General features: G+C 47.0%; 2 protein-coding genes across 2 annotated transcripts in view; both read left to right on the forward strand.

Moving 5' to 3' along the window:
* RFWD3 (ring finger and WD repeat domain 3) overlaps window positions 1-218 on the forward strand; it is a 22,162-nt gene extending 21,944 nt beyond the window's left edge. Inside the window, exon 14 of the mRNA XM_083165175.1 lies at window positions 1-218. This exon is cut by the window's left edge and continues 409 nt beyond it. The gene's annotated coding sequence lies outside the window, so the exon portion shown is untranslated.
* Window positions 219-2,788: 2,570 nt separating this feature from the next.
* GLG1 (golgi glycoprotein 1) lies at window positions 2,789-41,042 on the forward strand. Its single transcript, XM_083164932.1, has 27 exons — window positions 2,789-3,245; window positions 28,154-28,186; window positions 29,274-29,360; window positions 29,494-29,709; window positions 30,373-30,576; window positions 31,473-31,544; window positions 31,663-31,846; window positions 32,051-32,265; window positions 32,434-32,555; window positions 32,708-32,809; window positions 33,125-33,278; window positions 33,545-33,682; window positions 33,795-33,881; window positions 34,040-34,102; window positions 34,186-34,299; window positions 34,417-34,505; window positions 34,606-34,723; window positions 36,407-36,499; window positions 36,573-36,710; window positions 36,795-36,918; window positions 37,010-37,152; window positions 37,309-37,410; window positions 37,715-37,822; window positions 37,973-38,093; window positions 38,540-38,646; window positions 38,777-38,940; window positions 40,646-41,042. The coding sequence occupies exons 1-27, from the start codon at window positions 2,967-2,969 to the stop codon at window positions 40,665-40,667; spliced, it is 3,399 nt and encodes a 1,132-aa protein (XP_083021058.1). The 5' UTR covers window positions 2,789-2,966; the 3' UTR covers window positions 40,668-41,042.
* Window positions 41,043-72,089: the final 31,047 nt, after the last annotated feature.

Raw genomic sequence — 72,089 nt, forward strand, 5'->3', positions numbered from 1 at the left:
AACCGGTTCCCTGATAACTATTTATGGAGTTATACCAGCTTTGGGCAAGTCGTCTGGAAATCAACCCAGATGCTGAGTTTGAGTATAATGTCAGGAGACAGCACCTGCATTCTACATTATTCATCTGTGCTGTTCCTTCTGTTGTGGTTCTGTCCAGCCCAATGTAGGAATTACTTTGTAGACAAGCTGTTGAACACCCCCATGCAAGTGGACTGGTGTACTCCTGCAGCAGACACAAGTCTGTGATGGAATAAAACATCAAATCAAATGGATTGGTTATTGCCGGGAGAACTTCTGATGCCAGAGTGTGCAGAACCTACAGCATGGAAATGGTCGTGTTATTCTGTGTGCATGTGTCCTCTGGTATCCTGGATGTACTGGCCGAGCCAGAGTCTGGGTCTTAACCTCACTGAGAATCTGGGGGATGGATTGGAGCGACGAGTGTGTTCTAGGCTGATTTGAACTTGTTATGTGTCAAAGGTGGTTATTGTACTTAAGACAGAATGGTCAAATATATGCATGCCGGCTGTCCAGGGACTTGTGGACGTGTTGCCAAGCAGGTGTCTGTCGGTCTGCAGGTGCATGTGAGGACATACGCAGTACTGACCTATCACTGATCTGTCGGTGTCCAACCACTTCTGTCAAATTGTAGTAGTGTGTACATGTGGCTTGTGTGTACCCAGGTTACACTGTTAACCCCCCCCCATATGTTCTGTCAGTTCACAAATCAGGTAAAACCATTCTAATAAACTTTGCCTATGTGTTTTTCATGTGGCTTTTACGGTAAAGTATGTTTAATAAAAGTAGAATGTTGCGCATGGGTGGTACCGGGAGGATATATTTATTAAAGCTCTGTTCTGGGATTCTGGTACTAATGCAGCGGTTTCCCAGAAGGATTGTGACCCGATCCTTTAAGGAGCATATACTCAGGGTGATTTTCACCCTGTTTCTAAGTGATCTGACTAGATCAGGCATGTCCAACGTTGGCCCTCCAGATGTTGTGAAACTACACATCCCAGCATGCATTGCCACAGTTTTGCTATTAGAGAATGCTAAAACTATTGCAAAGCATGCTGGGATGTGTAGTTTCATAACATCTGGAGGGCCAACGTTGGACATGCCTGGACTAGATCGTTCAAAACTGGAGTATTGATTGTTCTGTGTGTATGTCCAAGGTGGTTCTGCGCATCGCTCGCAGGGAAAGACTGCTTGCACTGTCTCTCCTGCTAGATCACGGGGCTTTGCCTATGAACAATGGGTAAAGCCCTGATCTGCACAGATCATTTAGCACACATCACTGTGTGCATTGCATACCTCCCAACATGACCCTCTCCAGGAGGGACACAATACTCTGCTCCTGCACTTTCCTCTTAATGTATGATTGCCAGCACCTGTGTTGAACAGGTTAATTGACAAGAAAGGTGCTTCAACACAGGTGATGGCAATTATACGTTATCAGGGAAGGCCAGGAGCAGAGCATTGTGTCCCTCCTGGAGAGGGTTATGTTGGGAGGTACGGCATTTGGAATGTACCGCGATGTGTGCTGAACTATTGTGCTTAAACCTGTCACTTGGCAAGAGACTTTACTCATACTTGCTGCACTCACACTGGGAAACCACATCCTAGAGCAAGTAACAGGCCTGGTTTTACCATTCTCAGCACTGAGTGCTCTGATTTTATAATAAGGTTGTGAGCGTTGGAAATGCATCCTCACCCAGCAGCGGCATGATCAGGGCCAGGAATGGAATGCACTCTCCAGCGGGTCAACAACCCCCACACCACATTCCACAATGTAGGGATTTTTGCAGAGTGGCCAGCTATAACCCCAAACACAGCAGTGATCATGGGTAGGAACAGACAGATACTCTCATGTGCAACATCATGATGGGTATATCCATGCTGTGCCACAGGTGACTTAACTAGCCTAATTTTGAAGACTAGTTTCAGGGAGATTTGTTGGTAGTAGAATTTTGCACAGCGCCCCATTGAGGGTGCGTGTCATGCTGCATCCTAAGGGCGTGCCTAGTTCCATATATAGAGATATTGTGAACGTGGCACCTAGAAGTGCGGGTATACTACTATATTGGAGAGGAATCTTTTAAAATGACTTCAAGATGTGCCCCAAAGCAGTTAGTAAGAGCCACCATACTTGCTTAAATGCTGGGAAATGTTGCAGATGATTCAATGTAAATGTGTATCTCATTCCCACAAAATGTAACAGCTATGGGCTATGTGAAATGAGGAAGATTGCTAGACTAATGAGGGATATTTCTGCTATTTCAAGGAGTCTCCTGCAGAATGCAGGAGGGTAGGCAACTATGAATTAGTACCTTGGTCAATTTGATTATAACATCTATGCTGACTCTGAGCCATGGATATACTTTAAATCTGGACTGTTGGGGTGTCTTAAGGACCATGTTTGGGAACCACTGGCCAAGTGCTCCGTACTTCAGAGATATTACTTATTCATATCACCCCCTCCCCCCCAAAAGAGGTGACTTCCAATATATATACGCATGCATATATGTGTACGTATGAATATTCAGGTACAGAACATGGATCCCCATTGCCTGAGCATTATATACGGAGGACAGTATTTGCTGTGATACATTTCGTAGTTTCTTCAGGAAATGTCATCGCCAGAATGGCTCCCCTAGTGGGCGTGGCCTCCTGTCAGCTAGGCCCCTCCATTTTCTCGTGGCCCATAAGGCACAGCGGCCGGAGCGCCTATACAGTGTCATGGCATTACTCTAGTTATATTAATAGTTGCGGAACAGTGACGTCGGTCCCGCAGTGAAATCAGGGTGTATGTCGGAGGAGCGAGCTACCACATTTGATGAGGGCAAGCCAGGCACAGTGTGGTTGTGACGTGACCACGTACCTCGTCGCCCCGACGTGCGCGCACCGGCATTACCCGGTGGACAGGGAACGCGCCTGCAGCTCCGTGACTGGCTGCTGATCCCAAGATGGCGGCCTGCGGACGTGTCCGGCTGTGCTGGTGCCTGCTGCTGAGCGCCGGCCTGGTTCTGCTTTGGGGCCCGGAGGTTAGGGCCCAGGCCGCGGCTCAAGAGGTGGCTGCGGCCGGAGCAGTGGCGGCTCAGCCTGGAGCCTCCCAGCCGCGGAGACTCCCCGGCATAAGGCTGATCGAGGAGGAGGCCTGCCGGGAGGACATCACCCGCATCTGCCCCAAGAACTCCTGGAACAACAACCTGGCCGTACTGGAGTGCCTGCAGGATGTGCGGGAGGTACATATCCCTATATTGTATATACTGCCTCCTCTATACATTATACTGTATGCATATTACATCCCCCTACTAATATACCACCCCCTATACATTATACGGTATACATATATCCCCCTACTAATATACCACCACTTATACATTATATGGTATACATATATCCCCCTACTAATATTATACCACCCTCTGGCCCTACTGGAGTGCCTGCAGGATTTGCGGGAGGTATATACCCCTATTTTGTATTTACTGTCCCCTCTTTGCATTATACTGTATACATATTATCCCCCTACTAAAATACCACCCCCTGGTCATACTGGAGTGCCTGCAGAATGTGCGGGAGCTATATACCCCTATATTGTATATACTGCCTCCTCCATACAGTACATTAAACTGTGTGTGTGTATGTGTGTATATATATATATATATATATATATATATATTTCCCCCTGCTAATATTATATACCACCCCCTGGCCGTACTGGAGTGCCTGCAGGATGTGCGGGAGGGGTATGCCCCTAAATTATATATACTGCCCCCTCTATACATTATTTGGTATACGTATTATATCCCCCTATTAATATTATACCACCCCCTGGCTGTACTGGAGTGCCTGCAACTGCGGCACTCTCCAGACTTTATGTAGCAGGAAAAGACAACTTTATTCAGACATGTTTCGGGATGAATACCCCGTCATCAGGGAGCAAAGTACAATTGACCACACATCAGATATAAAGACATTCACAAGACACACCTTCACCAATGGGGGAGCGGCACACCCCGCAGTCACGCCCCAGTGGCAATCATGCACGGGCAGGTGTTATCCCAGCCATTGCACCATTACCACCGGCACCTGCCTCCACTTAACACCAATTAAAAATACCCTCACAGAGAGGAATAATTAAAAAGACATCCACATACATTATAATGCATCTGTTACAATATTTAAAGTTATAAAGTGTAATCACTTAACAAGGAGATATCAAACAAAGTTAAATGTACCATTATTCCTGTATAACTACAACAATGAAGGCATATTGAAAAGGATCAAAGTTAATATATCATAGGCAACCATCAATGTTAACATATCGTAAAAAACAATGTAGGCCGAGCTTTTCATTTAGTCCCTTGGGGGACAATGTGTCCAATTTCATAATCCATTTGCTTTCAATGCGTAGTAGGAGTCTACTTCTGTCACCACCTCTTTTTAACGGAGGTAGGTGATCAATCAGTTTAATCCTTAATGAAGCCATCGTGTGGCCAGCCTCAGCCCAGAGATGGGCTACAGGCTGATCACTAGTACCTGTGGCCAAAGAGGCCCGGATGGCAGCTCTATGATTTGCCATCCTTTCACGCAGGGTAGTATCAGTTTTTCCTACATAAAGTAAACCACAGGGGCAAAAAAATCACATACACTATAAATTTAGTCGTGCATGTGATAACATGTTGGATATAGAATTTCTTGCCACTGTATGGATGCACCACGTGGTTACCTGGCAACAGGGAACTACACGTAGTGCACCCAATACAGTGGTAACAGCCATTAGGTTTAGCCAAGAAGTGGGTGGGACCTAGTTTTCTTTGTGAGTTCAGACACGTCCAATTTCAGAAGATGGTCACGAAGGTTTAAACTTCGTAAATAGGCAGGCATCAGTCGAACGTCTGTGAGTGCTGGTAGTTCCCTATCTGTATTAATGACAGGCCAATATCGTTTGACACCTCTAGTAATCTGTTCGCTACTGGTACTGAAGCGATTGACCCAAGGTATCATCTTGGTTTTGGTGTCCATTGTAGTCCTCCTGTTCTTGGTAAGACAATATTATTCCACCCCCTGGCTGTACTGGAGTGTCTGCAGAATGTGCGTTTATACTATTCCCCGCTTCCTGTATATTCTTGTCTTCCATATATATAACAAATGAGACATAAGGAATAAGGATCCTGTGGATGACTCCCGCCAGTAGGAGGACTAATAAATCAGGCTAAAAGTTGGATACCACTGTTTACGGTACTCCTTTAATTTTGGGGGGTGCTATCTAACTATCTATCAGGTGGAGGGTTACTTCACAGAATTATATTTATATACTGCACTAGGAGGCGCCCTTCTCACTCTCTTTTTCAGATAGAGATATCTATATATACATTCCCTGGTATTCCACATTCCTGTTGCTTGTGGTCTTCATTTTATGCTGGGTACACACCAGCACGATGCTGCTCGTGAGCTGGTCATCACAGGAATGCAAGACCCGCTCTTGAGCTGACTGAGCCGCCAACCCGAACAGAAAAGGCACTTGATGTGATCACGATCCGATCTTGACCCGCACCCACTACAATGGTTGTTTCTCAGATCCTACCTGCTGCAGGTAGGATCTCAGAAAAGACCTAACGACCCGCGGGCAGGATTTACCTCCCAGGAGCACATTGCAATATGCAATCCTTCTTCAGAATGTATTTCCCTGCAGTGGCTCCAAAAGGTCTGCACATGCAAAGTCAGTGCTATCCCACGGTCTGTAGCCCAGGACCTTGATGTGATGCTGCCTGTATCACATCCCCCATAGAAACCTATGAGGGATATGATTGCAATCAGGACAGGAGGGATTGCTGCACAGGTACTTAATAATTGTGGCTAACCCCCCAAAACGGGTATTTTTAGGGGAATTAGCCACAAATATTTAATAGTAACTGGGCCCCATAGGGAGGTGAATAAGATAAGAGTGGTGCTAAACCTGCCTAGCATCAAACATTCCCATAGAGCAGGTGTGTGTGTGTGTGTGTGGGGGGGGGGGATCAGTTTACACACATAATCTTATACTGTGTACACATGGGTACAATCAGAATTATATTTTGACTATATAGTCAAAATCGTATGCAGATCGCACAGGTTTTTTATTTGAAACCCAGGTAGACAGGGCTGCAATGACTATTTCTCTTTCGTCCGGTCCGGTGACACAGCTTCACAATGGTATGTAGGAGAGTCCGCAGGAGCCAGGCACCTATGCTTCTAATTCTTTGGGAGCAGGCTCCTCCCTACTGCATCCCATAATGCTTCAGTTAGTTTTAGGTGCCCACAGGAGTGGGTGCTATGCTGTGCTGCAGCTGCGTTTTTTCTTTGGATTTTTTTTTTTCAGATTAGTTACGCTTTTTATTATTTTATTAGTGCACTAGCTAGAGCAGGTTTGCCAGTGTGTCGCTTCTCACAGAAGTGTACACACACTGAGAGCGCAGCAGAGGCTGACAGAAGCGCGTCCTATCAGCTCTCTGTGTACAGAGGGACACCTTTTTATTCCATCTGCACAGCGCTTAGTCTCTTTAGTATAGAGACTTTCCTGGGCCACGGGGGTGTCCTAACCGGCTCCTTGCAGACGGGGAACGTGGGGGACGGACCCCCTGCGATGGCGCCTGCCATCTTAAAGGGTTTAGGGACGGAAATCCCACCAGGGAAGTGAAGTCCCTTACAGGAGTCCGGCGCTGCTGGACAACTCCATTGTGGTCCCACTGAGGGAGGTACAAGGAGGTGAGAGAGACAACTGCGGGAGCGGCCAAGGGGGGAGAAATGCACCAGATGGGCTGGTCTCCCTGCTGAGGCAGAGACTTGGTCTCTTCCTGCTCTGTGTTTGGCGCCTTTTTCACCGTGCTGCGGAGCTGACAGGGTGATTTTACACAGACTCCAGTCTCTTCACAGAAGCGCTTCCCTCGCTGATCGCTGACAGGATTACCAGCTCAGATAAGTACTCTGATACATTGCTCTGTGCGGTGCCTGTTCATTTTGCATTGTGTTATATACATGGCTGAGGGTTTTACTTCTGCTGCTGTGGGAGGGAGCGCTGGACATGTTTAGTTACTGTAAAAAGTGTGATGCTAAATTTACATGTGAACATGAGGATCAGGGGGATTTATGGCCGGCCTGTGAAGCTGTTCCCACAGATAGCTGAACCTGTGTGGGCTTTGACTCTGGGCAGATCTATGAATGCTCTTACTGAGGCTTTGAATAGGCAGAAGGATTCTTTGATAGGGTCTCCTGGCCATTTTACATAGTCTCAGGTGTCTGGGGGATCACTTACCCCGGCTCAGGGGGACCCCATTTTGCTGCAGGCTATGCAGGATACTGCTCAGGGAGTTCATAAAACGACTGCCCTGATGGAGCAGTTTACAAAATCCTCTGATAAGAGTGTGCTTAGACACCCTGTGTCTACACCACCTATTATTCAGGATTTGGATGATGATGATGATGGTGGGTGTGATGAGAACTGGAGTTGGGACATGAGTGATGAAGCTGAGGCTTTAACTTCAGGCATTGAGGATTTGATTGTGGCTGTTAAGCAGACCTTGAATCTTGCAGAGGAGGAAAAGACTCCTGTCTCTTAAGGCCCATACACACTTGAAGATTTTCATTTCAAAAGACTTTGCCAAAATCTCTAAAAGATATATCTTTTACCAAAGTAATGCATACACACTAAGCTACTTTCCCCAAAGAGCAAGAGATTTTCAGGAGTGCTGAAAATCTTTCATTAGAAAAGCTATTTAAATAATGGGCGGGTTTGAATTCCAAGGGTGGGAGCAGAGGCCACCAATGTAAAAAAATATATATATATATATATATGAGGAGGTAACGTATACATCGCTGGCCTGTGATGTATATTCTGTACATCGCTGGCCAGGGATGTATACGTTAGTGGATCCACTGGCCACCAATGTAAAAGAAACATGAGCCGGTAACGTATACATCGCTGGCACAGGCCAGCGATGTATATGTTACCAGCACCACTGCCCACCCATGTTAAGAAATGAGCTGCTAATGTATACAATGTTGGCGTGTCAGCGATGTATACGTTATCGGCTCATTTCTTAACATTGGTGGGCAGTGGCAGTAGTAACGTTTTACGCCAGTGATGCATACGTTAGCGGCTCATTTTTTTTACATTGGTGGGCAGCGGATCCGCTAACTTATACATCGCTGGCACAGGCCAGCGATCTATACGTTACTAGTTCCACTGTCCACCAATTTAAAAAAAATATAAGCCAGTAACGTATACATCGCTGGCCTGCACCAGCAATGTATACGTTACCAGCTTTTTTTTTTTCCATTGGTGGCCAGTGGCACTAGTAACGTATAGATCGCTGGCCTGCGCCAGTGATGTATACATTACTAGCTCTTTTTTTTTTTTTTTTTTTTTTTTAACATTGGTGGGCAGTGGTTTGCTGGTTAATACCAGCATAATACATAATTACATTGGTGGCCAGTGGTTTGCTGGTTAATACCAGCATAATACATAAACAACATTGGTGGCAGTGTACTCGCTTGTAATAGCTGCAGCAGCGCTTCTGCGCTTCTCCAGCAGCTTCTTCTATTGTGAGTGACTGAGGGACGGACGGACTGACGGCCGGAGGGAGCAGGGCGGGTGAGTATGACTGTGGGAGGCACTGGGGGAGGCAGCGGGGGGAGTGCAGTAGCGCCTAGGCTACTTGGACGGGACTCGCGAGCGCAGGTCAGAGGGAGGGAGCGGGGGAGGGTACAATTGCCGCGGCAATGTAAAATCAGCAGGACAGGGGGAGGGAGCAGGGGAATGGAGGCCGGCCCAGCAGAATGTCTTCTTTGGACCATCATCACTCGCCGCATACACACTGAGCGATGATGGTTCCAAAAGAAGCCATGATCGCCAGGCATGCTGGTTTTACCAGCAGATTACCCACTTTGACAGCGATGATGCGGGAGCGCGCATCATCGCTAGTGGGTGATCTTTGCTCCATACACACTAGGCGATTTTCACCTGAAAATCGGTCAAAACACCCGTTTTGACCGATTTTCACCTGAAAATCGGCAAGTGTGTATGGGCCTTTATGTGTTTAAAAAGAGTCGCAGAGACCCTCTGTGTTTCACCTCTGATGAGGGAATGTCATCTCTTTTAAATGAAGCAGGAAAAACTCCTGATAAGAGATTGTTGATGGCAAAGAGGTATGCAAATATGTACCCTATGCCAGAGGCGCATACCAAATTATGGGAAAAAGCCCCATTAGTGGATGCATCAGTTGCTAGAATGTCTAAAGCCACTGCCTTGCCTGTCCAGGGGGGTGCTGCCTTTAAGGACCCGGTGGATAAAAAAGTAGAAGGCTGTTTGAAGGCTATTTTTGAAGGTGTGGGTTATACCTTGAGACCCATTATTGTGTCTGCTTGGGTCACAAAAGCCATGATTAAGTGGGCGGAGGAGCTGTCTGGGCTACTCCACCAAAATTCCGAGGCTTTTATTCTGGCAGAAAAATTGAGATCTGCCGCAGAGTATGTGTGTGAGGCTAGTGAGGAAGGAGCTAAGATGGCGTCCAGAGTGTCTGTGAATTCAGTGTCTGCGAGAAGGGCTCTTTGGCTCAAGGCTTGGGAAGCTGATACTGAGTCTAAAAAGTCCCTTGAAAACTTGCCTTTCAAGGGGGAGTTATTGTTTGGCTCAGAGCTGGAAGCCATTATCAAGCAGGCTACTGGGGGCAAGAGTACGTTTCTTCCCACCACTTCCAAAAGTTCAGGCTCCAAGTTTGGAGTTTTCAAGCCGTCCTTTCGGCCGCCATTTCGGGGCGGGGCGTCCAACAGAGGACAGTCCGGCTGTGGCAGATTTCAGGCCGGCAGAGGAAAGGTTTCCAGAGGCCGCTTTGGTGCCTTTACAAAAAAGCATGCAGCCAAAGGGGATGACAAGTCCTCTTCATGACGGGGCGGGGACTCCCCTTTCTGGGCTCAGAGTGGGGGGTCGCCTCCTACATTTTCGGGACAGGTGGAGAGAATCCATAGTGGATCCTTGGGTCCTTTCCATCATTTCCGAAGGTTACCGGATAAATCTCAGGGGCACGCCACCCAAGAGATTTCTCCCTACACCCTTGCCGCGGTCAGCGTCACTGAGGTCCGCTCTGTTGGGAGCAGCTGTGGCTCTCAAAAGGGAGTGGTAATTCCGGTTCCCCAGGAAGAGAGAAAACAAGGGTTTTATTCAATTCTGTTCCTTGTCCCCAAGCCAGACGGGTCTTTCAGGCCCATACTAAATTTAAAATCTTTAAATCTTCACTTGTGGGTAGATCACTTCCGAATGGAGTCCCTGCGCTCTGTGCTCCTGAGCATAGAACCGGGAGAGTTCCTGGCATCGGTCGATATTCAGGATGCATATCTCCATGTGCCCATCTTCAAGGGTCACCAAGCTCTCCTAAGGTTTGCAATTGGAGAAGACCATTGGCAGTTTCAGGCACTGCCGTTTGGTTTGGCAATGGCTCCGAGAGTTTTCACGAAGGTGATGGCGGTCATGGCTGCAGCTCTCCGTCTAAGGGGAATAGTAATTATTCCTTATTTGGATGACCTTTTATTCAAGGCGGAGCCGGCAGGAAAACTTCAGGAACACCTGAGTGTTGCGACGTAGTTCTTGCAGGAACAGGGTTGGTTGCTAAACCTTCCCATCTAATACCCACGCATAGTCTGCAGTTCCTAGGGGTTATCTTGGACACACACCTTCACAGGGTGTTCTCTCTTCACCCCAAAGCAGTGGAGATTCGGCAGATGGTACTGACAATTCTCCGGGCCCCTGCACCGACGGTGTGGCAGGGAGTAAGGCTGCTGGGCAAAATGGTAGCGACCTTCGAGACGCTGCAGTTTGCCAGATTCCATTCAAGGTCCTTCCAATGGAACATACTAGCATGCTGGTCCGGCAATGCCAAGACAATGAAACAGGAGAGGCTGATCTTGTCTCAGGAAGCAAGAATTTCCTTTTCAGGGTCCATGGGTCCCACAGGGGACATCGGGGTTGTAGGTGGATCCAGGGAGTCCGAGGCACCAATCAGCGAAGCTTCTAAAGATTTCCCAGGATGCCTGGGCCCTCTCCCCTACAGCCCCGCCTCCAGGCTCATCTAGCCAGTTTTTGTTTGGTGCCTGCAGGAAGCAGACGCACCTTCATATCAGCGGGGGTTACCTCACTGAGGTAACCCCATAAAAGCTCACTTTTTCTATTTAAATCTGCTGCCTCAGCGGCAGAAGCCACTTTGCGGCTGAGGCTGCTCACCGCCGTCAATCACTGACGGCGGAGCGCGCAGCTACGTCACCCTCCCGGCGCCATCTCCATCCACGACGCCTGTCAGCGGAGGACTTCGGCGGGGGAGACCACGATGCCTAGCACCGCCGACGGTCTCCCCCGGGCAGCGTGGCTGGAATAGAGGGCAGGTAAGGCTCCAATAGGAGCGCAAACCGCTGCCATACCGCGATAGCGAGGGAGACGTGCGCGGTAGCTGGCGTGGGTACAGGTTTCGGCCCGGGACCCCACTAGACCACCGGGGACTGAGCGCAGAGGGGACCCCATTATTACTCGGCTCCATATAGCCCCGGTGGGGGAAGTCCAGCAAGGGGAGGCGGCGTCGGGTCTGCAGTCCCTCCCCCAGCTTTGGCGCCAATCTCACTAAGGATCTGCCGTTCCATAAGCTGTAGCTTATGTGTCCGCCCCCCCTCTCTCGGACAGGCGCCATTTCTGCAGCAGCACTTCCAGATAGCGGGCACACTTCTCCCCTGTGAAATCGCCTACAGGTTTAGTAGCTGCTTTCACAGCCACCCTCATTCCCACTTTTCTCCATAGAGTTAAGCGGTTGACACAGGGTGAGGTAGTCTTTTCCTGACTAAAAGTGTGTATGTGACTTGTGCTAGATTTCTCCCTCTTCTTCCGTCAGTAATCTGTCCCTTTATCTCTATTACTGAGGTAATACCTCATTGATCACATAGCACATGGTTTTCCTTAGTGAATTATCCTATTGTGCACTGTAAGCTCTCATTGTCAGTGTGTTTACACCATGTCCAAACGAGGGCGTCAGCAGACAGAATCTCCTCAGCTCTTGTCCTGCAAGGGCTGTGCTGCAGGCCTGTCTGATATGGATGTTGTTAAGGATGGCCTGTGTGTCAACTGCTTTATCCCTTCTGCGCAGTCTTCTGCCACAGTAGTCCCACAACAACAACCCCCATGGGCAGCCTTCCAACAATTGCTGGGTACTCTTGTGGACCGCTTGCCCGCTACTATTGCACCCCCTGTAGTCCAGCCCCCTCCACCTTGGGTGGATGCCCTGTCGACCACGGTGCAGACCTTGCAACAGACCACGGTAGCCATGCATAGGCTGCTGCCTCAGACTGTACAGCCCAGTAGACCCCTGCTAACTCCGTTGCTAGCGGATACACAGGATGACACTGATGATGGTGGGGATGATGTCGACAATACTGGTGACGACATCAATTTAGATGATGATCAGGATGATCCCATGCCTATGGATACTCCTGCTTCTCAAGCAGAAACTCCTGATGTAACAGCCCTAATACATGCCATCAAAGAAGTTTTGACTCGGAGGAGCCAGAACCAGTCGCAAAGACCAAGGATGTCTTTAAAAAAACAAAAGGTCCTTAAGGCCCAGTTCCCACATTCTGATTATCTATCTGAAATTAGGACAAATCAGTGGGAAGCGTTAGGCAAAAAAGCCAGCATTCCACGGAGGGTTCTAAACAAATACCCCCTCCCACCAGAGGACTGCAAACCATGGGAGATCAGTGGATCCCCATGTTACTAGACTGGTAAAACCTTCGGTCTTACCTGTTTCATCTGGGTCCAATCTTGGGGACCAGACTGACAGGCGGCTGGAACAGGCTCTTAAGGCCACGTTTTCTTACACTGGCGCTGTTCAAAGGCCTACCATAGCAGCAACCTGGGCAGTTAAGGCTATTCTCCCGTGGGTTCAAACATTGGAGGAGGAGCTTACACAGGATGCATCTGAAAATGCTAAACGGTGCATCCACCATATTAAACACCATATTAAACAAGCAGCTTCCTATATTATGGAGGCCATGTCCGATGCAGGCACACTAGCAGCCAAGGCATCAGCTAGCTCGGTTTTAGCACGCCGCATCATTTGGCTCAGGCCTTGGAAGGCGGATTTGGAGTCCAAAAAGACTCTGGAGTTACTACCCTTTAAGGGTGAGACACTCTTTGGAGAGGAACTAAACAAAATAGTAGCCTCTTTGGCTGCAGCAAAAACTGCGTGCTTTCCGATGGCCCTCCCACAAAAGCCTAGGACTACCTTTTCGGTCCTTTCGTCCTCAAGGAAAGGCCAGAGGTCAGCCTTTTACAAAGCCTCCCTCCTCACATAAACCCGGTAAGGCAAAACCAAAGCAGGCTTGGGCCGCTAGACAGGCCCCAAACAAGCCTGACAAACCATCTGCATGATGGGACGGGCCTCCCGCAGGGAGAGCCCCAGGTGGGAGGCAGACTTCTTCACTTCACACAACAGGTCCTGTCCACAACAAAGGACGCCTGGGTGAGAGAAGTGGTGTCTCGGGGCTACTCCATATCCTTCAAAAGGACGCCACCTTCAAAAGGACGCCACCCAAAAACTTATTTTGCATTGGCCTCCCACACGACCCCTTCAAAGCAGACCATCTGCAAAGAATATTGCAGTCTCTGCTACGGTCTCAGGTTATTGTTCCGGAACCTTCCCACCAGATGGGACAGGGTTTTTACTCAACTCTCTTCCTAGTCCCAAAACCAAATGGGACGTTCAGACCCATTCTGAACTTAAAGGCACTCAACAAGTCAGTCAGAGTGTCCAAGTTCAGGATGGAAACATTGAGATCAATAATTCTGGCACTGGAAGCTGGAGATTACATGGTCTCCCTGGACATTCGGGACGCGTACCTCCATGTTCCCATCCTTCCAGCACACCAACAGTACCTGAGGTTCGCGATCCAAAACAGGCACTTTCAATTCAGGGTCCTACCTTTTGGACTAGCCACTGCCCCAAGAATCTTCACAAAGATCATGGCGGTAATGGCTTCCCTCCTCCACCAGCAGGGCATCCGAGTGTTCCCTTACTTGGACGACCTCTTGCTGGTGGCGAAGTCTCTGGAAATCCTGCTGTTGCATCTGCAAACAACAATTGCAATTTTACAGGACCATGGGTGGCTCTTAAATTGGGGAAAGTCCACTCTGATTCCATCGCAATGCATGTTGCACCTGGGAGCTCTTCTGGACACCAAGGCCCTGAGGCTGTTTCTTCCAGCGGACAAGAGTGCTGCCTTACAAGAGCACATCTGCAAATTCATTCTAAGCCCAAAGGTCACGGCCCATTGGGCAATGTAGATCCTGGGCCGGATGTCCACTTTCGACATGGTCGAGTGGGCCCAGTTTCACTCTCGCCGTCTTCAGCGTCTCATCTTGAAGAAGTGGGACGGCCTGACTCATCACATCAGGACTACCTCCTTCCAACTGACACAGGAAGTCCAGGAATCCCTCCAGTGGTGGCTTCAAACGCAACACCTGTCAAAAGGCCGACCATTCTGGTTCACCGAATGGCTGGTCCTCACAACCGACGCCAGCTTGCGAGGTTGGGGAGCAGTAATAGAATCCCAATCCTTGCAAGGTGTGTGGATAGTGCAAGAATCCAGACTATCCATCAACGTCCTGGAATTGAGGGCAGCCTACAACGCCCTGGTCGGATCAAGGGACCTGCTCCAAGGCAGGCCAGTACAGATTCGCTCCGACAACGCCACGGCTGTGGCGTACATAAACCGCCAAGCGGGCACTCGAAGTCTGGCGGCCCTACAGGAAGTGTCCAGAATCCTGACTTGGGCAGAACAGAATCTTCTGGCACTCTCAGCTGTCTTCATCCCGGGTGTCCTGAACTGGGAAGCGGACTTCCTGAGCCGTCAGGACATTCATCCGGGGGAGTGGTCTCTCCACCCAGAGGTCTTTGCCACTCTGACAGACAGTTGGGGCGTGCCGGACGTGGATCTGATGGCGTCCAGACACAACCGCAAAGTGGAAAGGTTCGGAGCAAGGACAAGATATCCTCTAGCCGACTTCACAGACGTTCTAACAGTTCCATGGAGATTTCATCTCCCTTATGCATTTCCTCCTGTCAACATGATCCCCAGGATCGTCAGGGAATTCAAACTGGAACGCGGGAATCTAATTCTGATAGCCCCATATTGGCCACGCAGGCCTTGGTTCGTGGATCTGCAACAGATGTCTCACCAGCCCCCCATTCCATTGCCACCTCGGAAGGATCTGTTATCCCAGGGTCCCTGCTTACACCCGGACCCTCAGCGTCTGTCTTTAACGGCGTGGCGCTTGAAACTACCCTACTAAAGCAGAAAGGGTTTTCCTCCAGAGTGGCTAGAACTATGATCCATGCTCGTAAACAGTCATCTTCCAGAATTTACTACCGGATTTGGCACACTTTCTTTTCTTGGTGTACCACCAGAAAGTACAATCCAAAAATTTTCAAATTGTCAAGGATTTTGGCTTTCCTACAGAAAGGTCTGGACATGGGACTGGACTGGCATCCCTGAAAGTCCAGGTCTCAGCCCTATCGGTCTGGTTCCAGAGAAAAATTGCACTTTTACCAGATATTCGCACTTTCTTTCAAGGAGTAATACATCTCCAGCCACCGTATACTCCTCCTACCATGCCTTGGGATCTTACACTAGTATTACAGGCATTGAACCACCCTTTGAACCATTACAGTCAGTGGATCTTAAGTGGCTTACTGTAAAAACAGTTTTCCTCCTGGCAATTTTTTTCTGCTAGGAGGGTTTCTGATCTTTCGGCTCTTTCATGGAAACCTCCCTTCCTTATCTTCCATGCGGACAGGGCGGTCCTGAGGACCAAACCGTCGCACCTTCCTAAAGTCGTCTCCAGGTTCCACCTTAACCAGGAAATAGTGGTGCCGTCTTTCACATCAGAAAATTTGTCTCCACAGGAACATCTTCTGGACGTGGTTAGGGCCCTGACCATAAATGTTGACCGTACTAGGGCGGTCAGGAAATCTGACTCTCTCTTTGTCCTGTACGGTTTTCATAAGAAAGGCTGGCCAGCCACCAAGCAAACCATAGCCCGCTGGATTCGCATGGCTATTCATCAAACGTCTTAACTGGTAAAGTTACCTATCCCTGTGTCCATTAAAGCACATTCTACTAGAGCGGTTGGTCCGTCTTGGGCAGCAAGCAGAGGAGCTTCTCCCGAACAACTGTGCAAGGCTGCAACGTGGTCATCTGTCCATACCTTCACTAGATTTTATGCTTTTGACACGTTCGCCTCCCAGGATGCTTCCTTTGGTCGTCGGGTTCTTCTGACACCTCAGACAAATTCCCTCCCTTGAATATACGGCTTGTGACATCCCCGATGTCCCCTGTGGGACCCATGGACCCTGAAAAGGAGAGTTATGGTAGACCTACCTTTGTTAACGCCCTTTCCTTGAAGTCCATGGGAACCACAGGGCGCCCTCCCCTTAATTTGCTACTGAGGTATCCCTGGAAGTGATATTATCATTGTGACCCGTAATGACCGTAATTTAAGATCATGTCAACTCTATTGTATGTACGAGTATATGGGCATGTGTGCCTCATGTCCTTCTCTCTTCTCTGCTTCCTGCTTATGGCTTGTTACTAAAAACTGGCTAGATGAGCCTGGAGGCGGGGCTGTAGGGGAGAGGGCCCGGGCATCCTGGGAAATCTTTAGAAGCTTCGCTGATTGGTGCCTCGGACCCCCTGGATCCACCTACAACCCCGATGTCCCCTGTGGTTCCCATGGACTTCAAGGAAAGGGAGTTAACAAAGGTAGGTCTACCATAACTCTCCTTATCCCTGGAATGGTGGACGGATATAGAGACCCTGCAGATGGGGCAGTCCCTTTGCTCATGGGATTGGTTGGTCATCACGACGGATGCCAGTCTCAGGGGCTGGGGGGCAGTAGTGCTTCACCTGAGATTGCAGGGCCTTTGGTCAGTGGAGGAATCCAGTCTTCCCATAAATATACTGGAACTGAGAGCAGTATGGAATGCCTTGTGCCAAGCAGAGGAATTTCTGAAGGGTTTACCAGTACGAGTACAATCAGACAATGCCACTACAGTGGCATACTTCAATCACCAGGGCGGTACTCGGAGCAAGATGGCGATGGCAGAGATTGTGAAGATCTTCACCTGGGCGGAGGTTCAGGTTCCAGCACTGTCATCTGTTTTCATTCCGGGGATCCTGAATGTGGAGGCGGACTACCTCAGCAGGGCGGACCTGCTGGAGGGGGATTGGTCACTCCATCGGGACGTGTTTCAGAAGATGGTAGACAGATGGGGACTGCCAGACATAGATCTTATGGCGTCCAGGACCAATTGTCAAGTACCGAGATTTTGTTCTCGGTCGAGGGATCCGTTGGCTTGGGCAGTGGATGCCATGACCGTTCCTTGGTCTTTCCGTCTGGTCTACATTTTCCCCCCGTTCCCAATGATCTCGAGGATGTTGAAGAGGATAAAGAACCAGAGTGTACCGGTCATTCTTGTTGCACCAGATTGGCCCAGGAGGTCATGGTACTCAGACATACTGAGATTATCGATGGAATCGTGGCGACTTCCTCTTCAGCCGGATTTGTTAAGCCAAGGGCCGTTTCTGCACCAGGACCTAGCTCGTCTAAATTTGACGGCGTGGCGTATGAATCCTCCTCATTAAGAAAGAAGGAAGAAGAAGTCATACAGACCATGCTAAGGGCCAGGAAACCGGTGTCTGCGGCCAATTACCACAGGGTGTGGAGGATCTACATCAGGTGGTGCGAAAGGCAGAGAGTTCATACCTCCAGGTTTAAGGTAGCAAGGCTACTGGAGTTTTTACAGGATGGATTGTCGTCTGGGTTAAGTTTACAGTCTCTGAATGTGCAAGTTTCGTCACTTTCCATTTTCTTTCAAAAGATAGTGGCTCTGTTGCCGGAGGTACAAACCTTTTTACAGGGGGTGGCCAGGATTAAGCCTCCTTAAAAGCAGCCAGTTGCACCATGGGACTTATCTCTTGTTTTGTCCATGCTGCAGAAACCCCCTTTTGAGCCACTGAGATTGGCTGATCTCAAGTACCTTACCTGGAAGCTTACCTTTTTATTGTCATTGCTTCGGTTAGACGTGTGTCAGAATTGGGTGCCCTGTCTTGCAAATCACCATTTCTGATTTTTCATGATGACAGGGCTGTACTTAGGACAGTACCAAAATTTTTACCTAAAGTGGTTTCCTCCTTTCATTTGAATCAGGACATTGTGCTCCCGGTTTTTTCCCCGCCTGAGGGAACGAGGAATAGGGACAGTTTGAAAAAGTTGGATGTGGTTCGCGCATTGCGAATTTATATCAGTAGAGTAAAGGATGTTCGCAAATCAGATTTGTTGTTGGTTTTGTACGATGTACATAAGATTGGGTGGCCTGCTTCAAAGCAGACTATAGCCCGCTGGTTGAGATCAACTATTGCATTTGCCTACTGTAAGGCAGGTAGACCTGTGCCATCTCGCATGAACACCCATACTACGAGGTCAGTTGCTTCGTCGTGGGCGGTGAGGCATGGGGCCACAGCAGAGCAGTTGTGCAGGGCAGCCACCTGGTCCTCTGTTCAAACCTTTACAAAATTCTACAGGTTTCATGAGTTCGCGTCGGAGGACGCTTCATTTGGACGGGCAGTGATGAGAACTGGCAGTCTGAGCTTACCCTCCCAAAGGACCGGCTCGTGAACGTCCCATTGTGAAGCTGTGTCACTGGACTGGACGAAAGAGAAAAGGGGATTTTTGTAAGAACTTAGCGTTAGAACCCCTTTCTCTGAGTCCAGTCCGGTGACACAGCGATCCCTCCCTAACTCTCAGTAAGTTGTACCGTTCATGGTTGCCATGTTATGTGTTATAAGTTGCATATATGATGTTCAGGCATTGTACTGAGTTGTGTATCCTAGTGTGCTGTAAAGAATTAGAAGCATAGGTGCCTGGCTCCTGCGGACCCTCCTACATCCCATCGTGAAGCTGTGTCACCGGACTGGACTCAGAGAAAGGGGTTCGAACGGTAAGTTCTTACAAAAATCCCCTTATAGTGCTAATCGAATGTAGATCGCAAGAATTGTATGCAAATAGTAGAGTTAGCAAAGATTGTATAGCACTTAATGCTGTGTACACACTTGTACAATCTGCATGAGATCCAATTTAGACTATGTATACAATTTAGACTATCTGCATACATTTTATAATGCAGATCTGCACTATATAGTCTATGCAGCCAAGACTTTCTGCATGAGATCCAGATGAGATTTTGACTATATAGTCAAAATCTCATCTGGATCTCATGCAGATTGTACAAGTGTGTACACACCATATTGGTGTGTACACACTTGTACAATCTGCATGAGATCCAGATGGTGCCGACGGAGGGGGGAGGACGGCATTGCATAGCGGAGCGCTATGCAAAGCCGCCCTGAAAGCCACTCATCTGCTGGTATAACCAGCAGATGAACGGCTTTCCCGGCGATGTTGCGGGAGCGCGCAGCACTGCTCATCGCCGGGGCATACACACTGGGCAGCTTTGAGATGAAAGCTGCTCAAATCTGCTGTTTTGAGCGACTTTCAGCTCAAAGTTGCCCAGTGTGTATGGGCCTTAACAAATAGCAATGTTTCAATGTTGTAACAAACAGGATTCAATTTTTTTTATTAGAAAGCAAAAAAATAGTTTTACACCCAAAAAAGCTTTTTTCTAACCCTGAAATACATATTATATCCCTCCTTCAACTATACCACCCCCTGTACCCCACTATACATTATACCAGGCATTCCCAACCACAGTCCTCAAGGCACACAAACAGTGCAGGTTTTAGTGATATCCAGGCTTCAGCACAGATGGTTTAATCAGAATCCCTCAGATACTAATTAAGTCACCTGTGCTCAAGCCTGGATATCTAGAAATCCTGCACTGTTGGTGTGCCTTGAGGACCATGGTTGGGAATGCCTGCATTATACTATATACCCTAATTTATACAAATTATGTCCCCCCTCTTATCATTATACCACCCCCTGGTCATGCTGGAGTACCACATCCTGGCGTGTTGAAAGTAGATGGGGGTGCTGGATGGCATCTACAGCGTAGATGCGGGAGGATGGATGGTGGCTAGAGCGTAGATTGGGGAGGATGGGTGGCGAGTAGAGCGTAGATGTTGGAGGGTGAATGGCAACTAGAGCATAGATGGGGAGGATGGGTGGTGGCTAGAGCACAGATGGAGGAGGATAGATGGCAGCTAGAGCATAGATGGGGAGGGTGGGTGACGGCTAGAGCTTAATGCGGCAGGATGGAATGGCGGCTAGAGCTTAGATGCGGGAGGATGGAATGGAGACTAGAGCGTAGATGGGGGGAGGATGTGAGTGGGAGCTAGGGCATAAATGGGGCAGGATGGAGTGGCGGCTAGGGTGTAGATGGGGGAGGAAGTGAGTGGCGGCTAGGGTGTTGATGGGGGGGAGGATGTGAGTGGCGGCTAGGGCGTAGATGGGGGAGGATGGAGTGGCGGCTAGGGCGTAGATGAGGGAGGGCTATTAGTGTAGATGGGGATGTGGGGGGAGGGGTTGACTACAGTAGAAACTGGTATTCTAGTTTGCAGCACCAATTTTACCCAAATGTATTGTCTATTTTTGCTTATGGGTGTTAGTAAGGTTAGACATACTTGGGTACTTGTGGAGTATCACGGCTCCCATCGCATGCCAAATGTAGTGGCATGAGATGGGATGCGATTTTTACAGTTTTTAAGCTATTTTTAGCAAAAATCGCATGCAATCAAATCGCATGCGATGCGATGGCATGCGTTTTTGCACTGAAATGCATCCAAATGCATAGAAATGTGCAGCAAACATGTTAAATGCCCCAAATGTCATTTTTTAGTGTCCCACCCCCACTATCAACGCGAACCCGAAGCGTGGCGAGGGGCGGCGGTACGCGTCCTACGACCTTTTCATACCCCCACTATCCACGTCGGCGTGGAGTTGAGAATAAAATAGTGTGGCGAGCGCAGCGAGCCACCGAGCCCGAAGCGTGGTGAGCGCAGCGAGGGGACGCGGACACCTGTGAAGCCCGCGAGGGGACCCGGATACCTGTGAAGGTATCCGGGTCCCCTCGCGGCGCTCGCCACGCTTCGGGCTCGCTGCGCTCGCCACACTATTCTATTCTCAACTCCACGCCGACGTGGATAGTGGGTATGAAAAGGTCGTAGGACGCGTACCGCCGCCCCTCGTGGGCTCGCTGCGCTCGCCACGCTTCGGGTTGGCGTTGATAGTGGGGGTGGTACACTCTAAAAAATGACATTTGGGGGCATTTAACATGTTTGCTGCACATTTCAATGCATTTGGATGCATTTCAGTGCAAAAACGCATGCCATCGCATCGCATGCGATATGATTTTTTAGCATGCGATGCCCATCGGGGGAGCCGTGATACTCCACAAGTACCCATACTTGTGATGTGTGAGTATGGACCGGTTACTACTCATGCTGTGCATATGGGATTGCTGACATAAGGTGATAGAGGGGAGGACGATGTGACTTCTTACCGATAGGTTGCTATATGTATGTCGTGTGTACATGGCGGCATGTTTTTTATTGTATGTGTCCATTGTGTGAGGTGGGGGCTCTTGTACTTGATTACTGTGTGGCAGGAATGTTTCTCTGCTGGCGTTATACAGGGCGCAGACAGATTCTCTGTGGGGTGGGGAGTTTCCCTGGCAGTACACCGGTCAAACCGTAATGCAGGTGTCCTAATGTTAGCTCATGGAGGACATATAGGGCACAGCCAAAACTCAGCTAGTGCGTGGCAAGTTGCAGCATGTGAACTGTATAGACAAATGCAAATAGTGTATATTCAGTTATCACAGAACCCTCAAACTGCAAACATAACTACTGAGGAAAATCCCATTTCTTGCGCACTTCTCTGAGTAGGTGAAAAAGTGGAGAAAATCCTTATTGTAAGGTAAATATTAACACAAAACCTCTGATGTAGCCTTCCAGTCTCTCAAAATCTCAATAATGGGCTCAGTAACATGGGACGGGGCGTGCGGCAGGGTGAGTGAAGGGAGGAGCATGCGGCAGAGTGAGTGATGAGGGGCGGGGTGAGTGATGTGTATATATCATGAGTCGCCAACTGCTGTGGTCTGTAATTAGGATTAATGGCTTAGTGTCAGGATGATAGTACGGGGTACATGCCACGCTCTCTGTCTCCCCGTGGCTGGTTTAGTGGTGACCTGTAAGCTCGTTAGATTAGGTCTCTGGAGGTTTGTGTTCTATTCTGTGTGATGTGCGGAGGAACACATGTACACTGTTACGCATGCGGTCTATGCCAGCTTGGCACGTGTTGTTTCTGTATATGTGATTGTACACATGGTATAATTGTGAGTTCCTGCCATGCTCTACAAGGCGAGTGTGATGTTAGGGTCTATACAAAACTATTCTGTGTTTAGTACAGTTTTGGGGTGTTAGGGTGAGAAGAGGGTGTTACCCATTGGATGTGCTGAAGCCTTGTGTGATGTCCGATTACTGTCCTTTGTGATACTGCTGGAAAGGTTGGATCCCTGGCTGTGTACAAGATCTGGTAATGTGTGATCCCAGGGTGCAGCATCCAGGGCTGCCTGCTGGGAGCATCTGTAGGGACCTGGCGCTGCTCTGCCTGCTGTCGTGGCTGCAATGTTAGGTCCTTGGTGATCCCTGGGAAAGTGGAGCATGTGTAATTAATGCTGTTATTGCCAGAGATTGTGGATCTGTGGATGGGGGTTACAAGAGCCAGCCAGGCAAGCAATGTGCCGGGACTGTGACTGCTAGCTCCCTGTACATTGGATCCTTGTATTCAAAACTGATGGGGCCCATACATTTGTTGGGTCAGGTGCCTGATCCTATTTGCTTATTTCTGTTTATCAGTCAGTGAAATGCTACATGCTAGAAAACCTCTTTCCAGTTCTTATCGATATTGGGTCAGAATCAACAGAATTTTGCCGATGGGTTATCAATAAATGGCCCCTTAGGGTAGACATGCTTCGGTTGCCTAATACGCTTGATGGCACTCATTTGTGCAGACCCCAATCATACATCACATTGATGTACTCTGAGACGTGGTGCATTATCTGTAGCATCGGTGGGATACCACCATTATACTGGTCTCCCCTTAATGCCCTCACTTATGCAAACCTCCAGCCTCTGTAATCCAGGCCAGGGGGGTGACCTGGAGACACGGGACTGCTATGAGGGTTACCCAGGTTATCTTGCTGTTTCTATCACTTGTGCTTGGAAGTGACGGTAGAAGCTTTTCACCATCTGATGTGCGTGTTGTGGCATCCGTGGACTGTCCGGCTGTCGCAGTAAACTCACAATAACCCCGGTGTGTAATTACCCGCTCTGTCCTCTCAGCGACTGTTCATTTTCTGCTGCTGTGTCTCGACCCCGGAATATTTAGTGCCACCAAACCTGAGCTGTGGCTGCACAGTACCAAGGAATGCGTCTCCGCTTCTTTGTGTAAGGCTGTGGTGTTCTCGCTCCCACGTTATTCCTCTTTACATGATATCACCTGTTCTCGGTGACATGCTGAAAATCTCTGGGACATACAGCTCTGTACGTCATATCACTGTGGTACCGTGTAGCTGTGTGCTCAGTAACATGCTGGTAATCCCAAATACACACAGCTCTGTACATCCTATCACCGTGTAGCTGTGTGCTTGGTGACATGCTGATAATACCAGGGACACACAGCTCTGTACATCATATCACCGTGGTACTGTGTAGTCGTGTGCTCGGTGATATGCTGATAGTCCCAGGGACACACAGCTGAGCTCTATACATCATATCACAGTGGTACGTGTAGCCGTGTGCTCGGTGACATGCAGATAATACCAGGGACATACAGGCTTGTACATCATATCACAGTGGTGCCGTGTGCTCAGTGACATACTGATAATACCAGGGACACACAGCTCTGTACATCATATCTCCGTGGTGCTTGGTGACATGCTGATAATCCCAGGGACACACAGCTCTGTACATCATATCACCGTGGTATAGTTTATCCATGTGCTCGGTGACATGCTGATAATTCCAGGGAGAGACAGGTCTGTGCATCATATCACTGTGGTGCCGTGTGCTCAGTGACATGCTGATAATCCCAGGGACACACAGCTCTGTACATCATATCACTGTGGTGCTTGGTGACATAATCCCAGGGACACACAGCTCTGTACATCATATCACTGTGGTACCATGTAGTTGTGTGCTCGGTGACATGCTGATAATACAGGGACACACAGCTCTGTACATCATATCACCGTGGTGCAGTGTGCTCGGTGACATGCTGATAATACAGGGACACACAGCTCTGTACATCAGATCACGGTGGTACAGTGTAGCTGTGTGCTTGGTGACATGCTGATAATACAGGGACATACAGCTCTGTACATCATATCACGGTGGTGCCGTGTGCTCGGTGACATGCTGATAATACAGGGACATACAGCTCTGTACATCATATCACGGTGGTGCCGTGTGCTCGGTGACATGCTGATAATCCCAGGGGGACACACAGCTCTGTACATCATATCACCGTGGTACCGTGTAGTTGTGTGCTCGGTGACATGCTGATAATACAGGGACACACAGATCTGTACATCATATCACGGTGGTGCCGTGTGCTTGGTGACATGCTGATAATCCCAGGGAGACACAGCTCTGTACATCATATCACTGTGGTACCGTGTAGCTGCGTCAGTGCTACAAATGACTGGTGTGAGCACAGTGTTGCACTGGGTTTGTATAGCTGACACATGGTTTAGATCAGGGCTGAGAACCTTACGTCCGTGTTGTCCTGATGGTGGTGGTACAGAGGAACATCACACGTGATCTATAGTGTGTCATGTATGTGTAACTTTGTTCTGTGCTACGTTCCCCATCCTGATGTTACATCCTGATATTGGTTCATCTATGTGGTCACAATAAATGCCACGTCCCACCATATATTTGCAGGCGTGAATATGGTGGAAGTGCTCTGTCCTATAGTATTCCTGTATAATATATGCTCAGTCTACCAGCCACCTCTTCAGCGTTTCTGCGCTTCCTGGTATGGCTTACAGCTGGGAATCCTTAGTGCCTGGCCTGCTGAGAGCAGTGTGTGCTGCAGACCTGTGAGTGTGTGGAAATGCCGGGTCGTCAGGGCTTGTTCCAGCCTGTCCCCTGTGGTATTCTGCTGCCAGCTCTCAGGTCTCATGGAATGAACACTATTCACAGAGCTAATTCTTGTTGGGACACTTCCAGAGACTGCCTTACCCTCTCTGGGGAACATCCTAGCATGCAGCATGGATGGTGTAGTGGTTAGCATTGCTGCCTCACCGCAATAAAGCAGCCCATACACGGTCCGTTTAACGGATCCGTTTGGGACTTAATTAGCACGGATCGGATCCCTAGTGCGTGCATGCACTGTGATCCGTTCCGATGTGTACCTAGTACAAAAAGTATGTGCAGCACATACTTTTTGTACCGTACTATGTGATGCGCGGGAGCGCGCATCGCATAGTACAGAATGGAGCCATACACAACGGACCGTGTATGGGCTCCTTTAGGTAATGGTTTCTATTCCCCTAGCGGAATGTTCTCCCTGTGCTTGCGTGGGTTTCCTACCATGCTCCAAAAACCCACAGGAAATGAGCCCTAGTATAGATTGTAAGCTTACAGCAGGGCCCTCCTACCTCCAAGTCTATCTGTTGTTACCCAGTTTGTTTTATCACTGTCTACTATTGTAAAGCTCAACGGAATCTGCTGCGCTATATAAGAAACCATAAATAAATGTGTGTGTGTGTGTATATAGGGAGATTGGACGGGCCACGTTCTAGCTTTTACATGCTGCCTGAGTGTATTTGGAGTCCCAATGTTCTATCACCGCTGTGTAGCGTCATCAGTAAGACGCAGGTTACTGTGATCTCGCCTTACATCCGGCACTGGCGCTTGACATATCCTGGCTGGCAGAGTAGATGTGACTCTTCTCTTCCTCCTTTTATGGCTGATCTGTCCTTTCTCTAGTAAATTATTAATTTGTTTTACAGTTGGTATCAACATAATTACTCTGCAAACAGAATTGTGCTAAGCAGAAAACACAACCTTTGTCTTGTAGTTCTTGTCTTACCATGTGTAGGGGTCCTGTGGCGGCTTTGTGAAATGGTTCCAGTGGAGTTAATGTGAACGGGGTCCGGTGGTGGTAATGTGAATGGGGTTCTGTGGCGGCTTTGTGAATTGGGACTATAGTCTGTGTCCTGCAGCTGGGGGCCCTGCCATGTCCAGTCCTCTGCCAAGGTTCCCTTCTGGAGACTGGTCGCCCTCACTATCTCTGGTATGGGTCATTGGGTCGACATGCATTTAGGTCAACATGGGGTTTTTCAAATTTTTTGGCCCGAATGTCGACACAGCCAACATGGACACTAAAACTTAGCACAGTGTCCCCTCGCTGCGCTCGCCATGCTTCGGACGCATTGCCTCGATATGCTCGGCACACTATTTTATTCTCTCACCATACCCTAGTGGATGGTAGGGCATAAAATACCGCCTGTTGGCTCAAAAAAATGCTAAAAACCCCATGTCGACATTTTGTCTGTCGACCTAATGCTTGTGCCGACCTTCCTGCATGTGACCCAATGTCCGGATACCTACTAGCTCTGTTTCCCCCAGTTGTCTTTGCACATGTTGGACCTGCCAGCTGTGACATTAGGGGGGATGTAGTGGGAGGTGTTGGATGGGTATAAAGCAGTTGCCATGTAGTTATAGGGTGTGTGTGTGGGGGGGGGGGGGGGGGGAGGGGCGGGGTGCATGTGCCACATCATGCCATTCCGCACAGTGCCCTATGGGCGCAGATCTTGTTCCAGGTGCTGATACCTGTACGTGTTCTCCAGTCCGGTCACTGAGGGTCAGCACCTGGTCTCCCGTTCAGAGGCTCAGCCCTGTACCGGAGCTATGAGGAGGCGGATACGGGGATGTCTGGTAAGGAGTGTACATTGCTGCTGCTGGTGGGAGGTGCAACATATAAATAGCCCTTACTGCTTCCTGACCAGCTGGCTCTGAGACTCCTGTGTCCTGGGAAGTCCCTAATGTCCCAGGCTTTATTGCTTCAGTGTAAAGCCTCATATACACACATTGCTCAAAGGGTCTTCTGAATATCATCATTCACAATATTGTCTAGTGTTTACACTCAATATCCATAATGACGCACACTGCTATGGGATCACATTGTACATCTCTGTGCGTTACACACTACATATTGGCCAGCTATACTTGCGTATACTAGATACAGCATGGGGGAATACATAGCATACATTACATACATGACCGATACGGGATATTCCCTTGTGGCTTCTCCACGTTCTAGCACTGTCCCAACATGCACTTATACTCTGCTGATTTTCAAGGTGAGGTCCAGGTTCTCCCTCAGCATTTACCTGTGAGCAGGATTATGGCGTTCCCGAATTTGTCTCTCTGGCAGCTCGTAAATAACAGCCATAAAGTCAGCTGCTTTATTGCGGACCTGCCCTGTGATCACTGCTCCGTACCCTGGTCTGTTAGTAACCTGACCTCTATCTAGAACATGTACCATTGTTATACTTTATACCCCGTCACCATGGTAGCAGCGTTATTTATCCAATGGCATCAGTGCAGTAAGCCATAGCCTCTACAATTCTAGCCACTGTGCCATAGTACTGTCGATGTCTGCTGTCCTATATGTGATAACAGTGCCCCCAATGGTGGTGTAGATTAGTGTATAGCTGCCAGCACTAAGCAGGGACATGTACAGCCATAGTTTGGACATGCCTGACTTCATATGTTCCGGGATTTCCTGTATGTTCCTGAGGAGAAATCGGCATACCTTGGTTACTGGGATTACATGTATGTTCCTGAGGAGAGATTGGCATAGTTTAGTATGTTCCGGGATTACCTGTATATTTCAGATGAGAGATCGGCATAACTTATCGGGCGGTAGTCTGCAGTATATAACGGGATTTATTTACCAGGGAGATGTGTGGTATAACCGTCCACAGACCCCGATTGTAGCGGTTACCTGGAATCATCTGATGTCATCCTAATTATTTTCTTCTCTTTGCAGGCAGACAATGAGATCTCTTCAGACTGTAACCATGTAAGTATGGCACTGCCTATATAGTGATTGGACTGCTCACCTACATGACGTTATAGAGCATACTGCACATCCCTATAGATGCACCAGTATTCCGCTGCAGTCGAACAGTGGAGGAATAAAGGCTGAGATATTAGATTGGGGGGTGGGGTGCTGGACTCACTCACTGACTGGTATTCCATCTTTAAGTCAACTGTCAATAATCGCTATTGGTCTACACAGTATGGGGATATGCAATCTTTGATCACGGCTGTAGATCCCTGCCGACAGCCGTGATTCTGGCCCGTTTGCGGTCTGATCGACCGCAGTAGGAAAGACGGGATTCAATGTCCCGTCTGCTGCACGGCGCAAAGGGGGCGTGGCCGTGAAACCGGCCGTGGATTGTTTATCTGCGGCCGGGAGTGCGACAATTCACGCCCGTTATCGGCAGAACGCGAGCCCGTTCTGCTGTGATCCCGCATCAATGCTGTCACTAAAGACAGCATTGAATAGGGAGCCGCCACTATTTCCCGCGTCTGAAATAGCGGCGGCACATTGCATACCCCCTATGTGGTCATTGTGAGTCACTTTTTTGTATTTAGAACAGTTATCCCTTACCATCCACGTGGACTATAATTGGGAATAGTGCCCTTTGCAGAGGGTGGCACCTTGTCTGAATCATGGCGCGTGAAGCGGTACAATAATTTGGAATCCAGGTGCTAAAAGTTTAAAACGAACACCCATAAACCTGATAAGGTCATGTCGATTATTTACTTGTGTTGTCTTTTATAGAGATTGCAGATTTAACTCAGATCTCAAAGCAGGCTCCAAAACATGTGATAGCCAATAAGATCTCGCTTTGAGGTCCGAGGGTAATTCCGAACCTGTACATACTTTCTAATGTTGACCTTGTGCAAGTCGCTAGCACCTAGCCTAGATCCATGAGGCAGCACCTGGGCTCTATAACTGTACATTGTACCCAGTATAGCACTGAGATAATAGACCTGCCCCCTCTCACAATGCAGCCAGCCCATGTACTAGGGGATGCGCACCAGGCTCCGGCCTCTGTAGCCTACATAGTGTGTGTAACCTCTTTGTATTATGTTTACAGTTGCTCTGGAACTTCAAATACAACCTGACCAAGGACATTAAGTTTGAGTCTGTGGCAAAGGAGATATGCAAATCTACTCTGTCTGCGGTGAGTGTGAGGCCAGGGGGCTCCATGCCCAGACCCCCTGACACTGAGGTGGCTGCTGCCTGGTCTCTGTATAATGTCTCCTGCATAGGCCGCAGTGAGGAGGCGGCATGTAACAGCCTCTTATTGTCCACAGCTGAAGGAATGTGCAGAAGAGACCCCGGGGAAGGGTTATGTGGTCTCTTGTCTGGTGGATCACCGTGGTAATATCACAGAATACCAGTGCCACCAGTACATCACCAAGATGACGGCTATAATCTACAGTGACTACCGGCTGATCTGTGGCTTTATAGAGGACTGCAAGGCTGAGATCAACACTCTGAAATGTGGCAGCATCCGGCCTGGAGAAAAGGTGCCAGTCTGTTTTCATACTATACTGATCATAAGCTCTTTGGGCAAGCCAGCTGCAACAGAGTTGTTGTCATACGATATCCAGTATCAGGGTTTCCATGTAGTTCGTTATTACCGAACATACATAGAAAAAAAAAAAAGGCATTGCAGGGGCTACTGTGTCTTGACTTTCCCTGGTGTATAGAGGGACACAGCGCTACTTCCCCTGATCTTTGGCTAGTACTGAATGTAGGCCCATAGTGACTGACTTGCTCCCTCTGCACAGGACCCACATTCGCAGGGTGAGGTGGTCTCCTGTCATGCCCTGGTATATAGCTGTACACCGTGCTACTTCCCCTGATCTCTGGCTTGTACTGGATGTAGTCCCAGACTGACACTGACTTGCTCTCTCTGCACAGGACCCACATTCGCAGGGTGAGGTGGTCTCCTGTCATGCCCTGGTATATAACTGTACACCGTGCTACTTCCCCTGATCTCTGGCTTGTACTGGATGTAGTCCCAGACTGACACTGACTTGCTCTCTCTGCACAGGACCCTCACTCTCAGGGGGAGGTGGTCTCCTGCCATTCCCTGGTATATAGCTGTACACAGCACTACTTCCCCTGATCTCTGGCTAGTACTGGATGTTGTCCCAGACTGACAATGACTTGCTCTCTCTGCACAGGACCCCCACTCTCAGGGGGAGGTGGTCTCCTGCTTGGAGAAAGCCATTGTAAAGGAGGCGGAGGAGACGGACTCTCAGTCCCACATCTCAGATAAGTGTAAGCAGGCGATCCTGCGAGTGGCCGAGCTGTCGTCTGATGACTTCCATCTGGACAGACACCTCTACTTCGCATGCCGAGATGACCGCGAACGCTTCTGTGAGACTGTAAGTTGCCATTACCATGTACTGGGAACAGAACAGGGGGCAGTTCTGGTTCGGACTGCTGAAGTTCATTTCCATAGTGGTCAATGGGGTGATGGGGCTGCCTGAGCCTTTACTTATAGTACTTACAGTACACCTTATAGTCCAGTCTGTCTGCACTGTCAGAATATTGGGTAGCTGTTGGGTTGAGATGCCTACATCTGTGCAGGAACCATAATCTAATCTGTGGCTGTAACTGTGCAGCATACATGTATAAGTGTTGGCTATAGGTTCTAGCAAAACCAGGATTTCTACACAGATGCAGACATCACTAATTCTACTCTGCCCATGGTCACATCAATGAGTCAGCAACATAATGCCCTGCATCTGGGTAGCAGATAACCCTGCACCTTTTTTTTTATACCATCACATACAGTAGGTGGCAATAGTGCTATATTTCTTATGTGACCATAGCGTGCTGGAACATTTCCTTCTACTGCAGTATATAACATGTATTGGGGCCAGATTGGGAGATCGCGGGGCGATATTCAAATGGCCGTTTTCGTTGCACTCATTAAGGTCGGTTTTAGCTGCGCATAGCAGCTAAACACAAAAAAAACACGAATGGGCACTATGCGAAAAGTCCTGTATGTATGCTCAAACGGGTGACTTTAGGTGCGAGCTGAAATTAATGCGCCGACAGACCTACATGCCTGGACGGAGGTACATTTGAAAATCTCCTTTGGGCGCCCTCTAGTGGCTGCCGGTGAGGAGTAATTGGAGTCCACCTCATCGTGTTTTTATGCAGTTCATGTCCCTCGGTCGCTATCTTCATTCCCTGTTTGTGTCTGGACACATTTAGGAGTATCTGCTGTAGGCTGCATACGTTCATCTCACACTGTCTTGTGTTCCCTGAACAGGTCCAGGCTGGAGAAGGAAGGGTCTACAAGTGTCTGTTCAACCATAAGTTTGAGGAATCCATGAGTGAGCGGGTGAGTCTGGAGACTTGGCTTTGTCCATAGACCTTATCATGCACCGGTCTTACAAATGTCTGACCAATCACCTCTAAGGTGTTCTGCAGCTAGTGGTAACCTGTCGTCCTGTCCGCAGTGCCGCGACGCCCTCACTACACGTCAGAAGCTGATAGCACAGGATTACAAAGTCAGTTACTCCTTGGCGAAGTCCTGCAAGGCTGACCTGAAGAAGTACCGCTGTAACGTGGAGAACCACCCTCGCTCGCGGGAGGCGCGGCTCTCCTATCTGCTCCTGTGTCTGGAGTCGGCTGTGCACAGAGGTGTGTGGCTCGGTGGTCCGTAGCATAGTCACTGCAGCGGAGATGTTAGGCTAGGTTCTATGGTCATAATGGTATAGTGTCAGAAGTTTGATATTATGACCTGTAGTAGAGTCCTTGGCTTGGTTACGGTTTGTGCCATTTCTGAGGCTCTACAACATTATTGTAGTCAGCGACTAAACTCCCCGGTTCCTACTGTGTTCCCAGGCCGCCAGGTCAGCAGCGAGTGTCAGGGAGAGATGCTGGACTACCGGCGGATGCTGATGGAGGACTTCTCTCTGAGCCCTGAGATTATCCTGAGCTGCCGTGGGGAGATAGAGCATCACTGCTCGGGGCTGCATCGAAAGGGACGGACTCTGCATTGCCTGATGAAGGTGGTGCGCGGGGAGAAGGGGAACGTGGCGGAGAAGTGTCAGCAGGCGGTGAGCAACCCGTTTAGTGTTTATAGACTCGTAAATGTAACTCATGCCCTGCTCTATGTGCCTGACCCTGTCCTTCTTATATGTGCGTGTCACCCTTTTCTCCCTCCATCTCGCTCTGTCCACCTATATGTGCCAGACACTTATCCTTTCCTCTTCTCCCCCGTACAGTTACAGACCCTGGTGCAGGAGACGGACCCTGCAGCAGATTACCGCATAGACCGGGCACTCAATGAGGCCTGTGAGTCTGTCATCCAGACAGCCTGCAAGCACATCCGCTCCGGGGATCCAATGTGAGTACGACACCCTAATGGCTGTTCACGGAGTTGTGTCAAGTGTCACGCCTGTGTATTGTGGCTGCTTCCCATGGGCTGGGCGTATCAGAAGCTGTTCTCTGCACTCAGCTGATTGGGTCAGCTCAACCCCCTTCTCTTCTCTTTGCCAGGATCTTGTCGTGTCTGATGGAGCACCTGTATACGGAGAAGATGGTGGAGGAGTGTGAGCATCGGCTGCTGGAACTGCAGTACTTCATCTCCCGTGACTGGAAGTAGGTCTACCTGCTCTTACTGCTGTATATGTGCTGCAGCGGACGCCTGCCCTGGAGATAATACAGTCCCTTTTTCCTGGTGCTCCTGGGGATCTCTGTCACATGGTTAACGGCTTGTGTAGTAATCTGTCTCTCATCAGTCTCTGCGCTGCTCGGGGCCGGTAATCTCAGCCTTCTGTATATAAAGCATTGCATTACCTGGGGGACTGCGATGCTGAGAGTCTATACCTCATATATGTATTATCTATCATCCGCCATGATGGGGACATATGGGGCTGTATGATCCTCATGTGATGAGCCAGCTTTCTCTTCCAGGCTGGATCCTGTTCTATTCCGGAAATGTCAGGGCGATGCTTCCCGGCTTTGCTATGCACATGGCTGGAACGAGACCAGTGAGACTATGCCAGCTGGAGCCATCTTCTCCTGTCTGTACCGACATGCTTACCGCACGGAAGAACAAGGGCGGCGGGTGAGTTTTACTAGTCGGGGGGCTGTGAGGTGAAAGGTAGTGGGGGAGGACACGAGGGGTCGCCGGTAGTGGGGGAGGACACGAGGGGTCGCCGGTAGTGGGGGAGGACACGAGGGGTCGCCGGTAGTGGGGGAGGACACGAGGGGTCGCCGGTAGTGGGGGTGGACACGAGGGGGTGTATGATGAAGAAACTAAGTACATTCTAAACTAAGTATTCGGATACCCTATAGACTCTGCCTTATGTCCATCCCATTCTGTCCCTGCAGCTCTCGCGAGAGTGTCGCGCTGAAGTGCAGCGCATTCTCCACCAGAGGGCACTGGATGTAAAGCTGGATCCTGCCATGCAGGCTAAGTGTATGACCGAGCTGGGGAAATGGTGTAACGAGAAGACTGAGACCGGGCAGGTAAGCCAATGCAGCAGCAATGTGAGTGTCCCATTAATGAATGAGTACAGCCAGCCCCACTGCACCACTGAGGCTGCTTGTGCCCAGCGTGATGTTGGCCCTTTTCCCCTAGGAGCTGGAGTGCTTGCAGGATCACCTGGAAGAACTGGTTGTGGAGTGCCGGGAGATTGTGGGTAATCTGACGGAGCTGGAATCGGAGGTGAGGGTTCTGCTGGTGGAACAGCGCCACCTGTAGTCCTTGCATGGAATGTGCATTTGTCACAGTGAGGCTGAATGTCTGCTGCTGGCCTGGTGATGAGTTCTTATGACCTTTAGATGTGTACATCTAATGCTGTACATTCCCCTTCTGCCTTACAGGACATTCAGATAGAAGCGCTTCTGATGAGGGCCTGTGAGCCCATGATCCAGGGGTATTGCCATGTACGTGGGGGAATTACCGGGGTTACAGAACACAGTAATCCACATGTAAACCAGACTTACACCGCATATTATCTCTGCTGCAGGAGGTGGCTGACAACCAGATAGACTCAGGAGACCTTATGGAATGCTTAATCCAGAACAAGCATCAAAAGGAGATGAATGAGAAATGCGCAGTGGGCGTCACCCACTTCCAGCTGGTAATGACCCTTTATCCTCTGCTTTGAGAATAGGCCTGGGTGCCCCCCCACCGCATCCTTGTGCCTGCTGATGCCATTCACAGGTCTCCAACACTCCCCCCTCTGCTATATTCTCAGGTCCAAATGAAAGATTTCCGTTTCTCCTACAAGTTTAAGATGGCCTGCAAAGAGGACGTCCTGAAGCTGTGTCCCAACATCAAGCAGAAGTGAGTTCCCCTCCAACATACCTTCTTATACTGTCGTTCCTCCTTTATGTAATGTAATGAGCCTGAGCGTTCCCTAAGCTGCTAACTTTTCACCTTGCAGGGTTGATGTTGTCATCTGTCTCAGCACCACTGTACGCAACGACACCCTGCAGGATCTGAAGGAGCAGAGAGTGTCTCTGAAGTGCCGGAAGCAGCTCAGGGTGGAGGAGCTGGAAATGGTGAGTCACTTACATCGGCATATATGTAGTAGGGTTACATAGTGTATCAGAGACTACATGACTACGCTGTAGGGTTACATAGTGGGTCAGAGACTACAGGAATATGCTGCAGGGCAGGGGTGGCCAAATCTGTCCTCAATATCTACCAACGGTGCATGTTTTCCAGGCAACTTGTGGATCTATAGTAGGAATGAATGCAGCGTGTTTTAAAATGTGACAGTTAGTAATGACTACAGCTGTGCACCAGCTAGGTAACCTGGAAAACGTGGACCGTTGGTAGATCTTGAGGACTGGTTTGGCGACCCCTGCTGTAGGGCATACATGTCCAAACTATGGCCCTCCAGCTGTTTTGAAACTACACGTTCCATCATGCCTTGCCACAGTTTTGTTATTAGAGAATGTTAGAACTATGGCAAGGCATGCTGGGATGTGTAGTTTCAAAACAGCTAGAGGGCCATAGTTTGGACATGCCTGCTGTAAGGTTACATATTGTATCAGAGACTACAGGACTATGCTGTAGGGTTGCATATATCAGAGACTACAGGACTATGCTGTAGAGTTGGATAATGTATCAGACTTAATATTATAATTTTATTTATAAGGTGCCGCAAGTGTTTTGCAGCGCCGTACAAAGGAACAGTACAGGGAGACAAATTTGACATAACATTAAATAAATAACAAAAATAGACTACAAATAATAGCGCCACAGTTCAATACACATTACAGCTTAAAGATAAGTAGTGAGGACTCAATCAACATGCTATAAGAGGCTTGAGGCCAATGATGGAGATGAGTATGCGAACGAAGATGGTCACTGAGTGTTTGAGTATAGGAGAGCTGTGAGTGAAGCGAGAAGAGGGCTTTGACAACAGGAGGGAAGAGGGCCCTGCTCGGAGGAGCTTACAATCTAGTAGGAAGGGGAGACAGACAGATTACAAGAGGTGTGAGCAAGTGGGTGGTGGCTAGATAGCAGGATGTAAACAGGCAAGGAGTCGGAGAACCAGCTAGTTTATGCAGTGGAAGGGTACGCTTTGATGAATAGGTGAGTTTTTAGTGCCCGTTTGAAGCTTTGCAAGGTCAGGGAGAGTCTAATGGAGTGAGGGAGTGTGTTCCACTGAAGGGGTGCAGCATGGGCAAAGTCCTGTACTCTAGCGTGGGAAGCAGTTATCAGGGTGGAGGAGAGACTAGTCGGCCGACCGTAGAGAGCGGGAGAGTGTATGAATGGAGATGAGGTTAGAGATATATGGAGCAATGGAATTAGAGATGGCCCTGTATGTAAGTGTGAGGTGTTTGAAGAGGATTCTGTAGAGGAATGGGAGCCAGTGCAGATTTTATTGAAGGGGAGTGGCAGAATTAGAGCAGTGGGAGAGGAAGATAAGCCTGGCTGCAGAGTTGAGGACAGATTGAGGAGCCAGTTGGAGCAAGAGGAGCCAGTTGGGATCGAGAGAGGCCGGTGAGGATAGCATTGCAGCAGTCGAGCCGTGATATGACCAGTGAGTGGATGATGAGCTTAGTTGCACTCTGTACACTACAGGACTACGCTGTAGGGGGTTACATAGTGGATCAGAGCCTACAGGAATATGATGTTGGGTTACATAGTGGATCAGACTACAGGAATATGATGTTGGGTTACATAGTGGATCAGAGACTACAGGATTGACAGTTTTCTGGTTTGTGTCTCAGTCGGAGGACATCCGCTTGGAGCCAAAGTTGTACGATGCCTGTAAGAATGACATAACGACCAACTGCCCCAACGTACCCTTTGGAAATGCCCAGGTGAGATTGCATCTGCCATGTGTGTAGCCTTCTCTCTCCTCTAGTGGCCAGCGCTGACCCTGTCTTTGTGCAGATCATAGAGTGTCTGAAAGAGAACAAGAAGCAGCTGAGCGCCGCTTGCCACCAGAAGGTGTTCAAGCTCCAGGAGACAGAGATGATGGATCCAGAGCTGGATTACACCCTGATGAGAGTCTGCAAGCAGATGATCAAGGTGAGCGGGGTCATTCCCTTTAGAGGAGACTAGTAAACGCATGAGGTGTCCTCTAACACTTCCCCTTGTTGTCTCCGTCTGCAGAGGTTCTGCAGCGACACCGACCCCAAGAACATCCTGCTGTGCCTGAAGCAGAACAAGAACACTGAGACCATGGACCCCAAGTGCAAACAGATGATCACCAAACGCCAGATCACCCAGAACACAGGTCTGGCCTACCATGATGTGACGATGCTTGGATCCAGCTGTACACCCCGTGGAGACAGAGATTCATCCTTCTCTGATCCCTTTCCTCACAGATTACCGGCTCAATCCTATACTCCGGAAGTCCTGTAAGGCCGATATCCCCAAATTCTGCCAGAACATCCTAAACACTGCCAAAGATGACACCGAGCTGGAAGGAAAAGTGATTTCCTGCCTGAAGCTGAAATATGCCGAGCAGGTGAGTTTGGGTGGGACATTTGCCCCCTAGTCTAGAGCCAAAACTAGTACATGTCACAGCCCCCATCGTATCCGCTCCTCTCTGTTCCCGGTGGCACAACATTTGTTAGCTGGTCTGTGTCTCTGCTTAGTCTTGTCTTTGTACCCTGTGGCACAGCGACTGTCTCCAGACTGCGAGGATCAGATCAGGGTCATCATTCAGGAGACTGCTCTGGATTACCGGCTCGATCCCCAGCTGCAACTTCAGTGCTCTGATGAGGTGAGATCTCAGGCTTGTGTCTCTCTAAGTAGAGATTGGCCCATTCCCGTGTGGGCTACAAGTGTCCCCTCCTGGTCTCTGGCTATTCAGCTTGGGGTCTGTTGTCACCCATGCAGTGTTAGAATGCACAGAATCAGACTGTTCTGGGGATAGTATTGCTGAATCTGGATGCTGTGTGGACCCGGGTGTGTGTGTGGGGGGGGGGGGGCGCTATTGTATAGGGGAGGTGTGTTCGAATTGCAAGGGTTTTTGTGAAGGCCTTGTCAGTGTCGCCCCGCTCATCTTTTATGTGACCACTTTACAGATTAACACACTGTGTGGGGAAGAGGCAGCAGCTCAGGAGCCTACTGGTCAGGTTGAGGAGTGCTTGAAGATGAGTCTGCTTAAAATCAAGTCTCCTGGTTGCAAAAAGGTAAGAAGTGATCCTCTGTCCATCGCTATTGCCCCTCCGCGCTCCTGACGTCTACATATACAGAAATGGGGCCAATTCCACCAAATACTGTTCTCCCAGCACCGGTGAGATCTCGCTCCCTAGTCACTGTTAACTGTCCTTTTCCAACAGGAAGTTCTGAACATGCTGAAAGAGAGTAAAGCGGACATATTTGTGGACCCCGTCCTGCACACGGCCTGCGCACTGGACTTAAAACATCACTGCGCCGCTATTCCACCAGGCAAAGGGCGCCGTAAGTATTGTCATGAGCTTTCCTCTGTCCACCCTTCCTGCAGGTCTGGTGACTAGCGGATAAATAGAGTAACTTGTTCTTTCAGCTATAGTCTGGATGTCCATGTACTGGTCTACACCACTCTTGATGCTATCCTGAGATTTTTGTGACAGGGTGTCTGGTGGGTAGGACAGTTTTACATCCTGTGCTGCAGATCAGATGCCAGATTCTAGCACCTCTATGTAGCTCTACTACTTTCCTGCGGTTACCGGTTCTAGCTTTTACTAGACTACAAATTATTTCTCCCGGTAAAATCTGAACCATGATGTTAAATGAGATCTTTAGTGACCTATTAACGGTGTGCAGTGATGGAGTGAGGTCTTCTGGTTGGCCATCGTATCTGATCCTGATCTTAACCTTGGAGATGCGAGAGCAGATGATGATGATGATGGTGTGTTCTCTTGCAGAGATGTCCTGTCTCATTGAAGCGTTACAGGATAAGATGGTGCGGTTACAGCCGGAGTGTAAGAAGAGGCTGCAGGACCGGCTGGACATGTGGAGTTATGCAGCCAAGGTAGGACGAGCAGGAGGATTATGGGGTGTGGAATGAGGCTCGGCAATGCTCTGTGTCTCATGGTCCCACAATGAGGCTGGAAATGGCAGAGACCTTCTTCTGTGACTGATCTATACGTCCTTCTTTCCAGGTGGCCCCAGCTGATGGCTTTTCCGATTTGGCAGCGCAAGTAATGACCTCTCCGTCCAAGAACTACATCCTTTCTGTCATCATGGTTGGGGTGTGCGTCCTGTTCTTCGGGGGTCTCCTGTGTGGGCGCATCACCAAGAGGGTGACACGAGAGATGAAGGACAGGTAGAGCAGAGGACCCCTCCTATACCCCTCAGCAAGAGTTTTGAGAAGCAGGGGTTTCTGGGGAGGGAGGGCAGGCCTGTCCACATGTACAGCTCTCCCATGCAGCTCTATCCCATCTTCCTCCCCACTCCTTCCAGTGCTGTGGAACCTGGAGGGGTCAATGGAAGCAACTGCGGTGACTCCTCCCCCCAAATTCCCGTGTTCTACACATCCCATCTCCCCTGCTTCTGCCATCCATCTAGCCCCATCCTGACTCCTAGAACATGGTTCTATAACCAGACTTCAGGCCTTCTGTTGCTGCACAGCTCCCTTCTCTCCTAGTGCTGTTACTTTGTGGACTTTTCTTTCGTTGTTTTGGGGGGGGGGGGGCTCTCAGAGACCTAGGTTTATTTTACAATATGCCTCCTGGAGGTGGAAGCTGTGCCTCAGCCATGTTACGTTAGCACCCCTCACCATGAGATCTGGAGATTGAGCTCTGTCAGAAGCTGCCTGAGCCTGGAGATCTGCAACGAGGGAGATCAGCCAAAACCCCCAACACTCCTAACTCCTCTCAGACACACAAAGCCGGGCAGAGGAGTCTCGGCGGACGTGCGACCCAACTTCTCACCGGTTCCACAGATAGTATTAACGTTCCACCGTGGAGAATGCGGCCATTTTGGATGGGATGGTCTTCCACGCTGGTTTAGGAGAACCACAATTCTTTCCACCAGAACCGTACATCTGCTTTTTAACGTGAAATGGGTTGTATCCTGGAAGCTGCCCACATTGCTTTGTCTTAAGATGAATTGTTTTATCCTGCACTCCTCCATTTTGCAATGTCTGTTATTTATCTGTTCCGTTTGACCTCGTTGTGCAGCCGCCTGATCGCTTGAGCTTTGCTGTACAGAGACTGACAAGTAACTGAAATCGTCCAGCTGTCTGTGTAGCTGCTCAGGCGCCCGAGGGGTTACGCTTCTGGAGATGCTGGATGGTCTGTGGCTCGCGTTAGATATCTCCATTTTGCACTACTGATCCCCAACACCTGATTCTCACTACTGGATGCTGATCAATATTCCCTGCTCTATCTGCGTCCCTTCCCAGCCAGCTCCAGCTCTGATCCGGTTATAAATGTGAATGACAGAAGTGACACCCAGGTCCCCCTCGCAGTGCGGCTGGTATAGGTCTGTCTAGCTGCGGAGTGGGAGTGTAGTCAGTGGTCTGCAGAGTCTCTTCCTACGATGACAAGCAGAGTGGTAGTTAACCCTTTGTCTTCCAGAATAGTCCTTGGCACCTCTGCATTACTTTTTCAGAGGGTCTTCACAGCTCCGGGCTGTCTGGAGCCGCATTACTGATTTTCCCTTGAACATCCCCATAAATATCCAGCATAAATGTTGCTCCAAGCATTACAGGCCTGGTCACCTGCAGCTGGTGGCTAACCTGGTTATGGATGGTTGGTCTGCTATGGATGGTTGGTCCTTCTGGTATTTGGCTATGGAATCTCTATCTCTGGCAGACTGCCATAATTGTATGTAAGCCCCATGCTCTAATGTAATCACTTCTTTCACTGTGGCAGTATCCTCTAGCCCAGTGCATTGTGGGACTTCCAATGGAACGTGTAATGTGCAATCAGCAATCTACTTGTGTCAGTGGCGCTTCGTTTCTGATTGCCCCCAAATAGGGTCGTAATATTCCTTCACAATGTTTTTTTTTTTGTTCTTTTTGTCAGCTACAAGAAATTGTTAAGATAACATCACAGAACTCTACTACAACAGTCACTGCACGCCTTCCCCTCCCAAACTCCAGCCAGGACTGCAGCCACAGGCCACACTCAAACCCATTACCTACTACACTTTCAGTTCCGTGCAGTACACACTGGAGCTAAGCCTATCCGCAAACAGGGAACGAGACCATGCCATTGCAATGTTTTACCAATCACATCGATGCATCTTGAGTACAACTTTATTTTTCTTTTTGTAAATTGTTTTTCTTCTGTGTATAGATCAGTCATTCTGTCCATGCTGTGTCCTAATGAATTGTTACTGATGTTAAAGGCATAATGTGCATTTTTTTTTTCTGTACAGAAAAATGGGAAGATTTAATAAAAAACAAAAATGCTACCTAAAGTGTGTGTGCTGTAATGTCTTGCTGCAGCCCCTGGACTTTATGTGCCAGATATAGGCACTGATCAGCTTACTGGGCCGGTTACATGGATAACATTGGTCTGGTCTCTGATCATCCATAAATACATGTGTTGCTTAACATTCTTTCTCTGTATCCCCAGTCATTACTGGCTTGCTCCATTCTCCTCTAGCTGTATCTCCAGCCATTACTGTGTAGCTCCAACCTAGTGTGCTTCATCTCCAGTCAGTCATTTGAATCTTCACATTCTTTCCCTGTATCCCTATTCATTACTGGTTAGCTCCATTATCCTCTCATTGTATCTCCAGCCATTACTGGCTTGCTCCAAGTAAGTGTCCCTGCATCTCCAGTCCATCGTGCAGTTCTTTCCCTGCATCTCCAGCAATTACTGTGTAGCTCCATGCTCCTCTCCTGTACAGTATTTTATTTATTAACAGTTTCTTAGATAGTCTCCAAAGCACTGCGGAATGTGTATGCTATCTAAGAAACTGTTAATAAATAAAATACTGTACAGGAGAGGAGCATGGAGCTACACCGTAATTGCTGGAGATGCAGGGAAAGAACTGCACGATGGACTGGAGATGCAGGGACACTTACTTGGAGTAAGCCAGTAATGGCTGGAGATACAATGAGAGGATAATGGAGCTACCCAGTAATGGCTGGAGATGCAGGAAGGAGGATCATGGAGCTTATCAGTAATGGCTGGATACAGGAGATGAGCATGAAGCTACACAGTAATAGCTGGAGGGACTGATATGAATGTTCAAATAGTCTCCAAAGCACTGCGGAATGTGTATGCTATTTGAACATTCATATCAGTCCCTCCAGCTATTACTGTGTAGCTTCATGCTCCTCTCCTGTATCCAGCCATTACTGATAAGCTCCATGATCCTCCTTCCTGCATCTCCAGCCATTACTGGGTAGCTCCTAAGCCACCCCCCTTGTAACTGATTGGCTGTTCATGACCATGTGCAGTTCCCAAACACAGATGTGGGTGGATGTAGACGGGCACTGCCATTGGTCGACTGGGGCGGGTTACGTGCTGACGTATGAAGTGTCACATATATACACCCTCCACGGGAGTGTGTGTGTGTATGTCAGCCATGTTTCGCGTTTTGGGTTCTGATCACCTTCAGGTTTTGGGTTCTACTGGGTTTTGCCAAAACACCACCTCCAAGTTTTTAAACATAAAAAACACTAAAATCACAGAATTTAGGTGTTTTTTTTCTCCTACGCTATTATTAACCTGAATTCCACTCCTCTCCAGTCATCTCCAGTCTATTCTGAACACCTTACAATATTGTTTTTAGGCCAAAAGGTTGCACAGAAGTAGTTGGATAACTATGATAAGCGACACAAGTGGGCTGCACAAACACTAGACTGATACGGCTTACTTAATAGCACCCCTGGACTGATATGGCGCACTTAGCATCACCCCTGGCCTGATATGGCACACTTGGCAGCACACCTGGACTAATACAGAACACTTGGCAGCACTCAATGAATTATACGGCAGACTTGGCTTACCCAGGAATTATACGGCACAGATGGTGGCATCCTTGTCAAGTTCAGGATAGAATCGTTAGAATGTAATCGCAGGTCTGGAACCAGGGGAGTTCTTCATCATCAAGGACGCATATCTGCACGTCCCCATTTGGCAGACACATCAGGCATTTCTATGGTTCACCATCTGAGATCACCATTTCCAGTTTCAGGCACTGCCTTTCAGTCTATTCTCGCACCCAGGATCTTCACAAAGATCATGGCTGTCATGATGCAATTGCTTAGGTCTCAAGGCAGAACGGTAATGCTTTACCTGGACGACCTTATACTGAAGGCATCTTGACGGGAAATTCTGGTCTCCAATATTAATCAGACCTAACGGGTACTTTTGCAGCATGGATGGATTCTCAACCTTCAGAAGTCACATGCATGCCTTGCATCAGTTTCAGCATGGCCAGATAGCAAAACTAATGCAAAGCATCCTGGGAGGTGTAGTTCACTAACATCTGGAGGGCCGGTGTTGCCCAGCCCTGCTCTAACTCTTAGTTTGGTCAGTGCTCCAACAGTCGAGTGTCTGTACACCTCTGCACACACCTTCTCGGAAAGCTGATTGCAGCATTTGAACCGATCCAGTATGGTAGGGTCTGACCGCTCCCCAACCTCACAGGTTGAGGTCAGTCGGATTCCACTCTGGGCTCAGGCTCACCTTGAGGTAATCTCAGCGGTCTTCATTCCCAAGGTAGAGAATTGGGAAGCTGACTATCTTAGTAGGCACAAAGTTCATCAGGGGGAATGGAGCCTTCACCCTCAGGTCTTCCAAAGTTTGATCTATCGTTGGAGATGCCCTCATATAGACTTGATGGCGTTTCGCCTCAACCATCAGTTACACCTGTACTGTGCACAGGCTCAGGATCCGGCAGCAGTGGGAGTGGACACCCTTACACTACCCTGGTGCTACCAGTTTGTTTACCTCTTCCCTCCCTTTCCGATGCTACCTCGGATCCTTCAGCGCATTGGCAGGGAACAAGTCACGGTGCTTCTAATAGCACCAGACTAGCCGCGCAGGTCCTGGTACACCAGTCTAACCTCTCCTCATGGACGAACCATGGCCTCTGCCATTATGAGACTATCTGCTGTCTCAAAGTCCTTTCCTCCATCCGGACTTGGGTCGACTTCATTTGATGGCTTGGCTACTGAAAGGGCCATCCTATGGAAGGCGGGTATTCCCTCGGCGGTGATCCCCACCATGTTGCGTACCAGAAAATAAGTGATTTCTGTGCACTTACCGTATTTGGAGAGTATACTTCTCCTGGTGTGAGGGTCGTCAAGTCTCACCAAGGACTTTGAAGTTGGTGTGCCTATTACTAGTTGTTCAGGCTGGTCTTTCTGCGGTATCTTTCTTGCTGGATATTATCCTTCTGTGCACAAAATTTTTCTCTTATATAGATATCTTCAGGTACATCATAAGACACGGACCACGTAAAAAGGCCCTATGTTCATAAAAAAGTATAATTTCATGGGTATCTGCTTCTCCACATCAATCCACTGTGATAATCCACATCCACATGCAAATACACACCAAGGGTTCTTATAGCCCAAGACTCACCTCATTAGGTGGCCCGATATTCATTGAAAGGTATCTCCTATGATGATCCACATCCTTTCACCAGCCCAAGAAAGTATCCAATCACAGGATATGTGGTCAACAAAAAAGATTTTTAATCTAGTAAAAACAATCATCAATAAAAATATACAATAAAACAAAAAAGTATTCATACAGAGATGGAAAAGAGACCCCAAAAACCTCATTCCCTGTTGCCGGACCAGAAAAAAAGAGGTTTACTAGATGAAAAAAGTAATGGGTCTCACCATTTCCTATGTGCACCTTCTATTAGACACAGCCTTTTTCAAGGTGTGAGGGGTAGCAAGCACAAACAGGTATTTATATTTGTGTGGTTAATTATGCTGCACATAGTATCCATAAAAACAGGACCAGAACAGTCTTGTGACATACAATATATATCCTATTAAAAAATCATACTACCTAATACATAGTGTGATCCTCTCCTATGCATACAGGTTTTAGCATATCTTTAAACATTTGGTGATGTTTGCCCCAAAAAAAGCAAGCTCTTAATTGATGTCCCTGAGTCGATTAGCCACATTTTGTAAGTGGCGGCTGTCCAGGTGGTGCACTGACTGATTAACAGCATCCTGCCGTCGCTGTGTAATCACTGGAAGTGTGTCATATTACTTCCGCCCATTTGAGACGCACAATGCGGAAGTAGCGGTATTATACTGCTGCAGTCCACCAAATGTATCCTATGTGAAAGTGTCCTCAAAACTGGGCTTGCGGTCACCATTTTTTGGGGTCTCTCATTGCACAGTGTTACAGGTGATACATCAAAAAAATACATAAAAAAACATGATTACTACAATATATCATTACAAAAAGCATTTCACTTCAAAACCTACATTAAGGCCATTAGGTTCAATGGTTTTAAAAGAGTATATCTTTTTGTATGGAAATGAAAAAGATATACTCTGTTCGACAACTTTGTTGAGCCGCTACTTGGTCTGGTCTTGGACCTTTATCCGGTTCTACAGTTTTGATGCCTTCGCAGCTCAGGTTTCTCAATTTGGCTATTCGGTGTTGAGAGGATCTCAGCGCCGTCCTGCCTGTGATGGGAGTTCTGGGACGTCTCCACTGTTAACTCCAGTGCCACCTGGTGGATGACGGAGAAAATGTGATTTTGTACTTACCGTTAAATCCTTTTCTCCGATTCCACAGGTGGCACTGGACGCCCTCCCGGCGCCCTCCTTTCTACATTCAGGTTACTTACCTCTTAGGGGGTATTGAATCCTGGCCACAATTTGCGATGGGGCAAATAGCGGTGACCGCCTATTCAATGCTGTCTTTCCTGACCGTATTGAAGAGGCAGATCGGCAGAATGGGCCGACTTTAAAAGCAGTCAGGCCTGTTTTGTCAATTTCGGCCATGAATTGTTGCGATCGCAGCCGAATATCGACAAGACATGGCCCTTTTCGCCAATCGCGAATTGGGGTCAAACAAAACAAAAATGGGCCAGGGTCACGGCTGTCGGGCCGGATCGACAGTTGTGATCCGGGATTGAATACCCCCCTTAGTCTCCTGCCAGGGTTGATTCCGGTTGTCTGTTGGAACTCCCTAATCGTTCTGGTTCTGTTACAAATTTCTATTCTCACATTTCTGGTTTGGTTTTGTGTGTTGTTTAACCTCCTCTGGGCACAATTCTTCAGACTGCCTGTGGAGGGGAGGAGCCAACCACACTTGCTTAATTTCCTAAAGTTCCCATGCTCGCCCTCTATTCCCCACTGTGAACTCCAGTGCCACCTGTGGAATTGGAGAAAAGGATTTACTGCTAAGTACAAAATCCCATTTTCTCCAACCTTATCACTGAGATAATAAGAGATATCATAAATACACAGATATTAATGGAGTACTGCTACGCAAGGTACGGAACCTCACTGCTAAACAAGGTACAGGAAACCTATACCCACACTGTGACCTCACTGCTAAACAATGTACGGAACCTTATACCTACACAGTGACTATGTAATGTCCCCATGACATCACAGCTACACAAGGTACAGAACCCCACACTCACATGATGACCTCCCTGCTAAACAAATTATGGAACTTCACATCCACACATTGACCTCATACAGCCTCTGTGACACTACTGCTAAGCAAGGTACAGTTACCTCAAAAGCACCCAGTAGTGATGCTAAACCTTAAGGCAGTGGTTCTCAACCTCAGTCATCAGGAACTCCCCAGCAGTGCACGTTTTCCAGGTCACCTGGCAGGTGCACTCATTATTCACTGACACATTTTAAAAGATCACAGGTGTAGCTAATTATTTCACCTGTGATTCTGTGTGGAGACGTGGAAAACCTGCAACGTGGAGGTCCTGAGGACCGAGGTTGAAAACTACTGCTTTAAGGAAATATTACGCACACACAACTGAGCCCCACCTAGAGTCAACCAACAATAAGAAATAACATACTGGCTCTGTTGCTAATCATTTTAATATACGCCAAAAACTGATTTAGTCTCCTCCTCCTACAGTCATTCTGATACAAAGCAATGCTCATGTCCCCTGTATCACCAGATGTGTAGCTCCATGCTCCTCTAGCTGTATCGCCAAACATTCTTGTGTTCCAAGCTAGTGTCCCCGCATCTCCAATCTGTCATGGGTAGCTTCACATTCCTTTCCCTGGATCCCGTTATTACTGGGTAGCTCCATGCTCCTCTAGCTGTATCTACAACCATTACTGTGTAGCTCCATGCGCATCTAGATGAATCTCCAGCCATTGCTGTGTAGCTCCAAGCTAGTGTCCCGCATCTTCAGTCTGTCTTGTGTAGCATCACATTCCTTTCCCTGTATCCCCAGTCATTACTGGGTAGCTCCATGCTATTCTAGCTGTACCTCCAGCCATTACTGGGTAGCTCCAAGCTAGTGTCCCTGCATCTCCAGTCCGTCATGTGTTGCTTAACATTCTTTCTCTGTATCCCCAGTCATTACTTGGTTGCTCCATTCTCCTCTAGCTGTATCTCCAGCCATTACTGTGTAGCTCCAACCTAGTGTGCCTGCATCTCCAGTCAGTCATTTGAATCTTCACATTCTTTCCCTGTATCCCTATTGATTACTGGTTAGCTCCATTATCCTCTCATTGTATCTCCAGCCATTACTGGCTTGCTCCAAGTAAGTGTCCCTGCATCTCCAGTCCATCGTGCAGTTCTTTCCCTGCATCTCCAGCAATTACTGTGTAGCTCCATGCTCCTCTCCTGTACAGTATTTTATTTATTAACAGTTTCTTAGATAGTCTCCAAAGCACTGCGGAATGTGTATGCTATCTAAGAAACTGTTAATAAATAAAATACTGTACAGGAGAGGAGCATGGAGCTACACCGTAATTGCTGGAGATGCAGGGAAAGAACTGCACGATGGACTGGAGATGCAGGGACACTTACTTGGAGCAAGCCAGTAATGGCTGGAGATACAATGAGAGGATAATGGAGCTACCCAGTAATGGCTGGAGATGTAGGAAGGAGGATCATGGAGCTTATCAGTAATGGCTGGATACAGGAGAGGAGCATGAAGCTACACAGTAATAGCTGGAGGGACTGATATGAATGTTCAAATAGTCTCCAAAGCACTGCGGAATGTGTATGCTATTTGAACATTCATATCAGTAGTAGTAGTAGTACGTTTATTTATAAGGCGCCGCAAAGTGTCCGCAGCGCCGTACATAGCAAACAAAAAAAATAAATTACAAGGTAACGTACAGGGTTTGTTGAAAAATACAGTATAAATAGGGGTATAGCTGGTAGAACTAAAATTAGCATCAGTTCAGAAGTAGGTGTGGAAATTGTCGAGGAGACTGAAGATGAAGTAGAGGAAGGGAAGAACAGGACAGGAGCACAGGTGAGGTAATGAGGTAGGGTGAGTACGTGAGGAAGGAGGACCCTACTCATAAGAGTTAACATACTAAAAATAGGTGGGTGGACGAACGAAATACAATAGGATAAGTAGGAACGGAGGGGAACGGAGGCAGGATAGGAGGATCAAAAGAGGTTAGGAGGAGGGATAGGCTAGTCGAAAAAAGTGGGTTTTGAGTTAGTGCTTGAAGGAGGTAAGGGAATCAGATAGCCTGATGGGTGGCGGGAGGTTGTTCCAGTGCAGGGGGGCAGCGCGAGAGAAGTCTTGGACACGGGAGTGGGAGGAGGTGATTAGGTGAGAGGTCAGTCGGCGGTCAGCGAAGGAGCGAAGAGGACGGGAGGGAGTGTGGATAGAGATCAGTGAAGAGAGGTAGGGAGCTGTGGAGGAGGAGAGAGCCTTGTAGGTGGTGGTGAGGAGTTTAAAGAGAACTCGGAAAGGAATGGGGAGCCAGTGAAGAGATAGACAGAGGGGGGAGGCGGAGGTAGAGCGGCGGGAGAGGAAGATGAGCCTAGCAGCAGCGTTAAGAATGGATTGGAGAGGTGCGAGGCGGGTGAGAGGTAGCCCAGAAAGAAGGATGTTGCAGTAGTCAAGGCGGGAGATGACAAGAGAGTGAATGAGAATTTTGGTCGCGTGGAGAGGAATGGTCTGATGCGTGAGATGTTGCGTAGGTGAAAGCAGCAAGACTGTGAGAGAGCACGAATGTGGGGGGTGAAAGAGAGGGAGGAGTCAATGATGACACCGAGGCAGTCCCTCCAGCTATTACTGTGTAGCTTCATGCTCCTCTCCTGTATCCAGCCATTACTGATAAGCTCCATGATCCTCCTTCCTGCATCTCCAGCCATTACTGGTAGCTCCTAAGCCACCCCCCTTGTAACTGATTGGCTGTTCATGACCATGTGCAGTTCCCAAACACAGATGTGGGTGGATGTAGACGGGCACTGCCATTGGTCGACTGGGGCGGGTTACGTGCTGACGTATGAAGTGTCACATATATACACCCTCCACGGGATGTGCACCAGCCACGTTTTGGGTTCTGATCACCTTCAGGTTTTGGGTTCTACTGGGTTTTGCAAAAACACCCCCTCAAGTTTTTAAACATAAAAAACACTAAAATCACAGAATTTAGGTGGTTTTTTTTCTCCTACGCTATTATTAACCTGAATTCCACTCATCTCCACTCATCTCCACTCTATTCTGAACACCTCACACCTTACAATATTGTTTTTAGGCCAAAAGGTTGCACAGAAGTAGTTGGATAACTTTGTAAAGCGACACAAGTGGGCGGCACAAACACAAGACTGATACGGCTTACTTAATAGCACCCCTGGACTGATATGGCACACTTAGCATCACCCCTGGCCTGATATGGCACACTTGGCAGCACACCTGGACTAATACAGAACACTTGGCAGCACTCCATGAATTATACGGCAGACTTGGCTTACCCAGGAATTATACGGCACAGATGGTGGCACGCCTAACCTGATACAGCACACATGACAGCACACATGGTATTATACGGCATAGATAGTGACACTCCTGCAGTAAAAAGAGTTATTCTTTTAATTAAAAAAATGGCAGCACCCCTGGATTGAAACAGCAGACTTAGCAGCACCCCATACATTATACAGCACACTTAGCATCACCCCTGGACTGTGATGGCACACTTAGCAGCACCCCATGAATTAGACAACAGACTTTGCAGCAACCCATGAATTATATGACACACTTGGCTCACCCCAGGAATTATGCGTCACACATGTGGGCATCCCTGACCTGATACAGCACACATGGAATTATACAGCACAGATGGCGGCACCCCTGGACTGATACGGCATACATGGCGGCAGGCATGGAATTATACGGCAAATTCCTGCAGTAAAAATAAAAATTTGTATTCTTTTAATTATAAAAAGGAGCAGCACACCTGGAATTATATGGCAGACTTGGCAACACCCCATGAATTATACTGCACTCTTGGCTCACCCCTGGACTACAGCGCATTTAACAGCCCTTGCAGTAAAAAAAAAAAAAAAAAATTATTTTATTATTAAAAAAAGGCAGCTCCCCTGGTCTGATACGGGACACATGGGGGCACCCCTGGAATTATATGGCACACATGAGGGCACCCCAGGACCAAAACGGGATACATAGGGGCACCCCTGGACTGATACGGGACACATGGGGGCACCCCTGGACTGGTACGGGACACATGGGGGCACCCATAGAATTATACGGCACACATGCGGGCACCCCTGAACTGATACAGCACACGTGGGCACCCCTGGACTGATACAGCACACATGTGGGCACCCCTGGATGGATACAGTACACATACGGTCACCCCTGGACTGATACAGGGCACTGGCAGCAGTAATTAAAAAAAAGTGTTTTTTTGCTTTGACTTTTTTTAAATTAAAATAATGCAGCCCCCTCTATGCATTAAACATCCCCCCCCCCCCATTGTGTTGTTTAAGGGAACACTTAAACAACACAATGTAACTTCTGTGAAATCAAACTGTCCACTAATGCTGGGTACACACCAGGATGACAAGGGTCCGATCAAATCAATGTACATCCAATTCCGACTGATTGGATGTAGATTGTGTGGTGATTGGGCCCTTTTCTGTCCTGGTGTGGACCGATGCGCAGTCCCGCGGGTTGGTCGGTATTTATTCAGATCCTACCTGCAGCAGGTAGGATCTGAAGAACATCCATACTCCCGGATGCGGGTCGCCATCGGATCGGACCCGCTCACGGTGCACATCGTGAGTGAGTCATGACACACACTTCCCCCCCCCCCGCTTCATCGTAAGCGAGTCGGAAGAAACACTGACGACCCGCTTATGATGTGCATCGTGAGCGGGTCATCCTGGTGTGTACCCCACATTAGGAAGCAACACTGATTGACAATCAATTTGTTCCTGCAAGTTCCTGCAAGACAAAGGCATTGATGCTATGGACTGGCCCGCCATTCCCCAGACCTGAACCAATTGAGCACATCTGGGATATCATGTCTCGCTCCATTCACTAATGCCACGTTGCACCACAGACTGTCCAGGATTTGGCAGATGCTTTAGTCCAGGCCTGGGAGGTGATAACTCAGGAGACCATCCGCTACCTCATCAGGAGCATGCCCAGGCATTTTAGGGAGGTCATACAGGCACATGGAGGCCACACACTACTGGACCTCATTTTGACCTGTTTTAAGGACATTACATCAAAGTTGGATCAGCCTGTAGTGTGTTTTTCACTTTAATTTTGAGGGGGGCTCCAAATCCAGACCTCCATGGGTTAATAAATTTGATTTCCATTGATAATTTTTGTGTGATTTTGTTGTCAGCACATTCAACGATGTAAAGAACAAAGTATTTAATAAGAATATTTCATTCATTCAGATCCAGGGTGTATTACTGTATGTTAGTGATCACTTTATTTTTTTGAGCAGTGTATATAATATATCCCTCCCCTGTGTTATTATATATACCCCCCTCCTCGGTATCATAATATATACCCCCTCCTCTGTGTTTATATATACCCTTACCTCTGTGCTATATATATATATCCCCTCTGTGTCTTTATGTATACTCCCTCCTCTGTGTCTTTATGTATACCCCCCTCCTCTGTGTCTTTATATATATACCCCCTCCTCTGTGTCTATATGTATACCCCCTCCTCTGTGTCTTTATATATACCAACCCCTTTGTGTCTTTATATATACCCCCCTCCTCTGTGTCTTTATGTATACCCCCCTCCTCTGTGTCTTTATATATCCCCCCTCCTCTGTGTCGTTATATATCCCCCCTCCTCTGTGTCTTTATATATACCCCCTCCTCTGTGTCTTTATGTATACCCCCCTCCTCTGTGTCTTTATGTATACCCCCCTCCTCTGTGTCTTTATATATCCCCCCTCCTCTGTGTCGTTATATATCCCCCCTCCTCTGTGTCTTTATGTATACCCCCCTCCTCTGTGTCTTTATATATACCCCCTCCTCTGTGTCTTTATGTATACCCCCCCTCCTCTGTGTCTTTATATATACCCCCCTCCTCTGTGTCTTTATATATACCCCCCTACTCTGTGTCATAATATATACCCCCCCCCCCCTCTGTTATATATATATATATATATATATATATATATATATGTGGAAGGGTTAGATTTTGGTGAGATGTGCGCCAGGAGGTTATAAACAGGTAATTGTACAGGAGCGTGATCCCATAAAATGCACTCCCCTAGTAGTATGGTTGGGGCATCAGCTAAGTCCAGGAGCGGTGGTGTGCCACTCAGGGGGTGATTTGTAAAAAGAGTTTTTGGTTTGGACTTTAGATAGCGACTACTGTGCACGTATTTCACATGGGACAATGTATAAAGAAAAGTATTTTATTTGAACACAGAAGAGAAAAGTATAAAAATATATATATATATTTATAACATTGTGTGAATATATATATTTTTATACTTTTCTCTTCTGTGTTCAAATAAAATACTTTTCTTTATACATTGTCCCATGTGAAATACGTGCACAGTAGTTGCTATTTAAAGTCCAAACCAAAAACTCTTTTTATATATATATATATATATATATATATATATATATATATATATATATATATACCCCCTCCTCTGTATCATAATATATATCCTCTCCCCTGTGTTATTATATATACCACCATCCCCTGTGTTATCATATATATACCCCGCTCCTCTGTGTCTTTATATAGTATATACTGTCATTAGATATATTCACTGTATATACCCCTCCCCTGTATATAATTACCCTGTTCTCTGTATCATTATATATACCCTGTCCCATGTTATTATATATCATGTGTCAATATGTGTGTGTATGTATCCTGTCTGCTCATCCCCTCTGTCATATATACCCTGTCCTCCTAGTACTATGTAATTTTATATTATAAGGACAGGGACGTGCGGTGTGATGTGGGTGACGGACCTGCTGTGTGATTTGGGTGACAGGGACGTGCGGTGTGATGTGGGTGACAGAGACGTGCGGTGGTATGTGGGTGACAGGGATGTGCAGTGGAATGTAGGTGAATGGGACATGCTGTGTGAAAGAGAATGAGCTGCAAATAGCAGCAAATGAGTATAAAAGCTCAGCCTGTGCCCCACAAAAGTGAGACATAATTGCTGCAGGGGGAAAGGCAGCTAGGGTAGGTGCCAGCTTAGAGCAAACTGGAAGATAAGGTAAAGGACAATAGGTAAACGGCCCCTCCCCAGGAGATAGGCCATACTTAAGGAAGGGGAAGGATGGGGGTCATTACACTCAGAAGCAACTCCAGCAAGGATACAGTCAGCAGAGGTTATCAATCAAGAACATCCAGCAGCAACAGAGAAATGAACCAGGAAATATGCTAAGTATCTGGGGGTATTTATTTATTATAAGTATTCCTTATTTCTTTACTTAATCTCCTATTTGGCACCCTGCCACCCTCTATTGCAGGGTTGCCGACCCTCCCGGAATTACCGGAAGTCTCCCGAAAATCGGGTCGACCTCCCGGCCCCCCGGAAGGGTGGGCAACCCTCCCGGAATCAGGGGGACCCCCACTGAGCCCCCCGATTGCGGTATTTAAATGCCGCAATCAGCGGGTCTCAGAGGAGGGGGCGGGGCTAAAAACACATTAGTGTCATTTTAGCTCCGCCCCCTCCATGGAGATCAGTGATATCAACTATTTCCCGTAATGGGGGCGGTGCTTAATGACGTCATAGTCAAGCCCCGCCCCCCGAACGGGTAATGAAAGTCTGAACAAAACACAAAAAGAGTAGAAAAGTCCCAAGGCGCTATCTGTCCTTGCAGCCACCGACCCAAATGGAGGAACACTCGGAACTTCTCACTGGCAGATGCTTTGGAACGAAGAAAGGTCTCGATAGCGCTGAACTGTTAAATCCCTCAAAATGTGTGTTGCTCGTGATTTAGGGCAAATGAATATATGAAAAAACGTATTAGAATTTAAAAAAAAATTAAACGAAGGTGTTTACAAAAGACACTAGGTGGGAAGGATTCGTACCCAAACTCACTGGTTAAAGGTGTGATAAAGATGTATAAAGGTATATTTTTAGGGGGTCCACCCGTGCAGATAGAAATAATTTGAATACCAAGGTAGTTGAAAAATGTCCTAAATGACGCTTATAAAGGTTTCTTTTGTTGACACACTATACGAAAGTATCCAGATATCACAAATAGGTGCCTACCATACTCACTGTGTGGGTAGGTGGGATAAACATATAGCGGTTTCTTTGAATGTAGCCAGGTCTCTCAACTTCTTATCAACCCCATCCCAGGGGTATGCAGTATATATAAAGAGAGGAGGACCGGTCTCAATAAAAGGATTTATTACTGGTACAACTGATATGTGGCCAATAGTCACAAACAGATAGTCCAATAAACACAATAAAAACAAAGAGTGCTTTTATGTTTGTTTTTATTGTGTTTATTGGACTATCTGTTTGTGGCTATTGGCCACATATCAGTTGTACCAGTAATAAATCCTTTTATTGAGACCGGTCCTCCTCTCTTTATATATACTGCATGTTTTTTGTAAACACCTTCGTTTAATTTTTAGAAAATTCTAATACGTTTTTTCATATATTCATTCGCCCTAAATCACGAGCAACACACATTTCGAGGGATTTAACAGTTCAGCGCCATCGAGACCTTTCTTCGTTCCAAAGGGTAATGAAAGTCTCCTCTCCGGGCTTCTCCCGGAGAGGAGCATTTCAAAGTCGGCAACCCTGCTCTATAGTCGCCCGTCACAAACTCCCAATGTATATGTTATGAATTCAATAGTCAATGTAGCATACAGAGGTTCTGGTTCTGCCTGGTCACAGTGGGCAGGATTGCCTTTGCTGCTCTTTTATTTTTTTGCATCTGTCCTCTCTAAACAATACCACATACTGGGCTTTATTCTAGTTCACTCTTTCTGACAAAATCCTTCTTATACCCCTTTCACATCGCACTTTTAAAACGGTATATTGCCGTTTTTTTCCCATTTTAAAACGTTTAAGGCTGCAATGTGAAAGTGCCAAAGTTGATTTACCGGTTAAAGTTAACTGGTATTTCAACACGGTTAAAAAGCAGAGTCCTACACATTTTAAAGCCCGTTTTTTAGGCAGTGTGAATGGCTCTATTTCAATGGCTTGAAACGTGTCCCTTGGGGGTTAAACGGGTTGAATGTTTGAATGGTATTAAATGATTTTTAAAACGGTTTTCACCTGCAATGTGAAAGGTCTCAAGGCTCAGACCCGTTTTAAAGTCCCATTTAAGAATACCGTGTCATTACCCATTTCTGCAATGTGAAAGCAGTTTTAGATGGACAAAACCATGTGCACTGCAGGGGGGGAAGATGTAAAATGTGCAGAGAGAATTAGATTTAGGTTGGGTTTTATTTAAAAGTGAGATCTATATTGCAGTGTAAAAATAAAGCAGTCAGTATTTACCCTGCACAGAAACAAAATAACTCACCCAAATCTAATTCTCTCTGCACATTTTACATCTGCCCCCCTGCAGTGCACATGGTTTTGTCCATCTAAGAAGGATTTTGTCAGAAAGAGTGAACTAGAATAAGGCCCACTGTTTGGGCAACTTTCCCCTAAGGAATAAAGGCACCTTATAGGGTTTATACACCAATTACCTAAAAGTACAGTTGGGATTCAGTGCAGGAGTTGTTCAATGCTTCTTAATAGGAGGTTACTACAAGGGACAACAAGGCCAAAAATAAGTACTTTATATATAAGGGATTTAAGATTATACTTACTGAGGGCTTGTTTACATGACATAGTGGGGGGGGGGGGGGGGTATTTTCTTTGATAGAAATCGCCTTTCACTCCAATCCCTTCATCTACCCCTCCCAACATGCAGAGTAACCATGAAGCCTGCAGGCTGCGTAGCAATAAAAAACAAATGCATAGTTGTGTACAATTACATATGAATGTTGGCAAAACGGAATTGTTTCATATCATATGTACTAGCGAAATTATTTTTTTTTTATCAATTTATTTTCTCAGTAACATAATATAATATTGCGTAGCAGCATTATTAGGATACGGCAAATCAATAATTTAAGAAAGGCAGAATGCAAATATGGGAACGCATGGTTGCAAGTGTATATTTATAATGTTAATATAATGCAATATAAGGCGGGATAATTAATATGGTGGCATGTTTTCAGCGTGAAAGGCATCATTGGGTTATAATATACAGTATTAGAAAGATGTTGCTGAATGGGGGAATGATATATTGTATCAGGTTAGATTAAGCTGCATTCAGAAGTATAATATGGTGTTGCATACTAATTAGTAACTTCATTGTTACATGCGTGTATGTACAATCATAATGGTAGTACATGATATCAATAAGTGAATTCATTGCGTTTGCATGTTAAGCACTTTACTTCAGTATTAGATTGAATGTTCAAATATTCTCTGCAAAGCACTGCGCAATATGTATAGCCCCGTACACACGGGGGAGATATATTGCTCAGCCATATATGGCTGAGCAATATATTGCTTAGTTTCTCCTTTTCATTAGCGACCAGAGATGGTCACTGATGAAAACTGCCGGGGGATCCCGGCAGTGGTAATCAGCTGGTCGCAGGAGCATGTTCCTGCGACAAGCGATCACTACAGGGGTAAAAACGGGAGCGCGCACCCAGCGATATATCGCCGGTGCACACTCCCATCGTGGGCAATATGGTTGCTTAGCGGCCATATTTCCCGCGATATTATACAAAATTGCCCCCGTGTGTACGCACCTATAGCGCTATATAAGAAACTGTTAATAAATAAATATAAGATTTTTACAGAAAAGAGAATGGATTGTCATATGGTGGTGCACCATTTATAGAAAAGAGTCATAAAATTTACCTTTTATTATTTTTATTTTAAAAGTGAAGAACACGAAATATGACAAACAACAAATAACATTAACACAAGTGAAAACAGTGTGCTATTAAAAGGCACGTGCGAGTTCCCGGAGCAAATTCCCTCTATTCAATATTATCAATTACACTACTAGCTTTCTCCTTCTTGACCTTTAAACAATTGTTTGAGGAGAGAAGTGTGTCAATCTTAAATAGGTTTGTGTTCTATATACAAATGTAACAGCCTGTCTGTTAGCTACTTGGATGCGGTGTTTGGTACTCAATTGGTTGAGATTGAATTAATTAGCTCAATTAATTACCAGTTTATCTGGCGTGGTGCTGTTTGTATTATTTGTATATTGATAATACAATTGAGCTGTGTGTTATCACAGAAATGCAGTAATATCACTAATCGGTTACCCCTTTCCGTCTGAGGTCACTATTAAATCAGTGCTTACAGAGCGGGTTTTTAGGGTGATGCAGCACCTCTATTATATGTATGGGTTACTGCTAGTGAATCAATTCAATGCCCGGATAAAAATTGCTACCTGGGCTAGGGTTATTAATTAAGCTGGCGCTGGTTGTTTGGAATAAAAAACACAATATTGGGCGGTAAATAGTTAATAATAAAAATTATATTTTTTACTGAATAATAATAAAATAATCAACAAATAAATATTACATACATATACAAATTAATTCATATTGATACATTTTAAATAGGACTAATATAAAATGGGCTCAGTCTCATCCACCAATGGGTGGTATAGAAAAAATATGTGGTATGAAATTGTGATTTTAAAAAGTCAAATAGCAGCTGTTGGGGTATAATATTGTAATTATATTACCATCCTTGATTTTCCTTGTGCTTTGATTAAGAAGTTTTTGTAATCCAAGGGTTTATACTGGACCAAAATTTTTCATGCTCTGTATTGCCAATTGGCACAAGTCCCCTTATATATGGCTCACCGTGATATCCAAAATTCAGGGACCAAGCTAAATCCCACAGCCTCAGCGTTGGAAGGATTGGGTGATTGGAAAGATGCCAAATTGTAGGGTACCATCCATCCAGTTGACCTATTCACCTTCCCTACAATTTGGCATCTTTCCAATCACCCAATCCTTCCAACGCTGAGGCTGTGGGATTTAGCTTGGTCCCTGAATTTTGGATATCACGGTGAGCCATATATAAGGGGACTTGTGCCAATTGGCAATACAGAGCATGAAAAATTTTGGTCCAGTATAAACCCTTGGATTACAAAAACTTCTTAATCAAAGCACAAGGAAAATCAAGGATGGTAATATAATTACAATATTATACCCCAACAGCTGCTATTTGACTTTTTAAAATCACAATTTCATACCACATATTTTTTCTATACCACCCATTGGTGGATGAGACTGAGCCCATTTTATATTAGTCCTATTTAAAATGTATCAATATGAATTAATTTGTATATGTATGTAATATTTATTTGTTGATTATTTTATTATTATTCAGTAAAAAATATAATTTTTATTATTAACTATTTACCGCCCAATATTGTGTTTTTTATTCCAAACAACCAGCGCCAGTACAAACCTATAACCTTCTCTTTACATACATTTGGGGCTGACTACCCCTAGTACCGGCTGCTGTTAATTGCGCACCACACACAACCCTTCTTTCTTTATTAATTAAGCTGATGGTGTGGAGTTATTTCCTTACGCCGTTTATTGAGAATATAGCTTATAGTTGCGGTCGCAGGGAGACTCTTTAACCAGTACAGCTTAAACCTGCCCTATATGGACGGTATGCAATGATTCCCCCAAAAGGAGAGGCTGGTGGTAACAGTAACAATAGTATCACAGGTACTAGGTAGAACCCTGTGCTGTCGACCTGATACTATGGTCGCGTACAGCTAGCGGGGAGCCGTCCGTTCTCCGTATAACAGGTAGCTATCGGCGCGCACTCCCTGTCCTAGGGACAAGTGCCGCAAACAGGATTTCAGTTGCCGTATGTCTTTGAGTCCAACCCTGTGCCACTGTCAGCTCGTACTGCTGCTGGCGTGGTCTTAGGGTGACTAGTGACAAGAGGCTGCTAATACATTAGAGTCCTGAAAAGGACTAATAAATACATTTCATAGAACACAAAAAAGGAGGGTAGGGAATTGCTGGAGGAAAGTGCGCACGGCTGGGTCGGCCGGCGTACGCTTCGTAGGTCTTCCTCAGGGCCAACATACATAATAAATAAATATATACAGCCCAGTAGCATCCTTATGTTACTTCCTGAAGAGCGCTGGGTTAATCCGCTGCTTTATACAAAATCATTTGCTATTAGAATTTTGTTTTAAGTCAATCCATGTAATTGTATAAGAGTAATGGGTATTATTAATAAGGGCACAGGGATAGTTCTGATAGCAATTTAGTTTGCAGTACATGCATGGCCTAACATGGAAGAAATATGCAAAAGTAGATGGTGTACGCATAATCTTACCTCCAAGTCTGGCTGTTGTTAGCCAGTTGGTTTTATCTCTGTTTACAATTGTAAAGCGCAATAAACTACACAGTACAGGTAACTGCTCAGTGTGCATTATCTTGCCAATTAGGAGGAATGAAGTAAAGCAAAAATATTATAAAAATCTATGTCATTTTATGTAACTTGGGTAGTAAACCATCATAGCTGCAATAATGACAGGGATCAGAAGGGTGCAAGCAGACATATGTGCAGTGCACCTGCCAGCAATGTCGATGCGATTTTCCATTGGATTCAATGTTAAATGGCCCCTGGTCATACCCCCACTATCCAAGTGGGCATGGAGTTGATTTTATATAGCGTGGCGAGCGCAGCGAGACACCGAGCCCGAAGCGTGGCGAGCGGACGCAGATTACTTAACATGTATTCCGCGGCCTCTCGTGGGGCTCGCTGCACTCGCCACGCTTCGGGCTCACGCTATATAACATCAACTCCATGCCCACCTGGATAGTGGGGGTATGAACAGGGACCATTTAACATTGAATCCAATGGAAAATCGTGTCGATCGCATCACATGCGATTTGGTTGCATGCGATGCGATTTTTCCGACCCGATCAAAAAATCGGCGCCCAGATATTGTCACGTTTCGTGAAGCACCAGCTGGAGTGTAACGGAGGCTGGGTGCTTTAATGTAGGGCTGTTGCATGAACGACAGATTGGAGTGAAGCAATTGGATAAAATTAAACCATTTTTAATAAAGATACTGCGGTACAAGATATGAATGATCACTTTTGTATAATTTACTTGTGTTCAATGCGCATAAATTATGAATTAGCAGCCTGCTATGTTCCCAGAGGAGGGATACCGTCCTCCTTGTACTGAATGCTTAGAATGTAGAAATGGGATAGCTTGGCGCACACTCATAAATAAAATGTGAGTTGTTCAAATTTTAAAACAACATTACATATTAAAATACATACATAATACACATGGACACTTTAAAACACTGGGAGTAATGCAGATATTTGACCTCACCCTAGTTGATGTTTGCGGTGGGCTTTTTCTTAAAGCAATAAGACCCGCGGCACCACCGCAGAAGGCTTGAGGGTAAGGGTCCCAGGAGAAAGTGCAAGTGCGTCCTTTCTGAAAGTGTCCAAGTGCCAAAAAGTGCAAGTGCAGCTGCTTTATTTGCCAGTGCACTTGTACTTTTTGGCACTTGGACACTTTCAGAAAGGACGCACTTGCACTTTCTCCTGGGACCCTTACCCTCAAGCCTTCTGCGGTGGTGCCGCAGGTCTTATTGCTTTAAGAAAAAGCCCACCGCAAACATCAACTAGGGTGAGGTCAAATATCTGCATTACTCCCAGTATTTTAAAGTGTCCATGTGTATTATGTATGTATTTTAATATGTAATAAATGTTGTTTTAAAATTTGAACAACTCACATTTTATTTATGAATGTGCGCCTAGCTATCCCATTTCTACATTCTAAGCAAGATATGAATGATGGCATAAAGAATAACTGTAAATATTGATAAACTGAAAGAATAATAAACAATACTTATTGGAGAGCTTGAAGATGATTGGGAAGTTGGATGATTGCAGGATTGGATGATTGGATGATTGAAGAAAGATTGGATGATTGGATGAAGAATTGGATGGTTGAATGATTGGATGATTGGATGAAGGATTGGATGAAAGAGAAGAAGATGAAGTCCAGTTGAAACTGTGCTGAGTGAGATCGTAGCGGCAGGACCAGGGATGCGACCACGGATAATAACCGTCAGGAATACAGGAAGAAGATGACACCCTTTGGGGGTTAACCTTGTCCTATCCTTATAGGCGGCAGAGGGTTCCGTGATGATATGGTGGAGCAGTGGACGATCAGCAGGGAGATCAGCGAAGACTTTCACCAGGATGCGAAGGAGAGCTGTAGTGGATACTACAGGGATAGACAGGAGTGATCAATGATGTTAGCGGGTAGACATCATTGTACTGACTGCCGGTCTGGCCCGGCTAATCAGACTTTAAGGGTAGAGCTGAGCGGTGATTGGCTGCGCGTGTGACCTCACCCTTTGGAGCCGCGCAGCATAGGTTGTAGCATCCAAGAAGATGGCCGCCGCCAGTGCAGCGACAGAAACCAACCGGCGGAGAATATATACGTGGAGGCGCTGCAGCGGGCGCTTCCCAGCCAGAGGCCTAACATGACACCATCATGGTGGCTCATGCCTCACGCCACTCAGAGCCTGCACAGCAGGAGACTGCACACCACAGCTGTCACCTGGCAGTGACAGAGTGTCGGAACGCAGACAGCCAGCAAGGGTATAAGCAGTGGAGGTGAGCACCAAGACAGAGGGTAGCATGTCAGAGGTCTGTAGGACCGGGACAGCACAGGGAGCCAGGGTAGCTGAGATGGTGGTCGTGACAGATATTACACAAGTACCAAAAATGTTTAAGGAAATAGAAGCGGGTCGCATAGCAGGCCCCTTCCAGGAACCCCCTTTAGAGCAGCTAGTAGTGTCCCCCTTGTGTGTAGTACCAAAAAAGACGCCTGGAAAATTCAGATAAATACAGCACATGTCATACCCCGCTGGAGGGTCGGTAAACAATGCTGTCACGGGCGGTGGGCTGGGTAGGATCGCGCGGGTTTCAGGAACCACTTGACGACCAGCAGAGGCAGGGGTAAAACGTGCAGGCTTTATTATAGAAGGTTTCATAAAGAAATGTAAGCACTTTCAAATATGGCTTTGACAAGGCTTTAAACTAAAAAGTCTTAAACCTCTTTGGAAAGTTCCATTTAGGACCCAGAGAGGTTAGAGTTCACGACTCTGTGTAAGGGCAGCTGTATTGAGGGAGACTCCCTTGTATATTGGAAGAGGGTGGTATGTCCAGAAAAGAATAACGGTGGAATTCGGTATAACTGAGTCTAGCAATGATACGGTGAAAGAGAGGATATTGGTCTGGAGTGGAATTGAAGGTTCTGTGGCAAGGCGTAGGGAAATCCGGAGCTGGATAGGTGGATTCCAAGACAGGACCAGGAGATGGCAGTGGTTCGGAATACGACGACAGCAATCCAGGATCTTTCTAACCTCGAATTCCGTATCTCCTTTGATGGGAACTGGTGGAGTCTTTTTGGGGGGCTTGGGATGGTAGATGCTCAAACTAACTGGTTTTAAAAGAGAAATATGAAAGGAAATGGAGGTTTGCATCGAAGAAGGCAGCTTTAACTTGTACGCAGCAGGGTTGAGGACCTGGATGACGGGATATGGGCCAATGAAGCGAGGAGCCAATTTCATCGAGGGCAGACGGAGACATAGGTTACGAGTGGATAACCAGACCAGATCCCCTACTTTTAGTTGGGGTGCAGCTCTCCATTTTCGGTCAGCGAACCTTTTGTAACGGTTCAATGCTTTCAATAAGGCATGATGAACATTAGTCCAAATTTTTGAAAAACGAGAGAGAGGAGATTGGACAGCAGGGACGTCTGGAACAGGTAGACTAGTGAACTCGGGTGAACGAGGATGTCGACCATAGACTGTGAAGAACGGAGTGGAGCCAGAAGATGAATGGTATGAATTGTTATGAGCAAACTCTGCCCAGGGAAGTAGGTCTACCCACTCATCCTGCGTGGAGGAGACATATAGGCGAAAAAACGCCTCCAGGTCTTGATTCACCCGTTCCGTCTGGCCGTTGGTTTGCGGATGGTAAGCTGAAGAGAATTTCAAGTCGATCTGTAGAGATGAACATAGGGCTCTCCAGAACCTGGCAACGAACTGGACCCCACGGTCAGAGACAATTTCGGTAGGAAGGCCATGGAGCTTAAAGATGTGGGAGATGAAGAGCTGAGCCAACAGTGTAGCAGATGGTAGAAATTTCAGGGGAACGGAATGAGCCATCTTGGAGATTCGGTCGACCACTACCCAAATCACTGTGTGGTCTTTGGATGCTGGAAGTTCTGAAATGAAGTCCATGGACAAGTGGGACCAGGGACGACAGGGAATGGGTAGCGGTCATAGGAATCCTGCAGGAGTCACTCGAGGTACCTTATGTTGCGCACAAGTGGGACAGGACGAGATGAAGTTGTGGATGTCTGTCCTCATGGAAGGCCACCAATATGAGCGCTGTAGGAAGGATTGGGTCTTTTGAGTCCCTGGATGTCCACGGAGGCGGGAGGCATGGGCCCAAGTCAGGATTTTTTTCCGTAACTTGGTAGGTACAAAGATTTTCCCCAGAGGTGGAGTAGGATGGAGCTGAGTTTCAGTGAAAACCAATGGGTTCAGAATAGGCTGCGGTTCAGGAGCATCAGGGGAAGTGGAGTCAAAGGAGCTGGACAGGGCATCGGCTTTACTGTTCTGTGAACCAGGAAGGTATATAATCTGGAAGTCAAATCGTTCGAAGAATGTGGCCCACCGAACTTGCCTAGAAGAGAGGCATTGTAAATTGCTAAGGAAGGAGGTTCGTATGATCGGAGTATATGGTTGATTCGATGTCGTACAGCATGTCTCGGAAAATGTCATTAGCAAATTGCTGGAAAACTGCTGGCGCGTTACACAAGCCAAAGGGCATAACTAAGGGGGTTATTCTAGTTCATTCTTTCTGACAAAATCCTTCTTAGATGGACAAAACCATGTGCACTGTGGGTGGGGCAGATATAACATGTGCAGAGAGAGTTAGATTTGGGTGGGGTTTTTCTTCAAAGTGAGATCTATATTGCAGTGTAAAATAAAGCAGTCAGTATTTTCCCTGCACAGAAACAAAATAACTCACCCAAATCTAATTCTATCTGCACATGTTACATCTGCCCCCCTGCAGTGCACATGGTTTTGTCCATCTAAGAAGGATTTTGTCAGAAAGAATGAACTAGAATAAACCCCTAAATATTCGAAATGTCCATCTCGGGTATTAAAGGCTGTTTTACATTCGTCCCCGGACCGTATGCGAATTAGGTTTTTAGCACCCCGAAGATCTAGCTTAGTGAACACTGCAGCTCCTATCACTTTGTCAAACAGTTCCGTAATTAAAGGAAGTGGGTAACGGTTCTTAATGGTAATATCATTCAAACCGCGGTAATTGATACAAGGGCGGAGTGTGCCATCTTTCTTCACGAAAAAGAAGCCCACTCCCGCAGGTGAAATGGACGGTCGGATAAACCCCTTATTGAGATTCTCTTGAATGTAGGCAGACATAGCCTCGGTCTCAGGAATAGAAAGAGGATAGGTACGGCCACGAGGGGGAGTCTTTCCAGGAATTAGCTCGATGGGACATTCCCAACTGTGATGGGGTGGCAAGGTGTCTGTGCCTCCCTTGCTGAACACATCCTTGAAGGAATGATACTGTGATGGTTGAGAAGTGATGGAGTCATCTGGAGAAGTCTGCCGGAGTGGTAGAACTTGGGAGAGGCAATTGGAAAAACAGTTTGAACCCCAGGCTTTGATCTCCATGGAACTCCAGTCAAGATGGGGGCTATGCTTGGTTAGCCAGGGAAGTCTGAGGACAAGGTCATGAGAGGACTTGGGAATGGCAAGAAACTCTGTCATCTCGCGATGGAGAAGTCCTACTTGTAGCAGCAATGGGATAGTCTGGTGGGTGACTTGCCCTTGGGTGATGCCACTGCCATCCACAGCGGTTGGGTACAATGGTTGCTTCAAGGGGTGTACCTCCACTGCAAATTGGGAGACTAATCCAGCCGTGAGGAAGTTACTGGCGGCCCCAGAGTCTAATAACGCCTTTACAGGAACCCGACCTTGTTGAAGAGATAGGTGTACCAGGAGAGAAGATTTTGTAGCTGTAGGAGAGGTAACCAATACTCCCAATTTGGCCTCTCCTTTGCCGATCAGGACAGGTCGTTTCCCGGCCGCCGGGAACAGGAAGACACGAGATGAGATGCAGACCCACAGTACATACACAGGTTTTCTCTTCATCTACGAGATCTCTCTTCGGGAGTGAGACAGAACCGGTTAACCTGCATGGGTTCTTCAGGAGGAATGCTGGTTGGAGGACTCTGCTTTGGTGCAGGCAGATTGGAGGAGGGTCGGAACTTGAGACGGTCTGAACCTCTCTAACTGCCATTCCTGGAGTCGAAGGTCCACCTTGTTGCATGAGTATATTAACTCACTCAAGCTGGCTGGAGTGTCTTGGGTGGTAAGTTCATCTTTCAAACGTCCGGAGAGGCCATTCCGGAAAGCCGACAGGAGCGCCTCTTCATTCCAGCTTAGTTCCGAAGCCAGCGTTTGGAACTGGATCACATATTGGCTGACTAGTCGACTGCCCTGCCGGATTTTCAGGATTTCAGTAGCGGTAGAAGACACCCTTCCAGGCTCGTCAAAGATCCTATGGAAGGCCGAGATGAAGCCAGCGTAGTCAGACAGCAGCGGATCTGATCATTTCCATAATGGAGATACCCATTCTAAGGCAGAGCCGGTAAGGATAGATACTATATAGGCCACTCGTGACTTAGGCGTGGGAAAGTTGGCTGGTTGGAGGGTGAAATGTACATCGCACTGGTTAAGGAATCCTCGGCAGGCCTTCGGCGTACCATCGAACTTATTGGGGGTGGGCAGATGGAGGTGAGGCGGAACAGATGACCCTGAGGTTCCAACGGGATGTGGTGTGAAAGAGCCCTGGGCAGGAGAAGCTGAAGCTGTAGATAGAGGTGGCTGTGGAGGAGTCAAGGTCTGCAGAAACTGGGCCATCTGCCGTTGGGAGGCCTCCAGTTGTTCCAAACGACTCATGATTGCCTGTAGAAGGTCAGTCGGTAGTTCTTGATTCCCACTCGAATCCATGGGGTCAGTGCAAACTGTCACGGGCGGTGGGCTGGGTAGGATCGCGCGGGTTTCAGAAACCACTTGACGACCAGCAGAGGCAGGGGTAAAACGTGCAGGCTTTATTATAGAAGGTTTCATAAAGAAATGCAAGCACTTTCAAATATGGCTTTGACAAGGCTTTAAACTAAAAAGTCTTAAACCTCTTTGGAAAGTTCCATTTAGGACCCAGAGAGGTTAGAGTTCACGACCCTATGTAAGGACAGCTGTACTGAGGGAGACTCCCTGGTATATTGGAAGAGGGTGGTATGTCCAGAAAAGAATAACGGTGGAAGACTGAGGAACTGAGTCCAGCAATGATACGGTGAAAGAGAGGACATTGGTCTGGAGTGGAATTGAAGGTTCTGTGGCAAGGGGTATTATGAGATCCAGGCGTAGGGAAATCCGGAGCCGGATAGACGGATTCCAAGACAGGACCAGGAGACCTCAGTGGTTCAGAATACTGGAGAAAGGACAGGATGGACTGAACTGCGGACTAGCAGAGACCAGAGTGAGCCAGTAGTATCCAACTGCAAAGAGGCAAGAAGACCTTTGCACTGACACAGTTAGCCCAAGGCAGATCCCCTAAATACCTAGTGGGCAGCTGCCATTGGCCAGACAGTGCAGGGAGGCAGGAAACAGAACCTGGTGGCCAATCTGCACATTGCCCACATCCAAGATGGCGGCGCCGGCTTCCGGCGCTGCCTCAGTCACACTCCCAGGTCCCCCAGGCTTCCCCCAGCATGCAGCACTCTCCCTGGCTGCCGAAGGCCCGGAGCAACATGGCGCCCGGATTCCCAGCCTCAGAATGGACAGGCGGCGGCGGGCACGGAGAGTTGAGTAACGGACCCGCTGCGGCCGTCCGTGACAAATGCTATAGAAAAGCAGAAGTGCAGTGTGGCTTACCAGTCTTTTTAGGATGCGCTCAAAATAGCCTTTCTAATGGTCGGCCAGGATAATACTGATAGATGCGAGCAGCTGCTCAAATCCACCCAGGTGCTATTCCACACGTTTGGGGTACCCATAGCAACAGAAAAAAACAAAGGGCCAACAACAAGGCTATACTACCTAGGCATAGAAGTAGACACCTCAGACAAGCCTTGTAGGTTACCAGAAGACAAGGTGTCCAACCTCCTGGGGCAGATTAGCGAGCACGCAAGGGCAAAGAAATTGACACTAAAACAGCTCCAATCCTTGCTGGGGTCATTAAACTTTGCATGCAGGGTGATCCCCCCAGGCAGAATCTTCTGCCAAACTGGAAAGGGCCACAGCGGGGGTGAAAAATCACTTGGTTAGGTTAACGGCAGAAATGAGAGAAGACATGCTCATGTGGGAAACCTTTTTGTAGAAATTCAATGGAGTAAGGATCCGGCCGGCACTGACTGTGCCAAAAAGAAGTTACACCTATACACGGACGCAGCGGGGTCATGGGGCTTCAGAGCTTACCTAGAGGGAGAATGGTGCACTGCACTGTGGCCCCAGAGCTAGACAGAGGAGGGGCTGACAAAGAACTTGCTGCTTCTGGTTTGGTCAGGACCACAAACATCCCTTAAGCACCTCATCGAGGATATTAACCAACGAGATGGTCCAATAAAATTAACTTATTGTCTGGATGAAAAACAAGTCAACTACCTGGATGTATCCATCGGACTCAATCAAGGTACAATTAGTACAACAATTTTTCATAAACAAACCGACAGGAACACGTTGCTGGAGTATAGTAGCCATCATCCACCTGCCCTTAAAAAGGGTCTCCCTAAATCCCAGATGATTAGGGTGGCACGTATTACCAGTGAACAGTCTCAACTTGCAACCAACCTGGAGATAATGCAAAAAAAGATTTATTGACCGGGGCTTTGATCACAGTATTCTAGAACAGCAGAAAAAAAGAAGTCCTGGCCATGCCGAGGGAGTCCCTTTTAAAAGCAAGTGTGAAAAGATCATTAGGCAACAAGATCCCATTTGTATCTACGTTTACACCAGCTACACAATTATTGTCCAGGGCGGCAAGTGCGCTCTGGCCTATCGTCTCAAGCGACAAGACTTTGCCAACATTCAGAGAGAAAACCATCATGCCCAGCTTCAAACGGGGAAATAATTTAAAGCACATACTAGTAAAAACTAATGTAATCCCTAAACCCAGCCCCACTATATTCAACATCCAAACTAAAAGACCTGGCTGTTATAGATGCCCCTCCTGCACAACGTGCAAAACTATGGAGATGGGCCACCAATTTAAACATCCACAGACTGGAAAACAGTTTCAAATCAGGCATGTTTTAACTTGCAGATCGCAATTCATCATCTACATGGTGAGATGTCCTTGCGGCAAAATATATGTGGGACAAACTATTAGAACTTTCAGGGAAAGGATGGCGTTACACCGATCCGCCATATTGTCTACCTTAAAAGGGAAACCGGTAGATCAACCCGTCGCGAGGCACTTTAGAGAAAATGGACATACAGGGGCAGACCTAAAAAGCCAAATTATAGACCATATACCGCCGTTAATAAGAGGAGGTGATAGGCAAAAACTATTATTTTAAAGAGAATCCGAGTGGATATATAGACTGAATGCCTTGGCACCGACGGGCCTGAATGAGATGATAGCTTGGAATGTATTTTTATAATTCTGATATTAAGTACTTGTATAATTCCAATTTAAAGATGTACCTGGTGTTCTGTATACAACAAATATGGCTGCATATGCCCAAATGTGTAGTAGGGGTGCATACAGTGCTTTGGTTTAGAGAACTCTAAATAATAATAAGATATATGATTAGCTGTAGCTGTAATCCCAGAACTAATTGCAATAATGACAAGGGATGAACTGGATATTGTGGCTATTACAGAGACATGGTGCAATGAAAATCATGACTGGGACATAGCTATACCAGGATATACTTTATTTAGGAATGACAGATTGGGAAAAATTGGAGGAGGGGTTGCAATATATGTGAAAAAATATATAAAGACTACCTTAATACAAAGTATTGAAGAAAAAACGGAGGTGACCATCGAAACAGGGGAGAAGGCGATTCTTCGTATAGGGGTGATCTACAGACCACCAGGTCAGGACGAGGAACTAGACAAGAGCCTATTGCAGGACATCAATAAAATGGCATTAAAAGGAGAGGTGATAATCATGGGAGACTTTAATCTACCTGATGTAAACTGGGAGCTGCCTGTTGCAAGTTCCACCAGAAGTAGGGACATGCTGAATTCCTTGCAAGGAGCATCCCTCCAGCAATTGGTGAGGGAGCCCACTCGTAAGGACGCAATATTAGACTTAATACTTACAAATGGTGACAGAATATCTGACATAAATGTGGGTGAAAATCTGGGATCCAGTGACCATCAAGCAGTATGGTTCAAAATAAAGACAGAGACTGACTCATCGCACACAAAAACAAAGGTGTTAGATTTTAGGAAGGCTGATTTTGTAGAGATGGGAAACTCTGTAAGGGATTCTTTGGCAGAGTGGAAGAACTTGGAAGGAGTGCAGGATAAGTGGGAAAAATTAAAAAGTGCAATTCTAAAAGCAACAGTACTTTGTGTCAAAAGAGTTAGGAAAAACACAAGAAAAAGAAAGCCATTGTGGTTTGCAAAAGAAGTAGCAAGTATTGTGAAAGCAAAAAAGTTGGCCTTTAAGAAATTTAAGCAGACGCAGAAGAATGAGGACAAAGAGGTGTATCTTGTTAGACAGAAGGAGGCTAAGAAGGTAATCAGATGTGCAAAAGCACAGGCTGAAGAGAAAATGGCCCAGTTAGTGGGTAAAGGGGGGAAAACTTTTTTTAGGTATATAAGTGAAAGGAGAAAAACAAAAAGTGGAATAATTAGACTGAAGACAGAGAGTGGAAGTTTTCTTGAGGGGGACAATGTAATAGCAGATAATATTAATAATTATTTCTGCTCAGTATTCACTGCTGAAAGAGAGGGGAAGGGGCCACAGTTAAGTTGCAAGTATAGTCAGAAAACTGAGGGAGAGACAAGTACATTTACAGAGGAGAAAGTCCTCACAGAACTCTCAAAACTGAAAGTGGATAAATCGATGGGGCCAGATGGGATACATCCAAGGATACTAAAAGAGCTTAAAGGGGAGCTGGTAAAACCAATAACAGAATTATTCAACCAGTCACTAGCTACTGGAGTAATCCCAGAGGACTGGAAAACAGCGAATGTAGTCCCACTGCACAAAAGTGGAAGCAAGGAAGAGGTAAGCAACTATCGACCAGTGAGCCTTACATCAGTAGTAGGGAAATTGATGGAAACACTCTTAAAACAAAGAGTTGTAGAATATCTCAAAACCAGCAATTTACAGGATCCAAAACAGCATGGGTTTACTGGGGGAAGATCATGTCAAACAAATCTTATTGACTTTTTTGACTGGGTGACTAAAGTAATAGATCAAGGTGGGGCTGTAGATGTAGCTTATCTAGACTTTAGTAAAGCTTTTGACACTGTCCCACATCGCAGACTGTTAAATAAACTTGAAAGCTTGGGATTGGATTCTAAGATAGTTGAATGGATAAGAGCGTGGTTGCAGGACAGAAAACAGAGAGTTGTAGTAAACGGAGTACAGTCAAAGGAGGGAAAGGTTACAAGTGGAGTACCCCAGGGATCTGTACTTGGACCGGTGCTTTTTAATATCTTTATTGGTGATATTGCAAATGGAATTGAGGGTAAAATGTGCCTTTTTGCAGATGACACAAAGGTATGCAACAGGGTAGACACACCAGGAGGGGTAAAACAAATGATTGAGGATCTAGGCAGATTAGAGAAATGGTCAAGAGAATGGCAACTACAGTTTAATGCCAAAAAATGCAAAATCATGCACTTGGGTCTCAGAAATCCAAAGACTCAATATAGTATAAATGGCACTATAATGGAAACTACTGAGGAAGAGAGGGATCTAGGTGTCACTATTTCAGGGGACTTAAAAGCAGGTAGGCAATGTAACAAAGCAATGAAGAAGGCAAGTCAGATGCTTGGTTACATAGGGAGAGGTATCAGCAGTAGAAAGAAAGAAGTAATAATGCCACTGTATAGGTCATTGGTACGACCTCACCTAGAGTATTGTGTTCAGTTCTGGAGGCCATATCTCCAGAAGGATATAAATACATTAGAGACTGTACAAAGAAGAGCAACTAAAATGGTGCATGGCCTACATCACAAAACGTACCAGGAAAGACTAAAAGATCTTAATATGTATACTTTAGAGCAGAGAAGGGAAAGGGGGGACATGATAGAAACTTTCAAATATATCAAGGGCTTTAACAAGGTACAGGTGGGAGACATTCTTCACAGGAAGAGGAGCAACAGAACACGAGGACATGCACTGAAACTAGAGGGAGGAAGATTCAGGGGAAATGCGAGGAAGAATTTTTTCACAGAAAGAGTAGTAGATAAGTGGAATAGCCTCCCAACAGAGGTGGTAGACGCAAATACAGTAGTACAATTTAAACATGCTTGGGATAAGCATATTGATATCCTTACAAAAAAATAAGGATCAAATATGGTTTGAGGTAACATGTTTAAAAAAAGGGGCAGACTAGATGGGCCAAGTGGTTCTTATCTGCCGTCAAATTCTATGTTTCTATGTAGTTTACCGGCAATTTTGATACATATTATTTAATAATTAACACTACACATTTTTGACTAAATTTAATGGTAGACCTTTTTAATGGTTTTAAAGTTTTTTTGCACTTTGTTTTTATATCCAGCATCTTTTCATAGCTGGTCTTAACGTTTTGGCAGATCAGAAAGCGTGAGGAGGGGAAGCACCAGTCACCTAGAAGCAGCGACAGGGCATATTCAACACAGCGTTGCCTGGTAACCAGCAACACTGACACTCCGGCTTCTCCCCGCTAGCGTCAGGTAGTTGCTAGGTAACGGCCCGACTGGAGGGGAGTAT

This window comes from Crinia signifera, chromosome 11, assembly GCF_055691185.1.
Source record: "Crinia signifera chromosome 11, ASM5569118v1, whole genome shotgun sequence".
Classification (NCBI taxonomy): Eukaryota; Metazoa; Chordata; class Amphibia; order Anura; family Myobatrachidae; genus Crinia; species Crinia signifera.

Bases quoted from the DNA above. Each gene is read 5' to 3' on its own strand.
- GLG1 (XM_083164932.1), top strand. From the start codon at position 2,967: ATGGCGGCCTGCGGACGTGTCCGGCTGTGCTGGTGCCTGCTGCTGAGC. The intron at 31,545-31,662 runs GTGAGTCTGGAG...TCCTGTCCGCAG, and splicing joins AGGAATCCATGAGTGAGCGG to TGCCGCGACGCCCTCACTAC. The intron at 37,153-37,308 runs GTGAGTTTGGGT...CCTGTGGCACAG, and splicing joins AGCTGAAATATGCCGAGCAG to CGACTGTCTCCAGACTGCGA.